Raw genomic sequence first — 60,866 nt, forward strand, 5'->3', positions numbered from 1 at the left:
AGGAACCTCCTGAAGTTCAACAAAAGGAAGCACAAAGTTCTGCCCCTGGGGAGGAAGAACACCAGGACGGGCTGGGGGCCGAGCTGCTGGAAAGCAGCTTGGCAGAAAAGGACCTGGTGGGCAACAAGCTGACCACGAGCCAGCAATGCACCTTTGTGGGCCCAGCTGGTGCATCACAATGTGCCGCGGCGGCACCGCGGCGACCTGGCCACGGCCAGCAGCGTGTACCCCGGGTGGGCACTGTGCCAGCACGGCGCAGCACAGGCGGAGGTGACTCCCAGCCCGGCAGCACTGCTCGGCACAGGGACGCGCTTCCAGCCTCACGCAGGCGCGGGACACGGCCGCACCGCAGCCGTCCGCCCGGCCTCGGCGCCATGGGCCAGGCCAGCTGCTGCGGCGCCCGGGGCGCTGCCGGCCCCGCTGCCGGCACGCGGGCACAGCCCGGGGCCCCCGGCCCCGCGCCTCCTGGCGCCCACCGCCGCCTCTGGGGCCGCGCAGCCTCCCGGCCCCCGCCGCCGCTCGGCGCCTTCGTCTCCAGCAGCAGCCCCCAGCTCCTGCTCGCCCTCCGTGCGCAGGTGACGCGGCACCAGCGCACGCGCCGCAGGCACCTGCTGCTCTTCCCCCACGCGGTCGCCATCGCCAGCTTCAAGTAAGAGCAGCCATCGCAGCCCTCCTTCCTCCCCGACACCGCCTCGGCCTCCACCACCCGTCCCCAGGCACATTCCTCGCCCCAAGGGGTCCTGCGGGATCCATGAATGCACAAAGCATGTCTTTAATGAGGGGAGGTGCAAGGAGAACAGGACAGGCTCCTGCTCTTGTCCTTCTCCTCTGCACGCCTTCACCAAGCATCCCGCTGCTATCATTGCCCTACACTGACCTCTCCAAAGTCCTCTGCGTGTGTGCTGCGAAGGAGGCTCATTGCTGCTGCCCGCGGCTCAGCGCCACCGTTCCCATGGCTCTGCCCCTGGAAACGGCTCTGCCATGGGGGACAGCTGGGGTTGCCCCCACGGCGAACACCCACAGATGAGTCCCTGCTCTTCCTCCCGGCAGATGCGGCCCCACTTTCCGCCTGCAGCACCGCGTGCGGCTCAGCGAGCTCTGGGTGCTGTGCAGCGAGGAGGCGGCCGCGGCCAGGCCTGAGGAGGAGGAGCAGGAGCAGGAGGAGGAGGAGGAGGTCTTCGGCCTCAAGTGCAGCCGCACCCTCATCCTCGTCTGGCCCAGCGACCTCTGCGTGGTCACTTTTGGGTGAGTCTGGGCGACACCTGCCAGGGCCCTGCGCGAGCCCCTCTCCTGCCCCGCACGGCTCAGCCCTGGCCCTGGCACTCTGCCCACGGGGGCGAGAGCTGTTTGGGGCCAGCTCTGTCCCACGGAGGACGAGCAGCAGCAGCAGCGTGGGCTGAGGCCGCTTCTCCTTTGCGCTGCAGGTCGCAGGAGGTGAAGCAGCTCTGGCTGGACACGATGCTCCGGTAAGCTCTGCCGGGGAACTCCGCGTGCCGCCGTAGGGCTGAGAGCGGGCGAGTGCTCCAGGCGGAGCTGCACGCAGAAACACCGGAACGTCGCTGGGGAAAGGGGCACCCGCCGCCCAGGGCAGCTCCTGGGCACAGCGGCGGGACTTGCTCAGCCTCGTGCTCGCAGTCGCCACCGAGCCCAGGAGCTGCCACCGCAGCTCCTCGCCGGCAGGCGCGGGCACCCCGAGCCGCTGCCGTCCGTCCCCACGAGGAGGAGGCCCGTGGGCAGCAGGAGGCAGGGCGCCGCAGAGCGCTGCTCCCAGCCAGCGCTGCCGCAGGCTCTCGGGCTTGGGGGTCCCTCGGCAGCGCGGGGCTGGCTGGCAGCAGAGAGCAGCGAGGGCTGGCGCTGACAGAGCTCTTGGCGTGCCCTTCCCTGTGCACAGGCAGAGCCCAGGAGCCCCGGGAGCCAGGCTCACCCGACTGCCCTCCCTGCGCCTCCTCACCGAGCTCGTCGGCTTCTGCCGTCCCGTAAGTGTCCTCACGCCGCCCGCCGCGCCCCGACAGCGCCTCGGCTTCCCCAAAGGCGCCCAAAGCTGGCCAGTTCCTCACGGCGCCTCTTTGCTCTCTCGCCTAGGAGGTGTCGCTGACGGCGGCGACCGTGGAGACGCTGATCTCGGCAGAGGTGAGCAGGGCTCCCTTTCCCTGCCCGCGCTGCCTGTGCACGCGCGCTAGCTCAGCCCCTGGGGCGGCTCCCCGGGGCGGGCAAAGGCAGCAAATGCCTCGTGCCAGGCAGAGCGCGGCAGGGCGCACCGTCCCCGCGGCCACGGGCAGAGCCCTCGTGCCGCGCTGGGGCTGCTGGGCACCGAAGCAGCAGCCTCCAGCCGTGCGGGGGCTGCGGGCTGCAGGGCCGCTTCGGGGGCGCTGGCTGCGCAGGAGCCTTTGCCACAGCCCCCGTGGCACAGAGGGGCAGCGTCGGGCCCGCACCTCCGGCCTCTCCTCCGCGGGCCTTGGACGCCCTCCGCTTTGCCCGGCAGCCTCGCGCAGATGCCTGCGTCGCTGCAGCAACTCCCTCGCGGCCCCGGCTGCTGAGGGGCACCTCTGTGACCTTCACCCGTTTCTCGCAGCAGGCTGACGCCAAGAAATGCCCCCGCTCGGACCCTCCCGACGTGCGAGAGGGCCTTGGCCACTTGCCTGGTGAGTCTGAGAAAGAGACGGAGCAGCTGCCTTCTGACACGCTGCTTGTTGCCTGCCACCATGCAAAACCTCTGCGCCTCTGCACAAGCTGGAGGAGACCCTGCAGCACAGGGCGCCGCACACACACAAGCGGCACCGTCCGGCTCTCTCCGCCGCATCTTCTACACTGAGTTTGGCTTTGCTTTTGCTTGCAGCAGAGGGAGCGAAGGCAAGAAGGCCGCTGATATCATGGCCACTTGCTCGGCGAGGAGCCTCTGCCAACAGGGTCTGCCCAGGGCAGCTCGACTCTGGCCCCAGGGCGGCTCTCTTTGGCCAGCCTCTGGCAACTATCTGCGGGAAGGATGGTGGCCTGCCCCAGCCAGTGCAGGTAAACAAGCCTGGGGACGGAGGCATGCTGCTTCTGGCCTTTCCTGCACAGAGGCTTCTTTTTCTTCCAAGAAATCTCTGCTGCGCATTCAGCCTGGCTTGGGAAGGAGGGAATTGGAACCTGAAGCCTTGACCTGTGCCTCGTTTTCTGCTGGAAGAAAGCAGGGATGACTCCACTGAAGTCGGTGGAGTTCACCAGGCCAAAAAGAGGGTGGGCTGGGAGACAAGCATGTCACTACCACTGTAATCGCCATGGAGTGAGAACAAGACACTAACCCAAGTAAAGCAGAGCGCACCCCAAAGTCAAAAACTGTCTGCTGCCTCCTGCAGGATCTCCTGGCTATACTGTACGAGAAAGGGCCTGCCACTGAGGGGATCTTCAGGATAGCGGCCAGCGAGAAGGCCCGCAAGGAGCTGAAGGAGGTGCTAAACCAGGGCGAGAACGCTGACCTGGACAGCAAACCCGTGCACCTCTTGGCAGTGGTGCTGAAGGTGAAGTCCTCTTGACTTTTAGCTCTCAGAGCATGTGGCTAACCTGCAAGGGCCCACCTGAGTGCCCACATTGACCTCAGTGGCACTCAAAGCTAAAACCCTACTGAAGCCAAACTCAGGGGTTCAGGCTGAGCACAGTTGGGCATTTTTCTTCTCAACTGGATTTTCAGTTCCCCTAGTTCCGCCCTGGATTCCCTGCATGCCCATGGCAAACTCACTTCCTCCACCTGCTCCTCATTGAGGACTACTGAGATGCAGGGCCAGACCAAAGGCTCAGATACGAGCTGGGTCCTGCTCCTGCACTCACACCACTGCACTTGGCACGTACTCACGCAGCCCGCTGCACTCTCAGTGCTCAGGAGCACCTTTGGGAGCAGAGAGCTCAAAGCAACCTGCCTCCAAGTGAGCCCAGGTCATGAGGATGCTCCCCCTCTGCTCACTGGTAGTGTCCAGAGCCTCATCTAAGTTCCTTGGCCTTGTAGGACTTCCTCCGAAATATCCCTTCCAAACTCCTCTCGGACAACCTCTATGACGAGTGGATGCTAGCGCTGGAGAAGCCAAGCCAGCAGGAGAAAACTGATGAACTGAAACGGTGAGTTTTGTAACCAGTGCCACCATTCTGGAGGGGCTGAGAGAGGCCAGGGACTTCTCTGGAAACTGGGAGTCTCATGTAAAAACCTGTCGTTTCTGTCAGCTTGCTATTGCTGCTGGGGGGGTTGGTTCTGAGGGCAAGTGGCACAGAAAAACACTTCTCTGGCAATAACATTTCCTCAAGGTGTTTAAGATTGCTCTACAAAACACGAGGAAGCATGATTTCTTGTGAGTTGAAATGAAACTTGCTCCAGTGAAGAAGGAGCAGCTCCTGCACCCTGCATTAATGTTATATTTTGTTTGTGTTCCCCAGGGTGGCTGACAGCCTGCCCAGAGCAAACCTCCTCTTGCTCCAGCGCTTGCTTGCTGTGCTCCATCACATCAGCGAAAACGCGGAGACCAGCAGGATGGACGCCAGCAACCTGGCCATCTGCGTGGGGCCAAACCTGCTGAGCCCCGGCACGGACAACGGGCTCCCGCTGGCAGTGCTGAAGGAGCGCAATGACAAGGTCTCTTGAATTCACCCCCAGCTACCCACTTTGGGGCAGCTGAGGGCCATCCCCACAGATCCCCCTGACCTCGCAAAAGCTCACCAAAGCTGTGTCATGCCAGATCCGGCGGAGCTATAGAGCTACAGCTGTCAGTACAGAAATGTCCATCAGGAGCAGAAAAGGTTGCTCCACACATTTTCAGCCCCTCAGACTAAACTCAATGGTTTTCTGTGGGCAGGTGACAGCGCTGGTCGAGTTCCTGATAGAGAACTGGACAGCAATATTTGGGGAGGATGTTGCCTTGCACTTCAGTCCCTCAGCCAAAGAGTCACCGGAGCACACAGACAGCTCCACAGGTAGGAGGATGGACTGATGATTGTCACAGACCTGGGCTGCTGCTTTGCATTCTTTCACTGCATATCGAAAGACATCTGTGGCCATGCAGAGAGGTGCAGAGGGTTTAATATGGTATTGCAGCGTTTGCCTCCTGGAATGCTTTCCAGGAGCTCAAAAGGACAACACTCACAAAACAACCCCCATGCCAGATGGTAAACGTCTGCACAGCTCTGCTCCTCACCTAGCTCCTGCCTATGGCCTAGAACTGCACTCTCGCAGGACATTGCCCTCTCTGCCTCCTCAACTTCTCCTCTAGCTCGTCGGCAGGAAGGTTGTATTTGGCAAAGTGTGTGGTTGCACAGGGAAAGTCCCCTGGTACCTTCAGAGAGTACCTAAAAAGCACCTAACAGGCTCCTTCTCCCCACAGCACACCCAGGTGCTCCTCAGCACGACGGTTCTGCCTGCAGCAGCCCAGAGGCGGGAGCTGAAGGCAGCACCCCTACACTGGAGACGGAGCAGCCCAACGACAGGAGCAGCAGTCTCAGCAGGCCATATCCAAAATGCGTCTCTGCCCCTGCCCTGAGCAATCTCACAAATGACATCAGCAGGATGCAGAGGTGGTTCTCAGAGCCGGACCTGTCCTTGCACAAACGCTTTGAAGGCACGAGCAGGGAGCAGGTGCCGAGCGAAAGTGATGGAAATTGTGAAGGCATGAGCAGGGAGCAGGAGCCGAGTGAAAGTGAGGACAAATATGAAGGCACGAGCAGGGAGCAGGATCCAAGCAAAAGTGATGGAAATTGCGAAGGCACGTGCAGGGAGCAGGAGCCAAGTGAAAGTGAAGGTAATTCTGAAGGCATAAGCAGGGAGCAGGAGCCGAGCAAAAGTGATGGAAATTGTGAAGGCACGTGCAGGGAGCAGGAGCCAAGTGAAAGTGAAGGTAATTCTGAAGGCATGAGCAGGGAGCAGGAGCCAAGCAAAAGTGAGGACAATTACGAAGGCACGAGCAGGGAGCAGGAGCCGAGTGAAAGTGAGGGTAATTATGAAGGAACGAGCAGGGAGCAGGATCCAAGCAAAAGTGAGGACAATTTTGAAGGCACGTGCAGGGAGCAGGAGCCGAGTGAAAGTGAGGACAAATATCGCATTTCCCAGTAACAGCTAAGGCTGGAGAAGGAGGCACTTGATCAAACACCTTCCAATATTGCCTTCACAATTATCAAACAGCTCTCTATACCCAAAACATCCTCCAGCTGCTCCCTGCAGAGCTACTTTCCTCACCTCATGCCTCCGTCTTCACCTGCTCCACACTGCTTTCACCCTCTACTCCACAAAATAACTTTTAAAATAGGCCCCAGGCTTCTTCCACCAAGCGCACTGAGGACAGCAGCAGACACCTAGCAGAGCCATCGAAAAGCACTCCATGTCATGCCATTTGGCCAACTGCAGGAAAAGGTGCGCAAAAAGCCTCCCGAACTGGGCGCCTGGGACCACATCCAGCAAGGAAAAGCATCCTGTGTTTAAATAGCCTGTCTCTCCTCTGGGCACTCTCCAAAGTAGAGATTGTAAAAACAATATCTTGTCTATCCTTTGAAATATTTTACTTTCAATGGACAAAGAATAAGCTAGCTTTACAGGAGCATTTTTTTCTTGAGAGGCTCTCCTGAAGTCGTCATCAGCTTGCGATGTCACCTTCTTCCACCAGAAGAGGTGGGGCAGAGAGGCTTGTGTGTGACTCTGTACAAATAGATGTGAAAGTGCTGTCTATTACATATTGTGTGGGAGAACTAGGCAGTGATTGATCAACAGTGTTGTATTTGTCTTCCAAAAAGGACAATTTCCAAGCTGGCAGCTCCAAAACTTGTCCCACCTTCCCTATGCTCTTGCCCAGCATTTACCAGAATTAAATATTATCATTCCCTGCTCAAAATGGCAAGGACCAACTCAAGAAAGGACATTCCTTGGCACCTGATGCATGAGATGATGGAAAACTCTGCCAGAATGTGTATGATTCAATATGGACATCAGAACCAAAACATCATGCAGCAATAAAGGCTTTAAAAAATGAAATGTTTGCTTTCTCATCTAGGGGACCAAGCTTCACGCCCATTTACAGTACATATAGGCATAGGGGATAAGGGATGTCAATAATAACTATGGCAATAAGATCTGCAAGATACAGAGAATTAACCAAGTGACCTTTGGCCTGAAATCCTGCTAAGGCTCTGTAGTGGGAACACCTGCAGAAGATCTGGAAAATGAGTCAGTGAGTGGCAGAGTAGGTGGTAGCAGGCCCAGTGTGTGAAAATACACACTGACCAAATTGCCATCAGGGCCAGGCATGCATATTCCATTTTGTCAGCAACCTCTGACTGCTTCCCGTACAGTAGTTTCTCTTGGTTAGCACAGCTGAGATAAGAAAACAGTTCTAGTAGATTTAAGGGGCCCTTAGGATACAAGGAGCCGAGTCCCGCCTGGGCATCCGAGCCGTGCGTCCAGCCCATAGGTCCAGCAGCCTGCCACCAGTGACCGCTCTGTGCAGCTCCTGGGGGTCCCCATGCAGCTTGGAGTGTAAGTCCTTTATTAAATCTCTCCTGCTTAACCCCTCATGAACCTTGAGTGTCTCTCTACACCAACAGCTGACCCTCTCTTGCCCACCTGGTGGTCACAGGCTCTCAGCATTATTGGCTGCCATAAGAAGGGCTGCTAACTACCAAGCCATTAACTCCAGAAAGGAAATCAAGCTGCCTGTGTCAATTCTCATTTAAAAAGCGATTGTAACTGGTAAGCCCTTAGCCCTTAAGGGCAGCACAAAAGACTACTGTGCAGTGATGGCCTTTGTGCATATATTAGCGGGTAATGAGGAATGTGCTGGTGGTCCCCATGGACAGCACATCCCCACCACGCGGGGCACGCTCTGTGCCTGGGTGCTGCATGCCTCCAGCCTTGTGGTGCAAAGGCAGTGTGTCTGACTCCAGATCAGAAGGCTGTTTGGTCAACTCACATCAGTGTCAGGCTTGGTTAAGCATCTAGCACCAGCTGTATTGCCTCTGCTTTCCCGTGGGGCTAGTCTGTGTTAGGTGCAGGACTTTGCAAGGCACTGACAAATTGCAGCAAGGCCAATGCAAAGCCAAAAGGATGGTCAGGGGCCTGGAGCACATTGTGTATGAAGACAGCCTGCAGTGGCAGGGTGTGGAAAGCAGCTTTGCCAAAAAGGGCCAGGGGCTCCTGGAGAACAAGCTGAAGATGATTCAGCAGTGTACCCTTGTGACAAAGAAGGCCAACAGCATCCTGGGCTGCCTTAGGAAAGGTGCTGCCAGCAGGTGGAGGGAGGTGATCCTTCCCCTCTGCTCAGCACTGCTGAGGCCACGTATGGAGTGCTGGGTCCACTTTTGGTCTCCCAAGTGCAAGGAAGACACGGACCTAGTGGAGCGAGTCCAGTGGACGGCTACTAAGATGATTAGGGGACTGGAGCATCTCTCATATGAGGAGAGGCGGAGAGAGCTGGGACTGTTCTGCCTGGAGAAGAGAAAGCTCAGAGTGGATCCTGTCAGTGTGTCTAAATATCTGAAGGGAGGGTGTAAGGAAGACGGAGACTCTTCTCAGTGGTACCCAGTGACAGGACAAGAGGCAATAGGCACAAAATGAAATACAATGAATTCTGTTCAAACATAAGAAAAAAACTTTTTTTTTCTTTTTTTTTTTTTTTATTGTAAGGGTGATTGAACACTGGGACAGGTTGCCCAGAGAGGTTTGGCAGTCTCTGTCCTTGGACCTATCTGCTGTAGATGACCCTAAGAGGGTTGGACTAGACATTCTCCAGAGGTGACTAGATGATCTCCAAGCTCAGGGATTCTGTGTTCAGACTTCCGTCTGCAGCTATGTAATGAGTGGCTATAGAGTAGCTGCAATGAGACTCTTCTCAAAGGGAGGAGGGGAACAAACAGAAATGCTATGGAAGAAAATTCCAATTAAATATAAGAAGAAAACTTCAGCAGGAGGGTGACCTAGAATGGGGGCTGAGAGGGATGGGGACTCTTCATGCTTGGAGAAATTCAAAACTCAGCTTAATCAGACCTTGAGCAATCTGATCCTTAGCTGATGTTGAAAATGATTGTACTTTGAGCTGGAGGTCGGACCAGAGATTTCTTGCAAACTTTTTTTTTTTTTTTAATGCATTGACCATCTCAGATTCTAACCCCACATCCCCTCCATGTCAGCATCACTGTGCCTCAGCTTGCCACATGTAGCCCACCAGGATGCCAGGATGGCCAGGGCCAGTGATGCCATGGACAACGCATCTGACTACGCATCAGGAGACTGCAGGTTCGACTCCTTGCAGGCTCGACCTTTTCCTTTGCACAGCTTGGCCACAGTGGAAGTGATGGTGATAGTGCCCTGCTTTCTTCTTGGTGGCCACCATCGCCTCGTGCTTCTGCCAGCCTGCTGGCAGACAGCTGCATCTTACCCACAGTCTTACCCACAGTAGAGGACAGCTCAGTCAGGGACCACTGCATTTGAGACTATTACGTCTGATCTCACTGTGCACACACCTTAGAAGGACTGCAGGCTGTGTGCAAATGTGGGCAAATGCTAGTAGGAAGGGTGAGCCACTAATGGAGGAGGGCAGGAGGGAGATAGGGATGGAGGGAGTGAGGAAGGAGAGGAGGAGGCTGCAGCCAGGAGCTGCAAAGAGCAACCTGACAGATAACACAACACAGTCTTTAGCACACAGAGGGGTCTTAGGGGACCCTGAGAGACCACAGAAGGCTCTGAGAATTGGTGCAGAAATAGTGTGGATGTTATAAACATCACAAATCCTATAAACATCACAAACCCAACCCCCGCTTGGGTCTGGGGTATGGGAGTGCCTGGTGCATGTCCTCAACACCAGGTAAGGGAAAGGGGTCATGCAAGAGGTGCCTCTGCTCAAGCTGCTGCTGCAGGTACAGGACAAAGATAGCAGATTGTGCTATCAGAGAGGACAAAGAGGAGAGCAGCAGGATTTTTGCAGGGACCCTGCAGCACCAGAGCACAAGCGTAGGACAGAGGAGGAGTGAGGGTGTGAGGAGGAAAGAGAGTGGTGGAGGCAGGAAGCCTGTGACATGTCCCAGGAGGCAGAAGGCTACAGAGGGCACTTACAGGGAAGGGATTGGGTCTGGGTGCAGGTAAGGAGGATGGCAATCATTGGAGGCTCCTTTGGGCATGGAACAGAGGCCCTGACTGCCAACCCATGCTCTGGGTCACTGGAATCACTGCTTGACTGGCCCTGACCTGCAATGCTGGGTGGAGGAGACTACCGGGGCTCATCAGCTTCCAGACTCTTTCCAGTTGGTGCACGCTCACATGGGCACCAGGGATGCTCTAGTGGTCCTGCACCTAACACAGGTTAGCTCAAAGGAAAAGCACAGGCAATACAATGGGAATCCAGCGCAGCCCCAAGCCTGACCCCGGTTTGATTCGGACACACAACCTTCTGATCTGGAGTCAGACGCGCTGCCCTTGCGCCACGAGGTGGAGGCAGAGGGATGCAGCGCCCAGGCATGGACCATGGCCAGGGTGTGGTGGCACAGGGGGCAACATGATCCTAGGGGACCTGGGCTGGCAGCTGATCCCATCCCATCCCATCTTGCCCCATGCAGGGGTCCCATGTACTGCACAGGGTGGGAAGGCTGCAGCTATCCAAGCACTCACTGTTCCCACACGCTTAGCACGACCCTCCCTCCGCCTGTGGCTGGCCTGCAGTCCCCCACCAGCATCTTCAGGATGCTGTGGCAGACACTAGCAATGCCTGGAGCAAGCAAACAAGCCGTGTCCCTGGGAGAATCAGAGACCTCAGGGCAGCATGTCTCCTGTGGGGCCAGCAGAGTGCCTGCCCAGCACACCCTTGGCAAGAGAAGTCACGCACTGCCAGTGGGTGCCCAGCACCCACCTCAGACTCTGCTGAGGAATGGGGCCCTCAGCCCTTCTGTGTGGCCTGGCCTGAGGCATCAGCCTCCCACAGTCCCTAAGGAGGCCTCAGCCTGCGATGCCTTCAGCTTCCAGCCTCATCCCCTGAAAGCATGTTGCCCCCCTGCGCCACCACCCCATCCTGCCTTGGCCATCCATCCTCCACCTGCACACACCGGGCCATGGTGACCCTCTCCCTGGGCACCCACTCACCCCCTCCACTGCCCTGCTAGGGGAGCACCGGGACACCTCTGGGGTGCTCCCCATGGAGAGCACATCCTCACCACCCAGGCCGTGGTCCATGCCTGGGCATTGCATCCCACTGCACTGACCTCGTGGCGCAAAGGCAGCGCGTCTGACTCCAGATCAGAAGGATGTGTGTTCGAATCACACCGGGGTCAGGCTTGGGGCAGTATTGGGGGCTACCTGTGCTTTTCTGTTGTGCAGTTTTCCATTGTGGAGCTTGTCTATGTCACACGCAGGGTTTTGCAAGACATTGAGAAACTATAGCAAGACCAAGACAAGACCTCAAAGATGGCTTGGGGCTGGAGCACATGATATGCTTAGGTAGCCTGAGAGATCTGGATTGGTTTAGCCTACAGGATGGAAGATTAAGAAGGATCTTAATTCTGCTTCCAGATTAGCAGTGGTGTTATTTGATGGTGGCTGGGCATTTTGCCCTTTTAGCAGGGCTCAGGTCTGCCATAAGGGCTGGAGGAACTCTTTCTTTCCCGTAGGGCAAGAAGCCATCCCACCTTTGCCCTGCAGAAGGCCCAACAGGTGGGACAAGAGCCAGGAGACGGAAGGCCTTTATGGAGAAAGCAGACCACCACCACCACCACCACCGCAAGGTAAAAATGTCAAGCCAGGCAAGAGTCAAACCCGCAGTCTCCTGATCCAGGTGTGTTATCCATTGCCCCACTGGCCTTGGTCAACCTAGTGGCGCTGGCAGACTTCCCTTGTCCCTCATTCTCTCTCATCCTCTAGACTGTTAGTGAAGACATTAAACAATCTAAAACCCCAAATCAGACACCGAGGTTGCCAAGCAGACTTCCAGCCATTAACCACCAACCTGGTGGTCTAGCAAGTCTTCCACTCACCTTGCGATTCACTTTGTTCTCTCTATTGCTGTAGTTTGCTACAGTGATACTGTAGGAGACCATGTCAAGGGTCTTCTCAAAATCAAGAGAAATGGTGTTCCTTGGTCTCCCCTTGACCACTAAGGAAGTCACCTCTTCAAAGAAAGCAAGTGGGTTAGTGAGGAATGGTCTGCCTCTGGTGAATACATACTCATTGTTTTCAGTCATCTTCATGTCCTTCATGCATGCGGACATGGCTTTCAGGAGTATTTGTTCCATCATCTTCGTCTGAGAACTGCAGTGAGGCTGACAGAACCATAGATCGTTCTTTTTGCCCTTACTGAAGATGGGTCAGATGCTGACCTTTCTCCCATCATCAGCAAACTCCTCCTATGGCCAAGATCAGGGCAGCCCAAAACGGGGACAATACAAAAGGCACCTCATGTTCAACCAAGCCTGATCCTGGTGTGATTTGAACACACGACTTTCTGATCTGGAGTCAGACGCGCTGCCCTTGCACCACGAGGTCTGGGCAGAGGGGCACAGCACCCAGGCATGGACCATGGTGTGGGCATTGGGGATGTGCTCTGCATGGGATCACCCAGGGCTGCCCTCATAGCAGGGCCACGGGAGGTGGAGAGGATGGGGGCACCCTGTGAAGAGCAGGTGGCCAAGTTCTAGCTGTAGAGTGCAGTCCAGGCTGCAGGATGAATGTGCAGGGCAGAATGGGGCTGAGGTGCAGAGAGACAGTGAGGGCTCAGGGTACATGGGCAAAGCTGAAGAAGGGGGGATGACGGTGTCCTGGGTCAGGCCATGCAAAAGGGAGGAGTGTCCACATCTGCCACAGGGCCTGAGGCAGGCACCGGGCATCTGCCAGGTGAGTGGAGTCTCTCCCCAGGACGTGTTGGGCAGCCACCGCACCTGCCCCTCAGGGGACACCCCTTGCTCAGCACCCTCTTTCCTCTGGCACTGGCCCCGTAGTGCTGTGCTGTGCAGTGCTAGAGTGTGCCATGACCCCAGGGGGGACAGATGGACGGTCTCCCTCAGGGGCCTGTGCATTGCATTTCTCACACCTACCCTTGCTGTCCTGCCTTATTTCAGCAGAGTGGCATGTTCCGGGAACTGCTTCTCCCAAGACATTGGGACCCAGAAGGAGCAAAGTTGTCGGAGAGGGGAAAGCTGTCCCAGGCAAGGTCAGGTGATTAAAGGCAAATCTGTGCTACCCTTCACCTCCAGCCTATTCTGGTGAGTCACAGGAAGCCCTGCTGCTGGGGGTGCCAGGCTGTTTGGGGGCCAAGGCCGCTGGTGCAAGAGCCAACCAAGCTGACCATGCATCAGGAGGGTGCAGGCTCGTTCCTGTGTGGCTCAGCCCGTTTCTGACCACAGCAATGGTGGTGGTGGCACCTGCTTTCTGCATGGCCACTGGCCTGCCCTTTTTGTGCTGGGGCACAGGCAAGAGCCCCCTGCTCAGCCAGGTCAGACCTCTGCCATTGCCCCTCGACTAAGCCCAGCTCAGCTCTCCTCAAGTCCTGGCTTGTCATTCTGCTACTCATTTTCCCCACTCCTCTCAGGATTTGCAGATCAACCCTGAAAAGGCTCCCTGCACCCAAAGCCTGCACATCCCCAGCCGGTTCTTCCTTCCTTATCAGCACGGAGGTCTCTACCAGAGAGTTGGGAGAAACACCAGGCGATGGTTGCCACCAAGGAGGAACCAGGGCACCGGACACCATCACTGTGCTGTCCACCATTGCCAGGCTGGGATGAGGAAAAGGTCAAGCCAGGCAGGAGTCAAACCTGCAGTCTCCTGATCCGTACTCAGGCGCGTTATCCATTGCGCCGCTGGCCCCAGACCCTGGCCAGCCTGGTGCCCCCAGGGGTCTTTCAGTGGGCTGCCAGGGAGGGTTGGCAGTGAAGGTGGGGGAAGATGATCTCTCCCCTTGGCCATCTTTCCTGAATCCATCACGGCTACCCCTTCTCACCCATGGGGAGAGGGCTGCGCAGCAAGGGCTGCCACTGACCCCCAGCCCCTCAGACACACCGGTGTGTTGGCGGGATGTCTTACCTTTCCACAGCTCTGATTCATCGCCAATGCAGGCTTGGATCCAGGGCAGGATATCTGGAGTTGTGGTGCCCATCTGTGGGGTGGGCTGAGCTCACAGGCTGTCTGTTTTTAATGACGCCCATCACCATCTCAGGGAGAGAGGTCCATCGCTGCCAGTCCCTTCCCAGTGCCCACCTCAGGCTGTGCTGCAGGAGGGGACCTGGCCCCTTGCCTGTGCCCAGCGCTGTGCCCTGCTCTGAGGCACTCTCCTCCCTTGCAGCATCCCTGCGCCTGGCCCTGCCCCTGTGGAGCAAGGAGCCTTGAGTCTGTCCGGACTCCTATGCTGTTTGGGCTGGTGCCACCCTGGCGTTGGAGAACGGGCTGAGAAACAAGTGGCAATAAAATGGTGGAGACGTAGGGGGAAAAACAGACCCAGGAAAAGAGTTTGGATGTAGCTCAATTGAAGAACATATCAATGGGTCATGCCTCCGCCCACCAACAACCTAAAAACCCTGGGGAAAAGTGGGATCAGATGGCTGATCATTTGGCTAGAATAAATGTATGATACAATCTGGAGGCAGAATGGCTGGGGAAGTGGTTACACGGATGGCCAGGGCACACTGCGAGTTCGCAGTTATTTCAACAGGCTGCAAGGAGACGATGGCCTGTGACAAAATCATTGGCCAAACACACTGTAGACTCATGTCCTTTTTTCAAGCAATGATAGAGTACGTGTCAAAAGGAGAAGAGTTTGCTAGTCTCAGGGAAGGTCAACTACTCTGGGAAACCTGACAAGTAGATCAGTCCCTTAGAGCGAACACCTGAAGGCTGGAAATACATCCCTCCAGGAGCTGAAATAATTAGCAGTGTAGGGATTTTGCACCTACCTCATCGACCTCAAAGTAGTGGGATGGCAGAAAGATGTAACGGACTACTGAAACAACTGCTACACAAGAACGAATCTATTAATTCCTCTGAGTCGGGATCCTCTTAGCAAGAAGTTGTAAGTCACCTAAATGAGTGACAACCCCCCACGGCAAGTCCCACAGATAAGAGGTTTGTGCCAGTAGCTACAAAAATTCCTGTCAAAAGAGAAGTAAAGCCTCATCTAAATCCTGGAGTTGAGGTCATGCTTAAACAGTCAACTAGTGTGCATTGCGAGTTGGAATTTTATTTTTGTACTTTGCCAAAGTCATTTTACGGCACACAATTTGGACACAAGTCACACCACATGCTCCAAGCTGCCTGGGGGTGCCAAAGCTGTGCCAAAACGAGATGGCAATAACAGCCGGCCTTGCAATTTGCCAGGATCTGCAGGTGTCTTTCCTGGCCCTTCCCATGGATGCCCCTTTATGTTCCAGAACAAGTGTTTCCAGGCCCCTGAGGCAGCAGCGGAGGGGGCAGCAGTGGGCGGCTGGTGCATGTGGGGTGTCACCGGCACAGAGCCCGCTGCTGGAGCCGGGAGATCCTCAGACACCAGCCCCACCTCCTGCCTTGCCCCAGACTGCACACGCGGAAATCCCGCGGGGTGGGAGGCGACGGAGGCTGGGAGCCCCCCGCTCGCTGCCCCCATCCCGGCCGGCGCATCACAATGTGCCACAGTAGCACCGCGGCGACCGCGGCCACGGCCAGCAGCGCGTGTCCCCCAGCGCGGCACTGTGCCGGCACGCGGAGGTGCGGACAGAGGTGGCTCCCAGCCCGGCCTCACCGCCCGCCTCAGGGACACGCGTCCGGCCTCTCGCAGGCCTGCTCAGCACCCGGCGCTGCCCGGCGCGGGACACGGCCGCACCGCAGCCGTCCGCCCGGCCTCGGCGCCATGGGCCAGGCCAGCTGCTGCGGCGCCCGGGGCGCTGCCGGCCCCGCTGCCGGCACGCGGGCACAGCCCGGGGCCCCCGGCCCCGCGCCTCCTGGCGCCCGCCGCCGCCTCTGGGGCCGCGCAGCCTCCCGGCCCCCGCCGCCGCTCGGCGCCTTCGTCTCCAGCAGCAGCCCCCAGCTCCTGCTCGCCCTCCGTGCGCAGGTGACGCGGCACCAGCGCACGCGCCGCAGGCACCTGCTGCTCTTCCCCCACGCCGTCGCCATCGCCAGCTTCAAGTAAGAGCAGCCATCGCAGCCCTCCTTCCTCCCCGACACCGCCTCGGCCTCCACCACCCGTCCCCAGGCACATTCCTCGCCCCAAGGGGTCCTGCGGGATCCATGAATGCACAAAGCATGTCTTTAATGAGGGGAGGTGCAAGGAGAACAGGACAGGCTCCTGCTCTTGTCCTTCTCATCTGCAAGCCTTCACCAAGCATCCCGCTGCTATCATTGCCCAGCAGCGACTTCTCCAAAGTCCTCTGCGTGTGTGCTGCGAAGGAGGCTCATTGCTGCTGCCCGCGGCTCAGGGCCACCGTTCCCATGGCTCTGCCCCTGGAAACGGCTCTGCCATGGGGGACAGCTGGGGTTGCCCCCACGGCGAACACCCACAGATGAGTCCCTGCTCTTCCTCCCGGCAGATGCGGCCCCACTTTCCGCCTGCAGCACCGCGTGCGGCTCAGCGAGCTCTGGGTGCTGTGCAGCGAGGAGGCGGCCGCGGCCAGGCCTGAGGACGAGGAGCAGGAGCAGGAGGAGGAGGTCTTCGGCCTCAAGTGCAGCCGCACCCTCATCCTCGTCTGGCCCAGCGACCTCTGCGTGGTCACTTTTGGGTGAGTCTGGGCGACACCTGCCAGGGCCCTGCGCGAGCCCCTCTCCTGCCCCGCACGGCTCAGCCCTGGCCCTGGCACTCTGCCCACGGGGGCGAGAGCTGTTTGGGGCCAGCTCTGTCCCACGCAGGAGCAGCAGCAGCAGCAGCAGCGTGGGCTGAGGCCGCTTCTCCGTTGCGCTGCAGGTCGCAGGAGGTGAAGCAGCTCTGGCTGGACACGATGCTCCGGTAAGCTCTGCCGGGGAACTCCACGTGCCGCCGTAGGGCTGAGAGCGGGCGAGTGCTCCAGGCGGAGCTGCACGCAGAAACACCGGAACGTCGCTGGGGAAAGGGGCACCCGCCGCCCAGGGCAGCTCCTGGGCACAGCGGCGGGACTTGCTCAGCCTCGTGCTCGCAGTCGCCACCGAGCCCAGGAGCTGCCACCGCAGCTCCTCGCCGGCAGGCGCGGGCACCCCGAGCCGCTGCCGTCCGTCCCCACGAGGAGGAGGCCCGTGGGCAGCAGGAGGCAGGGCGCCGCAGAGCGCTGCTCCCAGCCAGCGCTGCCGCAGGCTCTCGGGCTTGGGGGTCCCTCGGCAGCGCGGGGCTGGCTGGCAGCAGAGAGCAGCGAGGGCTGGCGCTGACAGAGCTCTTGGCGTGCCCTTCCCTGTGCACAGGCAGAGCCCAGGAGCCCCGGGAGCCAGGCTCACCCGACTGCCCTCCCTGCGCCTCCTCACCGAGCTCGTCGGCTTCTGCCGTCCCGTAAGTGTCCTCACGCCGCCCGCCGCGCCCTGACAGCGCCTCGGCTTCCCCAAAGGCGCCCAAAGCTGGCCAGTTCCTCACGGCGCCTCTCTGCTCTCTCGCCTAGGAGGTGTCGCTGACGGCGGCGACCGTGGAGACGCTGATCTCGGCAGAGGTGAGCAGGGCTCCCTTTCCCTGCCCGCGCTGCCTGTGCACGCGCGCTAGCTCAGCCCCTGGGGCGGCTCCCCGGGGCGGGCAAAGGCAGCAAATGCCTCGTGCCAGGCAGAGCGCGGCAGGGCGCACCGTCCCCGCGGCCACGGGCAGAGCCCTCGTGCCGCGCTGGGGCTGCTGGGCACCGAAGCAGCAGCCTCCAGCCGTGCGGGGGCTGCGGGCTGCAGGGCCGCTTCGGGGGCGCTGGCTGCGCAGGAGCCTTTGCCACAGCCCCCGTGGCACAGAGGGGCAGCGTCGGGCCCGCACCTCCGGCCTCTCCTCCGCGGGCCTTGGACGCCCTCCGCTTTGCCCGGGAGCCTCGCGCAGATGCCTGCGTCGCTGCAGCAACTCCCTCGTGGCCCCGGCTGCTGAGGGGCACCTCTGTGACCTTCACCCGTTTCTCGCAGCAGGCTGACGCCAAGAAATGCCCCCGCTCGGACCCTCCCGACGTGCGAGAGGGCCTTGGCCACTTGCCTGGTGAGTCTGAGAAAGAGACGGAGCAGCTGCCTTCTGACACGCTGCTTGTTGCCTGCCACCATGCAAAACCTCTGCGCCTCTGCACAAGCTGGAGGAGACCCTGCAGCACAGGGCGCCGCACACACACAAGCGGCACCGTCCGGCTCTCTCCGCCGCATCTTCTACACTGAGTTTGGCTTTGCTTTTGCTTGCAGCAGAGGGAGCGAAGGCAAGAAGGCCGCTGATATCATGGCCACTTGCTCGGCGAGGAGCCTCTGCCAACAGGGTCTGCCCAGGGCAGCTCGACTCTGGCCCCAGGGCGGCTCTCTTTGGCCAGCCTCTGGCAGTGGTCTGCGGGGAGGATGGTGGCCTGCCCCAGCCAGTGCAGGTAAGCAAGCCTGGGGACGGAGGCATGCTGCTTCTGGCTTTTCCTGCACAGAGGCTTCTTTTTCTTCCAAGAAATCTCTGCTGCGCATTCAGCCTGGCTTGGGAAGGAGGGAATTGGAACCTGAAGCCTTGACCTGTGCCTCATTTTCTGCTGGAAGAAAGCAGGGATGACTCCCCTGAAGTCAGTGGAGTTCACCAGGCCAAAAAGAGGGTGGGCTGGGAGACAAGCATGTCACTACCACTGTAATCGCCATGGAGTGAGAACAAGACACTAACCCAAGCAAAGCAGAGCGCACCCCAAAGTCAAAAACTGTCTGCTGCTTCCTGCAGGATCTCCTGGGCGTACTGTACAAGAAAGGGCCTGCCACTGAGGGGGTCTTCAGGAGAGCGGCCAGCGAGAAGGCTCGCAAGGAGCTGAAGGAGGTGCTGAACCAGGGCGAGAACGCTGACCTGGACAGCAAACCTGTGCACCTCTTGGCAGTGGTGCTGAAGGTGAAGTCCTCTGACTTTTAGCTCTCAGAGCACGTGGCTAATCTGCATGGGCCTCCGTCAGTGCCTCCACTGACCTCGGTGGCACTCAAAGCTAAACCCCTACTGAAGCCAAACTCAGGGGTTCAGGCTCAGGACACTTGGGCCTTTTTCTTCTCCACCGCCTTTTCAGTTCCCCCAGTTCTGCCCCTGATTCCCTGCATGCCCATGGCAAACGCACTTCCTCCACCTCCTCCTCAGCATCCTCCTCTCCTCACTGAGGACTACTGAGACGGAGGACCAGACCAAAGGCTCGGATATGAGCTGGGTGCTGCTCCTGCACTCACACCGCTGCACTTGGCATGTTCTCGTGCAGCCCCCTGCGCTCTCAGTGCTCAGGAGCACCTTTGGGAGCAGGGAGCTCAAAGCAGCCTGCCTGCTCGTGAGCTCAAGTCACGCGCATGCTCCCTCTCCGCTCACTGGCAGCGCTGAGAGCATCATCTGAGTACCTTGGCCTTGCAGGACTTCCTGCGAAACATCCCCTCCAAACTCCTCTCGGACAGCCTCTACGAGAAGTGGATGGAGGCGCTGGAGATGCCAAGCCAGCAGGACAAAATTGACCAGCTGAAAGAGTAAGACTTTGAAGCAGGCCCACCATTTTGGAGGGAACTCACACTGGCTCCGGGGAGGAAGGAGCGGCCCCTGCACCCTGCATTATTAACGTCACATTTGGTTTGTGTTCCCCAGGGTGGCTGACAGCCTGCCCAGAGCAAACCTCCTCTTGCTCCAGCGCTTGCTTGCTGTGCTCCATCACATCAGCGAAAACGCGGAGACCAGCAGGATGGACGCCAGCAACCTGGCCATCTGCGTGGGGCCAAACCTGCTGAGCCCCGGCACGGACAACGGGCTCCCGCTGGCAGTGCAAAAGGAGCGCAATGACAAGGTCTCTTGAATTCACCCCCTCGCTACCGCCTTGGGGGCAGCTCTGCGCCATGCCCACAGAGACCCCTGCCCTTGCAAAAGCTCACCAAAGCAGCACCTCTGAACGCTGGGGGCACCCCTCACCGGCACTCTCTGCAACGGCACAGGCAAATCTCTAAATCCGTGGTTTTCTGTGGGCAGGTGACAGCACTGGTTGAGTTCCTAATAGACAACTGCCGAGCACTATTTGGGGAGCACATCGCCTTGCCCTTCAGTCCCTCGGCCGAGGAGTCACCGGAGCGCACACACAGCTCCACAGGTAGGGGGATGCACTGATGATTGTCCCCGGCCAGGGCTGCTGCTTTGCATTCTTTCACTGCATATCGCAAGACATCTGTGGCCATGCAGAGAGGTGCAGAGGGTTTAATATGGTATTGCAGCGTTTGCCTCCTGGAATGCTTTCCAGGAGCTCGGAAGGACAACACTCACAAAACAACACCTGTGCCAGATGGTAAACTTCTGCACAGCTCTGCTCCTCCCCTAGCTGCTGACTATGGCCTAGAACTGCACTCTCGCAGGACACTGCCCTCTCTGCTTCCTCAACTTCTCCTCTAGCTCGTCGGCAGGAAGGTTGCATTTGGTGAAGTGTGTGGTTGCACAGGGAAAGTCCCCTGGTACCTTCAGAGAGTACCTAAAAAGCACCTAACAGGCTCCTTCTCCCCACAGCACACCCAGGGGCTCCTCAGCACGACGGTTCTGCCTGCAGCAGCCCAGAGGCGGGAGCTGAAGGCAGCACCCCTGCATTGGAGACGGAGCAGCCCAACGGCAGGAGCAGCAGTCTCAGCAGACCATATCCAAAATGCGTCTCTGCCCCTTCCCTGAGCAATCTCACAAATGACATCAGCAGGATGCAGAGGTGGTTCTCAGAGCCGGACCTGTCCTTGCACAACCGCTTTGAAGGCACGAGCAGGGAGCAGGAGATGAGCAAAAGTGAGGGCAACTACGAAGGCATGAGCAGGGAGCAGGAGCCGAGTAGAAGTGAGGACAATTATGAAGGCACGAGCAGGGAGCAGGAGATGAGTGAAACTGACGGCAATTATGAAGGCACGAGCAGGGAGCAGGAGCCGAGTGGAAGTGAGGACAATTATGAAGGCATGAGCAGGGAGCAGGAGCCAAGTGAAAGTGAGGGCAACTACGAAGGCATGAGCAGGCAGCAGGAGCCGAGCGAAAGTGAGGGCAATTTCCCAGTTCTTCAGTAACAGCTAAGGCTGGAGAAGGAGGCACTTGATAAAACACCTTCCAATATTGCCTTCACAATTATCAAACAGCTCTCTATACCCAAAACATCCTCCAGCTGCTCCCTGCAGAGCTACTTTCCTCACCTCATGCCTCCGTCTTCACCTGCTCCACACTGCTTTCACCCTCTACTCCACAAAAAACTTTTAAAATAGGCCCCAGGCTTCTTCCACCAAGCGCACTGAGGACAGCAGCAGACACCTAGCAGAGCCATCGAAAAGCACTCCATGTCATGCCATTTGGCCAACTGCAGGAAAAGGTGCGCAAAAAGCCTCCAGAACTGGGCGCCTGGGACCACATCCAGCAAGGAAAAGCATCCTATGTTTAAATAGCCTGTCTCTCCTCTGGGCACTCTCCAAAGTAGAGATTGTAAAAACCATATCTTGTCTATCCTTTGAAATATTTTACTTTCAATGGACAAAGAATAAGCTAGCTTTGCAGGAGCATTTTTTTCTTGAGAGGCTCTCCTGAAGTCGTCATCAGCTTGCGATGTCACCTTCTTCCACCAGAAGAGGTGGGGCAGAGAGGCTTGTGTGTGACTCTGTACAAATAGATGTGAAAGTGCTGTCTATTACCTATTGTGTGGGAGAACTAGGCAGTGATTGATCAACAGTGTTGTATTTGTGTTCCAAAAAGGACAATTTCCTAGCTGGCAGCTCCAAAACTTGTCCCACCTTCCCTATGCTCTTGTCCAGCATTTACCAGAATTAAATATTATCATTCCCTGCTCAAAATGGCAAGGACCAAGTCAAGATAGGACATTCCTTGGCACCTGATGGATGAGATGATGGAAAACTCTGCCAGAATCTATACGAGCAGCCATACCCAATTCAATATGCACCTCAGAACCAAAACATCATGCAGCAATAAAGGCTTTAAAAAATGAAATGTTTGCTTTCTCATCTAGGGGACCAAGCTTCACGCCCATTTACAGTACATATAGGCATAGGGGATAAGGGATGTCAATAATAACTATGGCAATAAGATCTGCAAGATACAGAGAATTAACCAAGTGACCTTTGGCCTGAAATCCTGCTAAGGCTCTGTAGTGAGAACACCTGCAGACGATCTGGCAAGGAGTCAGTGACTGGCAGAGTAGGTGGTAGCAGGCCCAGTGTGTGAAACTACACACTGACCAAATTCCCGTCAGGGCCAGGCATGCATATTCCATTTTGTCAGCAACCTCTGACTGCTTCCCGTACAGTAGTTTCTCTTGGTTAGCACAGCTGAGATAAGAAAACAGTTCTAGTAGATTTAAGGGGCCCTTAGGATACAAGGAGCCGAGTCCCGCCTGGGCATCCGAGCCGTGCGTCCAGCCCATAAGTCCAGCAGCCTGCCATCAGAGACCCCTCTGTGCAGCTCCTGGGGGTCCCCATGCAGCTTGGAGTGTAAGTCCTTTATTAAATCTCTCCTGCTTAACCCCTCATGAACCTTGAGGGTCTCTCTACACCAACAGCTGACCCTCTCTTGCCCACCTGGTGGTCACAGGCTCTCAGCAAAACTCCACTCCCCTATAGAAAGTGCTCTTAGCTGCAGAAGAAGGGCTGCTAACTACCAAGCCATTAACTCCAGAAAGGAAATCAAGCTGCCTGTGTCAATTCTCATTTAAAAAGCGATTGTAACTGGTAAGCCCTTAGCCCTTAAGGGCAGCACAAAAGACTACTGTGCAGTGATGGCCTTTGTGCATATATTAGCGGGTAATGAGGAATGTGCTGGTGGTCCCCATGGACAGCACATCCCCACCACGCGGGGCACGCTCTGTGCCTGGGTGCTGCATGCCTCCAGCCTTGTGGTGCAAAGGCAGTGTGTCTGACTCCAGACCAGAAGGCTGTTTGGTCAACTCACATCAGTGTCAGGCTTGGTTAAGCATCTAGCACCAGCTGTATTGCCTCTGCTTTCCCGTGGGGCTAGTCTGTGTTAGGTGCAGGACTTTGCAAGGCACTGACAAACTGTAGCAAGGCCAATGCAAAGCCAAAAGGATGGTCAGGGGCCTGGAGTACATTGTGTACGAAGACAGCCTGCAGTGGCAGGGTGTGGAAAGCAGCTTTGCCAAAAAGGGCCCGGGGCTCCTGGAGAACAAGCTGAAGATGATTCAGCAGTGTACCCTTGTGACAAAGAAGGCCAACAGCATCCTGGGCTGCCTTAGGAAAGGTGCTGCCAGCAGGTGGAGGGAGGTGATCCTTCCCCTCTCCTCAGCACTGCTGAGGCCACGCATGGAGTGCTGGGTCCACTTTTGGTCTCCCAAGTGCAAGGAAGACACGGACCTAGTGGAGCGAGTCCAGTGGACGGCTACTAAGATGATTAGGGGACTGGAGCATCTCTCATATGAGGAGAGGCGGAGAGAGCTGGGACTGTTCTGCCTGGAGAAGAGAAAGCGCAGAGTGGATCCTGTCAGTGTGTCTAAAGATCTGAAGGGAGGGTGTAAGGAAGACAGAGACTCTTCTCAGTGGTACCCAGTGACAGGACAAGAGGCAATAGGCACAAAATGAAATACAATAAATTCTGTTCAAACATAAGAAAAAAACTTTTTTTTTCTTTTTTTTTTTTTTTATTGTAAGGGTGATTGAACACTGGGACAGGTTGCCCAGAGAGGTTTGGCAGTCTCTGTCCTTGGACCTATCTGCTGTAGACGACCCTAAGAGGGTTGGACTAGACATTCTCCAGAGGTGACTAGATGATCTCCAAGCTCAGGGATTCTGTGTTCAGACCTCTGTCTACAGCTATGTAATGAGTGGCTATAGAGTAGCTGCAATGAGACTCTTCTCAAAGGGAGGAGGGGAACAAACAGAAATTCTGTGGAAGAAAATTCCAATTAAATATAAGAAGAAAATTTCACCATGGAGGTGACCTAGAATGGGGGCTGAGAGGGATGGGGACTCTTCATGCTTGGAGAAATTCAAAACTCAGCTTAATCAGGCCTTGAGCAATCTGATCCTTAGCTGATGTTGAAAATGATTGTACTTTGAGCTGGAGGTCGGACCAGAGATTTCTTACAATGTTTTTTTTAATGCAACAGAGGCAGCGAACAGATGCAGCAGTGTTTGGGCTCTGACTAGAACCTGAGGATCTTGTTGGAAGTTGTGGGCTTTCCGAGGACCCCCGAGGAACTAGCAGGTGATTGCTGTGAACAGGAAAGGGGAAGCTAGGCAAGGACAACTGCAGGGACCTTGACTTCTCCTGGGAAAAGCTCTAGCTAGGAGTGGCTGCTGCTAACGAGCTCTCTTGGTTGCCCCTGAGCAGAGGCAGTTGGGGCCTTTGATCCTGGTGGCCCTTGATTAGGGCGGGTCAAGCACCCTCTTAGCCAGTGCTAGGGAGAGGCCTATATAAGAGCCAGGCCTAGAGCACAGCTCCCAGAGGCAGCAGTTCATGCAGCAGGGTGTATGAAGGAACCTTTGTTTCTGGTCCCTGTGGTGTAGGTTTCCTCAGGTATGGTTGTGACACGCTGCCGCACAGCGCGTTCCCCAGTGGCTGTTGGAGTTGCTGTGTCAGAGGCTTGGACCCAGACCGACCCCCTGAGAGCAGATGCAGCTCTACAGGTCTCAGGCTGCAGGGAGTGCTTGGGGCCTCTCCGGGAGGCCTGGGCTGGCAGCCAGCTCTCCTGCAGGAGGTGTGCTGCTGTTGGCGAGCTGTGTCGTCAGCTAAGGGAGTTACGGGAGGAGGTCAGCAGGCTGCGCAGCATCCCAGAAGCAGAGCAGGAGATAGACAGGGTATTCTCGGAGACTGTGCAGCTTCGGGAGTCCCAGCCCCCCACAGCAGTGGAGTTGCCAGAGGGCTCTGTGCCGTGTGAAACGGTACATCATAACACCGCAGAAGAAGGCTGGAAAGTGGTCACTGCTCGTGGGAGGAGAAAGGCTCCTACTCCTCCCGAAGACTTGCAGCTGAAGAACAGGCTTAGTGCCCTCCAGGATGAGGAGGAGATGGGCATGGCTGCCAGGGAAGTACCTGGGACAACACACCCTGTGCCTTGCCGGAACGCCTGGAAGAAGCGGTGGGTGATTGTTGTGGGGGACTCCCTGCTGCAGGGGACGGAGGCATCTATCTGCCGACCTGACCTCATGTCTAGAGAGGTTTGTGACCTGACGGGGGCTCGTGTGAGAGATGTCATGGAAAGACTGCCAAGGCTCGTCCACGCTTCGGACTACTACCCACTGCTGCTCTTCCATGTGGGTGCCAATGACACCAAGGGCAAGCTGGAGACCATCAAGCAGGATTTCAGAGCTCTGGGGATGGTGGTCAAGGGTGTGGGAGCCCAGGTCATCTTCTCCTCAATCCTGCCAGGGAGGGGGATGGATGAGAGGAGGAGGAGAGGGACTTTCCAAGTTAACGACTGGCTGCGCCGCTGGTGTTGGCAACAGGGTTTTGGTTTCTATGACCATGGGACCCTGTCTGAGGATCGACAACTGATGGTGAGAGATGGGATCCACCTCACGAGGTGGGGCACGTGGGTCTTTGCCAACAGGTTGGCCAAGCTGGTAAGGAGGGCTTTAAACTAGGAAAGATGGGGGAGGGGGAGAGTTATAGTGACAGGGTAGTTGGCAAAAGACTGCTCAAGTCAGGATGCCTCCAGCAGGTGAATGCAGCCAGGGAAGTGCGCATGGGATGTGGCTGTGGAGGACCTGCTTGTATCTGTCCTGGGAAACCTGCATGCTCCATCACCTCTCTGAAATGCCTGTACACCAATGCACGCAGCATGGGGAACAAACAGGAAGAACTAGAGATGTGTGTGCGGTCGCAGGGCCATGATCTCTTTGCCATTACAGAGACATGGTGGGATAGCTCGCATGACCGGAGTGCTGTCATGGATGGCTATGTGCTTTTTTAGGAAAGACAGGCCAGGAAAGCGAGGTGGTGGAGTTGCTCTTTATGTGAGAGAGCAACTGGAATGTATTGAGCTGTGCCTAGGGGTGGATGAAGAGCGAGTCGAGAGCTTATGAGTAAGGATGAAAGGGCAGGCTAGCATGGGTGACACTGTTGTGGGTGTTTACTACAGGCCACCTGATGAGGAAGAGGAAGTCGATGAGGCCTTCTACAGACAGCTGGAAGTAACCTCACAATCCCAGGCCCTGGTTCTCATGGGGGACTTCAACCACCCCGATACCTGCTGGAAAGACAACACAGCTAGGCACAAACAGTCCTGGAGGTTCCTGCAGAGCATTGGAGACAACTTCTTGACACAGGTGGTGGAGGAGCCAACAAGGAGAGGTGTGCTGCTGGACCTCGTACTAACAAACAAAGAAGGACTGGTGGAAGATGTGAAGGTCGGGGGCAGCCTTGGCTGCAGTGACCATGAGATGGCAGAGTTGAGGATCCTGCGAGGAGGAGGAAGGGCACTAAGTAGGATCGCAACCCTGGACTTGAGGAGAGCAAACTTTGGCCTCTTCAGGGACCAGTTGGACGAATCCCATGGGTTAGGGCCCTAGAAGGAAGGAGTGTTCAAGAGAGCTGGTTAATATTCAAACATCACTTCCTCCAGGCTCAAGAGCGGTGCATCCCTATGAGTAGGAAGTCAAGCAAAGGAGGTAGGAGACCTGCATGGATGAGCAAGGGGCTCCTGGCAAAACTCAACCAGAAGAAGGAAGTCTACAGAAAGTGGAAAGGGGGACAGGCCACTTGGGAGGAATATAGGAAGGTTGTCAGAGTATGCAGGGATGTGACGAGGAAGGCTAAGGCCCGTTTGGAATTAAGTCTGGCTAGAGATGTCAAGGAGAGCAAGAAGGGCTTCTTCAAATACATCAGTAGCAAGAGGAAGACTAGGGAAAATGTGGGCCCTTTGCTGAAGGGGGTGGGTGCCCTGGTGACAAAGGATGCAGAGAAGGCAGAGTTACTGAATGCCTTCTTTGCTTCAGTCTTTACTGCTGAGGCCAGCCCTCAGGAACCGCAGACCCTGGAGACAAGAGAGAAAGTCTGGAGAAAGGAAGACTTTCCCTTGGTGCTGGAGGATTGGGTTAGAGAAGTTTGCTTAAATGATGACACCTACAAATCCATGGGCCCTGATGGGATGCACCCAGGAGTGCTGAGGGAGCTGGCGGATGTCATTGCTAAGCCACTCTCCATCATCTTGGAAAGGTCATGGAGAACAGGAGAGGTGCCTGAAGACTGGAAGAAAGCCAATGTCACCCCAGTCTTCAGAAAGGGCAAGAAGGAGGACCCAGGCAACTACAGGCCAGTCAGCCTCACCTGCATCCCTGGAAAGGTGATGGAGCAGCTCATCCTGGAGGCCATCTCCACACATGTGGAAGACAAGAAGGTGATGAGGAGTAGTCAGCATGGCTTCACCAAGGGGAAATCATGCCTAACCAATCTGATAGCCAGTCATTCCATCAGAGAAGGCTGGGCAGATGAGGGGAGAGCAGTGGATGTTGTCTCCCTTGACTTCAGCAAGGCTTTTGACACTGTCTCCCATAACATCCTCATAGACAAGCTCAGGAAGTGTGGGCTAGATGAGTGGACAGTGAGGTGGATTGAGAACTGGCTGAATGGCAGAGCTCAGAGAGTTGTGATCAGCGGCACAGAGTCTAGTTGGAGGCCTGTAGCTAGCGGTGTCCCCCAGGGGTCAGTACTGGGTCCAGTCTTGTTCAGCTTCTTCATCAATGACCTGGATGAAGGCACAGAGTGCACCCTCAGCAAGTTTGCTGATGATACAAAACTGGGAGGAGTGGTGGATACACCAGAGAGCTGTGCTGCCATTCAGAGAGACGTGGACAGGCTGGAGAGGTGGGCGGAGAGGAACCTCCTGAAGTTCAACAAAGGCAAGTGCAGGTTCTGCACCTAGGGAGGAATAACCCCATGCACCAGTACAGGTTGGGGGCTGACCTGCTGGAAAGCAGCTCTGCCGAGAAGGACCTGGGAGTGCTGGTGGACACCAAGTTAAGCATGAGGCAGCAATGTGCCCTTGTGGCCAAGAAGGCCAATGGTATTGTGGGGTGCATCAGGAAGAGTGTTGCCAGCAGGTGGAGGGAGGTGATCCTCCCGCTCTCCTCAGCCCTGGGGAGGCCACATCTGGAGTACTGCGTCCAGTTCTGGGCTCCCCAGTACAAGAGGGATGTGGTACTACTGGAGCAAGTCCAGCGAAGGGCTACAAAGATGATTAGGGGACTGGAGCATCTCTCTTATGAGGAAAGGCTGAGAGAGCTGGGCCTGTTTAGCTTGGAGAAGAGAAGGCTGAGAGGAGATCTTATCAAGGAGATCTTATCAATGTGTACAAGTTTCTGAAGGGAGGGTGTCGAGAGGATGGAACCAGACTTTTCAGTTGTGCCAAGCAACGGGACGTGAGGCAACGGGCACAAACTGAAACACAGACAATTCCATCTGAACATGAGGAAAAACTTTTTCACTGTGAGGGTGACAGAGCACTGGAACAGGTTGCCCAGAGAGGTTGTGGAGTCTCCTTCTCTGGAGATATTCAAAACCCGCCTGGATGCAATCCTGTGCAATGTGCTCTAGGTGACCCTGCTTGAGCAGGGGCGTTGGACTAGATGATCTCCAGAGGTCCCCTCCAACCTCAGCGATTCTCTGATTCTGTGAGTTTTCCATTGTGGAGTTTGTCTATGTCACATGCAGGGTTTTGGAAGACATTGAGAAACTGTAGCAAGACCAAGACAAGACCTCAATGATGGCTTGGGGCTGGAGCACATCATATGCTTAGGTAGCCTGAGAGATCTGGATTAGTTTAGCCTACAGGATGGAAGATTAAGAAAGGATCTTAATTTTGCTTTCAGATTAGCAGTGGTGTTATTTGATGGTGGCTGGGCATTTTGCCCTTTTTGCAGGGCTCAGGTTTGCCATAAGGGCTGGATGAACTCTTTCTTTCCCGTAGGGCAAGAAGCCATCCCACCTTTGCCCTGCAGAAGGCCCAACAGGTGGGACAAGAGCCAGGAGAGGGAAGGCCTTTATGGAGAAAGCAGACCACCACCACCACCACCACAAGGTAAAAATGTCAAGCCAGGCAAGAGTCAAACCTGCAGCCTCCTGATCCAGGCGTGTTATCTGTTGCCCCACTGGCCCCAGGCCTTGGTCAACCTAGTGGCCCTGGCAGGCTTCCCTTGTCCCTCATTCTGTCTCATTCTCTAGACTGTTAGTGAAGACATTAAACAATCTAAAAGCCCAAATCAGACACTGAGGTTGCCAACCAGACTTCCAGCCATTAACCACCAACCTGATGGTCTAGCAAGTCTTCCACTCACCTTGTGATTCACTTGTTCTCTCTATTGCTGTAGTTTGCTACAGTGATACTGTAGGAGACCATGTCAAGGGTCTTCTCAAAATCAAGAGAAATGGTGTTCCTTGGTCTCCCCTTGACCACTAAGGAAGTCACCTCTTCAAAGAAAGCAAGTGGGTTAGTGAGGAGTGGTCTGCCTGTGGTAGATACATACTCATTGTTTTCAGTCATCTTCATGTCCTTCATGCATGCGGACATGGCTTTCAGGAGTATTTGTTCCATCATCTTCGTCTGAGAACTGCAGTGAGGCTGACAGAATGATAGATTATTCTTTTTGCACTTACTGAAGATGGGTCAGATGCTGACCTTTCTCCCATCATCAGGAAACTCCTCCTATGGCCAAGATGAGGGCAGCACAAAACGGGGACAATACAAAAGGCACCTCATGTTCAACCAAGCCTGACCCCAGTGTGATTTGAAAACACAACCTTCTGATCTGGAGTCAGACGCGCTGCCCTTGCACCACGAGGTCTGGGCAGAGGGGCACAACAACCAGGCATGGGCCATGGTGTGGGCAGTGGGGATGTGCTTTGCATGGAATCACCCAGGGCTGCCCTCATAGCAGGGCCTTGGGAGGTGGAGAGGATGGGGGCACCCTGTGAAGAGGGGGTGGCCAAGTTCTGGCTGTAGAGTGCAGTCCAGGCTGCAGGATGAATGTGCAGGGCGGGATGGGGCTGAGGTGCAGAGAGACAGTGAGGGCTAAGGGTACATGGGCGAAGCTGAAGAAGGGGGGATGATGGTGTCCTGGGTCAGGCCATGCAAAAGGGGTGAGGGTCCACATCTGCCAAAGGGCCTGAGGCAGGCACCGGGCATCTGCCAGGTGAGTGAGTCTCTCCCCAGGATGTGTTGGGCAGCCACCGCACCTGCCCCTCAGGGGACACCCCTTGCTCAGCACCCTCTTTCCTCTGGCACTGGCCCCGTAGTGCTGTGCTGTGCAGTGCTAGAGTGTGCCATGACCCCAGGGGGGACAGATGGACGGTCTCCCTCAGGGGCCTGTGCATTGCATTTCTCACACCTACCCTTGCTGTCCTGCCTTATTTCAGCAGAGTGGCATGTTCTGGGAACTGCTTCTCCCAAGACATTGGGACCCAGAAGGAGCAAAGTTGTCGGAGAGGGGAAAGCTGTCCCAGGCAAGGTCAGGTGATTAAAGGCAAATCTGTGCTACCCTTCACCTCCAGCCTATTCTGGTGAGTCACAGGAAGCCCTGCTGCTGGGGGTGCCAGGCTGTTTGGGGGCCAAGGCCACTGGTGCAAAAGCCAACCAAGCTGACCATGGATCAGGAGGGTGCAGGCTCGTTCCTGTGTGGCTCAGCCCGTTTCTGCCCACAGCAATGGTGGTGGTGGGACCTGCTTTCTGCATGGCCACTGGCCTGCCCTTTTTGTGCTGGGGCACAGGCAAGAGCCCCCTGTTCTGCCATTGCCCCTCGACTAAGCCCAGCTCAGCTCTCCTCAAGTCCTGGCTTGTCATTCTGCTACTCATCTTCCCCACTCTTCTCAGGATTTGCAGATCAACCCTGAAAAGGCTCCCTGCACCCAAAGCCTTCACATCCCCAGCCAGTTCTTCCTTCCTTATCAGCGTGTAGGTCTCTGCTAGAGAGTTGGGAGAAATACCAGGCGATGGTTGCCACCAAGGAGGAACCAGGGCACCGGACACCATCACTGTGCTGTCCACCATTGCCAGGCTGGGATGAGGAAAAGGTCGAGCCAGGCAGGAGTTGAACCTGCAGTCTCCTGATCCGTACTCAGGCGCGTTATCCATTGCACCACTGGCCCCAGACCCTGGCCAGCCTGGTGGCCCTGGGGGTCTTTCAGTGGGCTGCCAGGGAGGGTTGGCAGTGAAGGTGGGGGAAGATTATCTCTCCCCTTGGCCATCTTTCCTGAATCCATCACGGCTACCCCTTCTCACCCATGGGGAGAGGGCTGCGCAGCAAGGGCTGCCACTGACCCCCGGCCCCTCAGACACACTGGTGTGTTGGCGGGACATCTTACCTTTCCAAGCTCTGATTCATCGCCAATGCAGGCTTGGATCCAGGGCAGGATATCTGGAGTTGTGGTGCCCATCTGTGGGGTGGGCTGAGCTCACAGGCTGTCTGTTTTTAATGACGCCCATCACCATCTCAGGGAGAGAGCTCCATCGCTGCCAGTCCCTTCCCAGTGCCCACCTCAGGCTGTGCTGCAGGAGGGGACCTGGCCCCTTGCCTGTGCCCAGCCCTCTGCCCTGCTCTGAGGCACTCTCCTCCCTTGCGGCATCCCTGCGCCTGGCCCCTGCCCCTGTGGAGCAAGGAGCCTTGAGTCTGTCCGGACTCCTATGCTGTTTGGGCTGGTGCCACCCTGGCGTTGGAGAACGGGCTGAGAAACAATTGGCAATAAAATGGTAGAGACGTATGGGGAAAACAGACCCAGGAAAAGAGTTTGGATGTAGCTCAATTGAAGAACATATCAATGGGTCATGCCTCCGCCCACCAACCACCTAAAAACCCTGGGGAAAAGTGGGATCAGATGGCTGATCATCTGGCTAGAATAAATGTATGATACAATCTGGAGGCGGAATGGCTGGGGAAGTGGTTACATGGATGGCCAGGGCACACTGCGAGTTCGCAGTTATTTCAACAGGCTGCAAGGAGACGATGGCCTGTGACAAAATCATTGGCCAAACACACTGTAGACTCGTGCCTTTTTTGTCAAGCAATGATACAGTACGTGTCAAAAGGAGAACAGGTTGCTAGTCTCAGGGAAGGTCAACTACTCTGGGAAACCTGACAAGTAGATCAGTCCCTTAGAGCGAACACCTGAAGGCTGGAAATACATCCCTCCAGGAGCTGAAAGAAGTAACAGTGTATATGGACTTTGCACCTTCCTCATCGACCTCAAAGTAGTGGGATGGCAGAAAGATGTAACAGACTACCGAAACAACTGCTACACAAGAACGAATCTATTAATTCCTCTGAGTTGGGATCCTCTTAGCAAGAAGTTGTAAGTCAGCTGAATAAGTGACAAACCCCCACGGCAAGTCCCATAGATAAGAAGTTTGTGCCAGTAGTTACAAGAATTCCTGTCAAAAGAGAAGTAAAGCCTCATCTAAATCCTGGAGTTGAGGTCGTGCTTAAACAGTCAACTAGTGTGCACTGCGAGTTGGAATTTTATTTTTGTACTTTGCCAAAGTCATTTTAGGGCACACAATTTGGACACAAGTCACACCATACGCTCCAAGCTGCCTGGGGGTGCCAAAGCTGAGCCACAACGAGATGGCAATAACAGCCGGGCTTGCAATTTGCCAGGATGTGCAGGTGTCTTTCCTGGCCCTTCCCATGGATGCCCCTTTATGCTCCAGAACAAGTGTTTCCAGGCCCCTGAGGCAGCAGCGGAGGGGGCTGCAGTGGGCGGCTGGCGCATGTGGGGTGTCACCGGCACAGAGCCCGCTGCTGGAGCCGGGAGCTCCTCAGACACCAGCCCCACCTCCTGCCTTGCCCCAGACTGCAAACGCGGAAATCCCGCGGGGTCGGAGGCGACGGAGGTTGGGAGACTCCCCCTTGCTGCCGCAGCACCGGCCCGCGCCCCCGGGGCTGCCCCCGTCCCAGCAGGTGCATCACAATGTGCCACAGTGGCACCACAGTGGCACCACGGCGACCGCAGCCACGGCCAGCAGCGCGTGTCCCCCAGGGTGGCACTGTGCCGGCACGCGGAGGTGCGGACAGAGGTGGCTCCCAGCCCGGCGTCGCCGCCGCCTCGGGGACACGCGTCCGGCCTCTCGCAGGCCTGCTCAGCGCCCGGCGCTGCCCGGCGCGGGACACGGCCGCACCGCAGCCGTCCGCCCGGCCTCGGCGCCATGGGCCAGGCCAGCTGCTGCGGCGCCCGGGGCGCTGCCGGCCCCGCTGCCGGCACGCGGGCACAGCCCGGGGCCCCCGGCCCCGCGCCTCCTGGCGCCCGCCGCCGCCTCTGGGGCCGCGCAGCCTCCCGGCCCCCGCCGCCGCTCGGCGCCTTCGTCACCAGCAGCAGCCCCCAGCTCCTGCTCGCCCTCCGTGCGCAGGTGACGCGGCACCAGCGCACGCGCCGCAGGCACCTGCTGCTCTTCCCCCACGCGGTCGCCATCGCCAGCTTCAAGTAAGAGCAGCCATCGCAGCCCTCCTTCCTCCCCGACACCGCCTCGGCCTCCACCACCCGTCCCCAGGCACATTCCTCGCCCCAAGGGATCCTGCGGGATCCATGAATGCACAAAGCATGTCTTTAATGAGGGGAGGTGCAAGGAGAACAGGACAGGCTCCTGCTCTTGTCCTTCTCATCTGCACGCCTTCACCAAGCATCCCGCTGCTATCATTGCCCAGCAGCGACTTCTCCAAAGTCCTCTGCGTGTGTGCTGCGAAGGAGGCTCATTGCTGCTGCCCGCGGCTCAGGGCCACCGTTCCCATGGCTCTGCCCCTGGAAATGGCTCTGCCATGGGGGACAGCTGGGGTTGCCCCCACGGCGAACACCCACAGATGAGTCCCTGCTCTTCCTCCCGGCAGATGCGGCCCCACTTTCCGCCTGCAGCACCGCGTGCGGCTCAGCGAGCTCTGGGTGCTGTGCAGCGAGGAGGCGGCCGCGGCCAGGCCTGAGGACGAGGAGCAGGAGCAGGAGGAGGAGGAGGTCTTCGGCCTCAAGTGCAGCCGCACCCTCATCCTCGTCTGGCCCAGCGACCTCTGCGTGGTCACTTTTGGGTGAGTCTGGGCGACACCTGCCAGGGCCCTGTGCGAGCCCCTCTCCTGCCCCGCACGGCTCAGCCCTGGCCCTGGCACTCTGCCCACGGGGGCGAGAGCTGTTTGGGGCCAGCTCTGTCCCACGCAGGAGCAGCAGCAGCAGCAGCAGCGTGGGCTGAGGCCGCTTCTCCTTTGCGCTGCAGGTCGCAGGAGGTGAAGCAGCTCTGGCTGGACACGATGCTCCGGTAAGCTCTGCCGGGGAACTCCGCGTGCCGCCGTAGGGCTGAGAGCGGGCGAGTGCTCCAGGCGGAGCTGCACGCAGAAACACCGGAACGTCGCTGGGGAAAGGGGCACCCGCCGCCCAGGGCAGCTCCTGGGCACAGCGGCGGGACTTGCTCAGCCTCGCGCTCGCAGTCACCAGCGAGCCCAGGAGCTGCCACCGCAGCTCCTCGCTGGCAGGCGCGGGCACCCCGAGCCGCTGCCGTCCGTCCCCACGAGGAGGAGGCCCGTGGGCAGCAGGAGGCAGGGCGCCGCAGAGCGCTGCTCCCAGCCAGCGCTGCCGCAGGCTCTCGGGCTTGGGGGTCCCTCGGCAGCGCGGGGCTGGCTGGCAGCAGAGAGCAGCGAGGGCTGGCGCTGACAGAGCTCTTGGCGTGCCCTTCCCTGTGCACAGGCAGAGCCCAGGAGCCCCGGGAGCCAGGCTCACCCGACTGCCCTCCCTGCGCCTCCTCACCGAGCTCGTCGGCTTCTGCCGTCCCGTAAGTGTCCTCACGCCGCCCGCCGCGCCCCGACAGCGCCTCGGCTTCCCCAAAGCCGCCCAAAGCTGGCCAGTTCCTCACGGCGCCTCTCTGCTCTCTCGCCTAGGAGGTGTCGCTGACGGCGGCGACCGTGGAGACGCTGATCTCGGCAGAGGTGAGCAGGGCTCCCTTTCCCTGCCCGCGCTGCCTGTGCACGCGCGCTAGCTCAGCCCCTGGGGCGGCTCCCCGGGGCGGGCAAAGGCAGCAAATGCCTCGTGCCAGGCAGAGCGCGGCAGGGCGCACCGTCCCCGCGGCCACGGGCAGAGCCCTCGTGCCGCGCTGGGGCTGCTGGGCACCGAAGCAGCAGCCTCCAGCCGTGCGGGGGCTGCGGGCTGCAGGGCCGCTTCGGGGGCGCTGGCTGCGCAGGAGCCTTTGCCACAGCCCCCGTGGCACAGAGGGGCAGCGTCGGGCCCGCACCTCCGGCCTCTCCTCCGCGGGCCTTGGACGCCCTCCGCTTTGCCCGGGAGCCTCGCGCAGATGCCTGCGTCGCTGCAGCAACTCCCTCGCGGCCCCGGCTGCTGAGGGCCACCTCTGTGACCTTCACCCGTTTCTCGCAGCAGGCTGACGCCAAGAAATGCCCCCGCTCGGACCCTCCCGACGTGCGAGAGGGCCTTGGCCACTTGCCTGGTGAGTCTGAGAAAGAGACGGAGCAGCTGCCTTCTGACACGCTGCTTGTTGCCTGCCACCATGCAAAACCTCTGCGCCTCTGCACAAGCTGGAGGAGACCCTGCAGCACAGGGCGCCGCACACACACAAGCGGCACCGTCCGGCTCTCTCCGCCGCATCTTCTACACTGAGTTTGGCTTTGCTTTTGCTTGCAGCAGAGGGAGCGAAGGCAAGAAGGCCGCTGATATCATGGCCATTTGCTCGGCGAGGAGCCTCTGCCAGCGGGGACCGCCCAGGGCAGCTCGACTCTGGCCCCAGGGCGGCTCTCTTTGGCCAGCCTCTGGCAGTCGTCTGCGGGAAGGATGGTGGCCTGCCCCAGCCAGTGCAGGTAAGCAAGCCTGGGGATGGAGGCATGCTGCTTCTGGCCTTTCCTGCACAGAGGCTTCTTTTTCTTCCAAGAAATCTCTGCTGTGCATTCAGCCTGGCTTGGGAAGGAGGGAATTGGAACCTGAAGCCTTGACCTGTGCCTCGTTTTCTGCTGGAAGAAAGCAGGGATGACTCCACTGAAGTCGGTGGAGTTCACCAGGCCAAAAAGAGGGTGGGCTGGGAGACAAGCATGTCACTACCACTGTAATCGCCATGGAGTGAGAACAAGACACTAATCCAAGCAAAGCAGAGCGCACCCCAAAGTCAAAAACTGTCTGCTGCTTCCTGCAGGATCTCCTGGCTATACTGTACGAGAAAGGGCCTGCCACTGAGGGGGTCTTCAGGAGAGCGGCCAGCGAGAAGGCCCGCAAGGAGCTGAAGGAGGTGCTGAACCAGGGCGAGAACGCTGACCTGGACAGCAAACCTGTGCACCTCTTGGCAGTGGTGCTGAAGGTGAAGTCCTCTGACTTTTAGCTCTCAGAGCACGTGGCTAGGGCCTCCGTCAGTGCCTCCACTGACCTCGGTGGCACTCAAAGCTAAACCCCTACTGAAGCCAAACTCAGTGGTTCAGGCTCAGGACACTTGGGCCTTTTTCTTCTCCACCGCCTTTTCAGTTCCCCCAGTTCTGCCCCTGATTCCCTGCATGCCCATGGCAAACGCACTTCCTCCACCTCCTCCTCAGCATCCTCCTCTCCTCACTGAGGACTACTCAGACGGAGGACCAGACCAAAGGCTCGGATATGAGCTGGGTGCTGCTCCTGCACTCACACCGCTGCACTTGGCATGTTCTCGTGCAGCCCCCTGCGCTCTCAGTGCTCAGGAGCACCTTTGGGAGCAGGGAGCTCAACGCAGCCTGCCTGCTCGTGAGCTCAAGTCACGCGCACGCTCCCTCTCCGCTCACTGGCAGCGCTGAGAGCATCATCTGAGTACCTTGGCCTTGCAGGACTTCCTGCGAAACATCCCCTCCAAACTCCTCTCGGACAGCCTCTACGAGAAGTGGATGGAGGCGCTGGAGATGCCAAGCCAGCAGGACAAAATTGACCAGCTGAAAGAGTAAGACTTTGAAGCAGGCCCACCATTTTGGAGGGAACTCACACTGGCTCCAGGGAGGAAGGAGCGGCCCCTGCACCCTGCATTATTAACGTCACATTTGGTTTGTGTTCCCCAGGGTGGCTGACAGCCTGCCCAGAGCAAACCTCCTCTTGCTCCAGCGCTTGCTTGCTGTGCTCCATCACATCAGCGAAAACGCGGAGACCAGCAGGATGGACGCCAGCAACCTGGCCATCTGCGTGGGGCCAAACCTGCTGAGCCCCGGCACGGACAACGGGCTCCCGCTGGAAGTGCAAAAGGAGCGCAATGACAAGGTCTCTTGAATTCACCCCCTCGCTACCGCCTTGGGGGCAGCTCTGCGCCATGCCCACAGAGACCCCTGCCCTTGCAAAAGCTCACCAAAGCAGCACCTCTGAACGCTGGGGGCGCCCCTCACCGGCACTCTCTGCAACGGCACAGGCAAATCTCTAAATCCGTGGTTTTCTGTGGGCAGGTGACAGCACTGGTCGAGTTCCTAATAGACAACTGCCGAGCACTATTTGGGGAGCACATCGCCTTGCCCTTCAGTCCCTCGGCCGAGGAGTCACCGGAGCGCACACACAGCTCCACAGGTAGGGGGATGCACTGATGATTGTCCCCGGCCAGGGCTGCTGCTTTGCATTCTTTCACTGCATATCGGAAGACATCTGTGGCCATGCAGAGAGGTGCAGAGGGTTTAATACGGTATTGCAGCATTTGCCTCCTGGAACGCTTTCCAGGAGCTCGGAAGGACAACACTCACAAAACAACACCCATGTCAGATGGTAAATGTCTGCACAGCTCTGCTCCTCCCCTAGCTGCTGCCTATGGCCTAGAACTGCACTCTCGCAGGACATTGCCCTCTCTGCCTCCTTAACTTCTCCTCTAGCTCGTCGGCAGGAAGGTTGTATTTGGCAAAGTGTGTGGTTGCACAGGGAAAGTCCCCTGGTACCTTCAGAGAGTACCTAAAAAGCACCTAACAGGCTCCTTCTCCCCACAGCACACCCAGGGGCTCCTCAGCACGACGGTTCTGCCTGCAACAGCCCAGAGGCGGGAGCTGAAGGCAGCACCCCTACACTGGAGACGGAGCAGCCCAACGGCAGGAGCAGCAGGCTCAGCAGGCCATATCCAAAATGCGTCTCTGCCCCTTCCCTGAGCAATGTGATGAATGACATCAGCAGGATGCAGAGGTGGTTCTCAGAGCCGGACCTGTCCTTGCACAACCGCTTTGAAGGCATGAGCAGGGAGCAGGAGCCGAGCAAAAGTGAGGGCAACTACGAAGGCACGAGCAGGGAGCAGGAGCCAAGCAAATGTGATGGCAATTACGAAGACATGTGCAGTGAGCAGGAGCCAAGTGAAACTGAGGGCAATTACGAAGGCACGAACAGGGAGCAGGAGCCGAGGAAAAGTGAGGAAAATTATGAAGGCACGAGCAGGGAGCAGGAGCCGAGCAAAAGTGAGGGCTATTACGAAGGCACGAGCAGGGAGCAGGAGCCGAGTGAAACTGAGGGCAACTATGAAGGCACAAGCACGGAGCAGGAGCCGAGGAAAAGTGAGGAAAATTATGAAGGCACGAGCAGGGAGCATGAGCCGAGTGAAACTGAGGGCAATTACAAAGGCACCAGCAGGGAGCAGGAGCTGAGCAAAAGTGAGGGCAACTACGAAGGCGTGAGCAGGCAGCAGGAGCTGAGCAAAAGTGAGGGCAATTTCCCAGTTCTTCAGTAGCAGCTAAGGCTGGAGAAGGAGGCACTTGATAAAACACCTTCCAATATTGCCTTCACAATTATCACACAGCTCTCTATACCCAAAACATCCTCCAGCTGCTCCCTGCAGAGCTACTTTCCTCACCTCATGCCTCCGTCTTCACCTGCTCCACACTGCTTTCACCCTCTACTCCACAAAAAACTTTTAAAATAGGCCCCAGGCTTCTTCCACCAAGCGCACTGAGGACAGCAGCAGACACCTAGCAGAGCCATCGAAAAGCACTCCATGTCATGCCATTTGGCCAACTGCAGGAAAAGGTGCGCAAAAAGCCTCCAGAACTGGGCGCCTGGGACCACATCCAGCAAGGAAAAGCATCCTGTGTTTAAATAGCCTGTCTCTCCTCTCGGCACTCTCCAAAGTAAAGATTGTAAAAACCATATCTTGTCTATCCTTATAATATTTTACTTTCAATGGACAAAGAATAAGCTAGCTTTGCAGGAGCATTTTTTTCTTGAGAGGCTCTCCTGAAGTCGTCATCAGCTTGCGATGTCACCTTCTTCCACCAGAAGAGGTGGGGCAGAGAGGCTTGTGTGTGACTCTGTACAAATAGATGTGAAAGTGCTGTCTATTAGCTATTGTGTGGGAGAAATAGGCAGTGATTGATCAACAGTGTTGTATTTGTGTTCCAAAAAGGACAATTTCCTAGCTGGCAGCTCCAAAACTTGTCCCACCTTCCCTATGCTCTTGCCCAGCATTTACCAGAATTAAATATTATCATTCCCTGCTCAAAATGGCAAGGACCAAGTCAAGATAGGACATTCCTTGGCACCTGATGGATGAGATGATGGAAAACTCTGCCAGAATCTATATGAGCAGCGATACCCAATTCAATATGCACCTCAGAACCAAAACATCATGCAGCAATAAAGGCTTTAAAAAATGAAATGTTTGCTTTCTCATTGAGGGGACCAAGCTTCACGCCCATTTACAGTACATATAGGCATAGGGGATAAGGGATGTCAATAATAACTATGGCAATAAGATCTGCAAGATACAGAGAATTAACCAAGTGACCTTTGGCCCGAAATCCTGCTAAGGCTCTGTAGTGAGAACACCTGCAGACGATCCGGCAAGGAGTGAGTGGCAGAGTAGGTGGTAGCAGGCCCAGTGTGTGAAACTACGCACTGACCAAATTCCCGTCAGGGCCAGGCATGCATATTCCATTTTGTCAGCAACCTCTGACTGCTTCCCGTACAGTAGTTTCTCTTGGTTAGCACAGCTGAGATAAGAAAATAGTTCTAGGAGATTTAAGGGGCCCTTAGGATACAAGGAGTCGAGTCCCGCCTGGGCATCCGAGCCGTGCGTCCAGCCCATAGGTCCAGCAGCCTGCCATCAGTGACCCCTCTGTGCAGCTCCTGGGGGTCCCCATGCAGCTTGGAGTGTAAGTCCTTTATTAAATCTCTCCTGCTTAACCCCTCATGAACCTTGAGGGTCTCTCTACACCAAGAGCCGACCCACTCTTGCCCACCTGGTGGTCACAGGCTCTCAGCAAAACTCCACTCCCCTACAGAAAGTGCTCTTAGCTGCAGAAGAAGGGCTGCTAACTACCAAGCCATTAACTCCAGAAAGGAAATGAAGCTGCCTGGGTCAATTCTCATTTAAAAAGCGATTGTAACTGGTAAGCCCTTAGCCCTTAAGGGCAGCACAAAAGACTGCTGTGCAGTGATGGCCTTTGTGCATATATTACCAGGTAATGAGGAATGTGCTGGTGGTCCCCATGGACAGCACATCCCCACCACGCGGGGCACGCTCTGTGCCTGGGTGCTGCATGCCTCCAGCCTTGTGGTGCAAAGGCAGTGTGTCTGACTCCAGATCAGAGGGCTGTTTGGTCAACTCACATCAGTGTCAGGCTTGGTTAAGCATCTAGCACCAGCTGTATTGCCTCTGCTTTCCCGTGGGGCTAGTCTGTGTTAGGTGCACTGACAAACTGCAGCAAGGCCAATGCAAAGCCAAAAGGATGGTCAGGGGCCTCGAGCACATTGTGTATGAAGACAGCCTGCAGTGGCAGGGTGTGGAAAGCAGCTTTGCCAAAAAGGGCCAGGGGCTCCTGGAGAACAAGCTGAAGATGATTCAGCAGTGTACCCTTGTGACAAAGAAGGCCAACAGCATCCTGGGCTGCCTTAGGAAAGGTGCTGCCAGCAGGTGGAGGGAGGTGATCCTTCCCCTCTGCTCAGCACTGCTGAGGCCACGTATGGAGTGCTGGGTCCACTTTTGGTCTCCCAAGTGCAAGGAAGACACGGACCTAGTGGAGCGAGTCCAGTGGACGGCTACTAAGATGATTAGGGGACTGGAGCATCTCTCATATGAGGAGAGGCGGAGAGAGCTGGAAGTGTTCTGCCTGGAGAAGAGAAAGCTCAGAGTGGATCCTGTCAGTGTGTCTAAATATCTGAAGGGAGGGTGTAAGGAAGACGGAGACTCTTCTCAGTGGTACCCAGTGACAGGACAAGAGGCAATAGGCACAAAATGAAATACAATGAATTCTGTTCAAACATAAGAAAAAAACTTGTTTTTTCTTTTTTTTTTTTTATTGTAAGGGTGATTGAACACTGGGACAGGTTGCCCAGAGAGGTTTGGCAGTCTCTGTGCTTGGACCTATCTGCTGTAGACGACCCTAAGAGGGTTGGACTAGACATTCTCCAGAGGTGACTAGATGATCTCCAAGCTCAGGGATTCTGTGTTCAGACTTCTGTCTACAGCTATGTAATGAGTGGCTATAGAGTAGCTGCAATGAGACTCTTCTCAAAGGGAGGAGGGGAACAAACAGAAATTCTGTGGAAGAAAATTCCAATTAAATATAAGAAGAAAATTTCACCATGGAGGTGACCTAGAATGGGGGCTGAGAGGGATGGGGACTCTTCATGCTTGGAGAAATTCAAAACTCAGCTTAATCAGGCGTTGAGCAATCTGATCCTTAGCTGATTTTGAAAATGATTGTGCTTTGAGCTGGAGGCTGGACCAGAAATCTCTTACAATCTTTTTTTTTAATGCAACAGAGGCAGCGAACAGACGCAGCAGTTTGCGCAGCAGTGTTTGGGCTCTGACTAGAACCTGAGGATCTTGCTGGAAGTTGTGGGCTTTCTGAGGACCCCTGAGGAACTAGAAGGTGATTGCTGTGAACAGGAAAGGGGAAGCTAGGCAAGGACAACTGCGGGAGGCCTTGACTTCTCCTGGGAAAAGCTCTAGCTAGGAGTGGCTGCTGCTAACGAGCTCTCTTGGTTGCCCCTGAGCAGAGGCAGTTGGGGCCTTTGATCCTGGTGGCCCTTGATTAGGGCGGGTCAAGCACCCTCTTAGGCAGTGCTAGGGAGAGGCCTATATAAGAGCCAGGCCTAGAGCACAGCTCCCAGAGGCAGCAGTTCATGCAGAAGGATGCATGAAGGACTTTGTTTCTGGTCCCTGTGGTGTAGGTTTCCTCAGGTATGGTTGTGACACGCTGCCGCACAGCGCGTTCCCCAGTGGCTGTTGGAGTTGCTGTGTCAGAGGCTGCGACCCAGACCGACCCCCTGAGAGCAGATGCAGCCCTACAGGTCTCAGGCTGCAGGGAGTGCTTGGGGCCTCTCCGGGAGGCCTGGGCTGGCAGCCAGCTCTCCTGCAGGAGGTGTGCTGCTGTTGGCGAGCTGTGTCGTCAGCTAAGGGAGTTACGGGAGGAGGTCAGCAGGCTGCGCAGCATCCCAGAAGCAGAGCAGGAGATAGACAGGGTATTCTCGGAGACTGTGCAGCTTCGGGAGTCCCAGCCCCCCGCAGCAGTGGAGTTGCCAGAGGGCTCAGTGCCGTGTGAGACGGTACGTCATAACACCGCAGAAGAAGGCTGGAAAGTGGTCACTGCTCGTGGGAGGAGAAAGGCTCCTACTCCTCCTGAAGACTTGCAGTGAAGAACAGGCTTAGTGCCCTCCAGGATGAGGAGGAGATGGGCATGGCTGCAAGGGAAGTACCTGGGACAACACACCCTGTGCCTTGCCGGAACGCCTGGAAGAAGCGGTGGGTGATTGTTGTGGGGGACTTCCTGCTGCAGGGGACGGAGGCATCTATCTGCCGACCTGACCTCATGTCTAGAGAGGTTTGTGACCTGACGGGGGCTCGTGTGAGAGATGTCATGGAAAGACTGCCAAGGCTCGTCCACGCTTCGGACTACTACCCACTGCTGCTCTTCCATGTGGGTGCCAATGACACCAAGGGCAAGCTGGAGACCATCAAGCAGGATTTCAGAGCTGTGGGGATGGTGGTCAAGGGTGTGGGAGCCCAGGTCATCTTCTCCTCAATCCTGCCAGTGAGGGGGATGGATGAGAGGAGGAGGAGAGGGACTTCCCAAGTTAACGACTGGCTGCGCCGCTGGTGTTGGCAACAGGGTTTTGGTTTCTATGACCATGGGACCCTGTCTGAGGATCGACAACTGATGGTGAGAGATGGGATCCACCTCACGAGGTGGGGCACGTGGGTCTTTGCCAACAGGTTGGCCAAGCTGGTAAGGAGGGCTTTAAACTAGGAAAGATGGGGGAGGGGGAGAGTTATAGTGACAGGGTAGTTGGCAAAAGACTGCTCAAGTCAGGATGCCTCCAGCAGGTGAATGCAGCCAGGGAAGTGCGCATGGGATGTGGCTGTGGAGGACCTGCTTGTATCTGTCCTGGGAAACCTGCATGCTCGATCACCTCTCTGAAATGCCTGTACACCAATGCACGCAGCATGGGGAACAAACAGGAAGAACTAGAGATGTGTGTGCGGTCGCAGGGCCATGATCTCATTGCCATTACAGAGACATGGTGGGATAGCTCGCATGACCGGAGTGCTGTCATGGATGGCTATGTGCTTTTTAGGAAAGACAGGCCAGGAAAGCGAGGTGGTGGAGTTGCTCTTTATGTGAGAGAGCAACTGGAATGTATTGAGCTGTGCCTAGGGGTGGATGAAGAGCGAGTCGAGAGCTTATGAGTAAGGATGAAAGGGCAGGCTAGCATGGGTGACACTGTTGTGGGTGTTTACTACAGGCCACCTGATGAGGAAGAGGAAGTCGATGAGGCCTTCTACAGACAGCTGGAAGTAACCTCACAATCCCAGGCCCTGGTTCTCATGGGGGACTTCAACCACCCCGATACCTGCTGGAAAGACAACACAGCTAGGCACAAACAGTCCTGGAGGTTCCTGCAGAGCATTGGAGACAACTTCTTGACACAGGTGGTGGAGGAGCCAACAAGGAGAGGTGTGCTGCTGGACCTCGTACTAACAAACAAAGAAGGACTGGTGGAAGATGTGAAGGTCAGGGGCAGCCTTGGCTGCAGTGACCATGAGATGGCGGAGTTGAGGATCCTGCGAGGAGGAGGAAGGGCACTAAGTAGGATCGCAACCCTGGACTTGAGGAGAGCAAACTTTGGCCTCTTCAGGGACCAGTTGGACGAATCCCATGGGTTAGGGCCCTAGAAGGAAGGGGTGTTCAAGAGAGCTGGTTAATATTCAAACATCACTTCCTCCAGGCTCAAGAGCGGTGCATCCCTATGAGTAGGAAGTCAAGCAAAGGAGGGAGGAGACCTGCATGGATGAGCAAGGAGCTCCTGGCAAAACTCAACCAGAAGAAGGAAGTCTACAGAAAGTGGAAAGGGGGACAGGCCACTTGGGAGGAATATAGGAAGGTTGTCAGAGTATGCAGGGATGTGACGAGGAAGGCTAAGGCCCGTTTGGAATTAAGTCTGGCGAGAGATGTCAAGGAGAGCAAGAAGGGCTTCTTCAAATACATCAGTAGCAAGAGGAAGACTAGGGAAAATGTGGGCCCTTTGCTGAAGGGGGTGGGTGCCCTGGTGACAAAGGATGCAGAGAAGGCAGAGTTACTGAATGCCACCTTTGCTTCAGTCTTTACTGCTGAGGCCAGCCCTCAGGAACCGCAGACCCTGGAGACAAGAGAGAAAGTCTGGAGAAAGGAAGACTTTCCCTTGGTGGAGGAGGAGTGGGTTAGAGAAGTTTGCTTAAATGATGACACCTACAAATCCATGGGCCCTGATGGGATGCACCCACGAGTGCTGAGGGAGCTGGCGGATGTCATTGCTAAGCCACTCTCCATCATCTTGGAAAGGTCATGGAGAACAGGAGAGGTGCCTGAAGACTGGAAGAAAGCCAATGTCACCCCAGTCTTCAGAAAGGGCAAGAAGGAGGACCCAGGCAACTACAGGCCAGTCAGCCTCACCTGCATCCCTGGAAAGGTGATGGAGCAGCTCATCCTGGAAGCCATCTCCACACATGTGGAGGACAAGAAGGTGATGAGGAGTAGTCAGCATGGCTTCACCAAGGGGAAATCATGCCTAACCAACCTGATAGCCTTCTCTGATGGAATGACTGGCTGGGTAGATGAGGGGAGAGCAGTGGATGTTGTCTCCCTTGACTTCAGCAAGGCTTTTGACACTGTCTCCCATAACATCCTCATAGACAAGCTCAGGAAGTGTGGGCTAGATGAGTGGACAGTGAGGTGGATGGAGAACTGGCTGAATGGCAGAGCTCAGAGTTGTGATCAGTGGTGCAGAGTCTAGTTGGAGGCCTGTAGCTAGCGGTGTCCCCCAGGGGTCAGTACTGGGTCCAGTCTTGTCCAATTTAGTCATCAATGACCTGGATGAAGGCACAGAGTGCACCCTCAGCAAGTTTGCTGACAGTGATACAAAACTGGGAGGAGTGGCTGATACCCCAGAGAGCTGTGCTGCCATTCAGAGAGACCTGGCCAGGCTGGAGAGGTGGGCGGAGAGGAACCTCCTGAAGTTCAACAAAGGCAAGTGCAGGTTCTGCACCTAGGGAGGAATAACCCCATGCACCAGTACAGGTTGGGGGCTGACCTGCTGGAAAGCAGCTCTGCCGAGAAGGACCTGGGAGTGCTGGTGGACACCAAGTTAAGCATGAGGCAGCAATGTGCCCTTGTGGCCAAGAAGGCCAATGGTATTGTGGGGTGCATCAGGAAGAGTGTTGCCAGCAGGTGGAGGGAGGTGATCCTCCCGCTCTCCTCAGCCCTGGGGAGGCCACATCTGGAGTACTGCGTCCAGTTCTGGGCTCCCCAGTACAAGAGGGATGTGGCACTACTGGAGCAAGTCCAGCGAAGGGCTACAAAGATGATTAGGGGACTGGAGCATCTCTCTTATGAGGAAAGACTGAGAGAGCTGGGCCTGTTTAGCTTGGAGAAGAGAAGGCTGAGAGGAGATCTTATCAAGGAGATCTTATCAATGTGTACAAGTATCTGAAGGGAGGGTGTCGAGAGGATGGAACCAGACTCTTTTCAGTGGTGCCGAGCGACAGGACGCGAGGCAAAAGGCAAAAACTGAAACACAGACGCTTCCATCTGAACAGGAGGAAATACTTCTTCACTGTGAGGGTGACAGAGCACTGGAAGAGGTTGCCCAGAGAGGCTGTGGAATCTCCTTCTCTGGAGATATTCAAAACATGCCTGGATGCAATCCTGTGCAATGTGCTCTAGGTGACCCTGCTTGAGCAGGGGGGTTGGACTAGATGATCTCCAGAGGTCCCCTCCAACCTCAGCGATTCTCTGATTCTGTGAGTTTTCCATTGTGGAGTTTGTCTATGTCACATGCAGGGTTTTGGAAGACATTGAGAAACTATAGCAAGACCAAGACAAGACCTCAAAGATGGCTTGGTGCTGGAGCACATCATATGCTTAGGTAGCCTGAGAGATCTGGATTAGTTTAGCCTGCAGGATGGAAGATTAAGAAAGAATCTTAATTTTGCTTTCAGATTAGCAGTGGTGTTATTTGATGGTGGCTGGGCATTTTGCCCTTTTAGCAGGGCTCAGGTTTGCCATAAGGGCTGGATGAACTCTTTCTTTCCCGTAGGGCAAGAAGCCATCCCACCTTTGCCCTGCAGAAGGCCCAACAGGTGGGACAAGAGCCAGGAGACAGAAGGCCTTTATGGAGAAAGCAGACCACCACCCCAAGGTAAAAATGTCAAGCCAGGCAAGAGTCAAACCCGCAGTCTCCTGATCCAGGTGTGTTATCCATTGCCCCACTGGCCTTGGTCAACCTAGTGGCCCTGGCAGACTTCCCTTGTCCCTCATTCTCTCTCATCCCTAGACTGTTAGTGAAGACATTAAACAATATAAAACCCCAAATCAGACACTGAGGTTGCCAACCAGACTTCCAGCCATTAACCACCAACCTGGTGGTCTAGCAAGTCTTCCACTCACCTTGCGATTCACTTTGTTCTCTCTATTGCTGTAGTTTGCTACAGTGATACTGTAGGAGACCATGTCAAGGGTCTTCTCAAAATCAAGAGAAATGGTGTTCCTTGGTCTCCCCTTGACCACTAGGGAAGTCACCTCTTCAAAGAAAGCAAGTGGGTTAGTGAGGAATGGTCTGCCTGTGGTAAATACATACTCATTGTTTTCAGTCATCTTCATGTCCTTCATGCATGCGGACATGGCTTTCAGGAGTATTTGTTCCATCATCTTCGTCTGAGAACTGCAGTGAGGCTGACAGAATGATAGATTATTCTTTTTGCACTTACTGAAGATGGGTCAGATGCTGACCTTTCTCCCATCATCAGGAAACTCCTCCTATGGCCAAGATGAGGGCAGCACAAAACGGGGACAATGCAAAAGGCACCTGGTGTTGAACCAAGCCTGACCCTGGTGTGATCTGAACACACAACTTTCTGATCTGGAGTCAGACGCGCTGCCCTTGCGCCACGAGGTCTGGGCAGAGGGGCACAGCACCCAGGCATGGACCGTGGTGTGGGCATTGGGGATGTGCTCTGCATGGGATCACCCAGGGGTGCCCTCATAGCAGGGCCACGGGAGGTGGAGAGGATGGGGGCACCCTGTGAAGAGGGGGTGGCCAAGTTCTGGCTGTAGAGTGCAGTCCAGGCTGCAGGATGAATGTGCAGGGCAGAATGGGGCTGAGGTGCAGAGAGACAGTGAGGGCTCAGGGTACATGGGCAAAGCTGAAGAAGGGGGGATGACGGTGTCCTGGGTCAGGCCATGCAAAAGGGAGGAGTGTCCACATCTGCCACAGGGCCTGAGGCAGGCACCGGGCATCTGCCAGGTGAGTGGAGTCTCTCCCCAGGATGTGTTGGGCAGCCACCGCACCTGCCCCTCAGGGGACACCCCTTGCTCAGCACCCTCTTTCCTCTGGCACTGGCCCCGTAGTGCTGTGCTGTGCAGTGCTAGAGTGTGCCATGACCCTGGGGGGGACAGATGGACGGTCTCCCTCAGGGGCCTGTGCATTGCATTTCTCACACCTACCCTTGCTGTCCTGCCTTATTTCAGCATAGTGGCCTGTTCCGGGAACTGCTTCTCCCAGGACATTGGGACCCAGAAGGAGCAAAGTTGTCGGAGAGGGGAAAGCTGTCCCAGGCAAGGTCAGGTGATTAAAGGCAAATCTGTGCTACCCTTCACCTCCAGCCTGTTCTGGTGAGTCACAGGAAGACCTGCTGCTGGGGGTGCCAGGCTGTTTGGGGGCCAAGGCCACTGGTGCAAGAGCCAACCAAGGTGACCATGCATCAGGAGGGTGCAGGCTCGTTCCTGTGTGGCTCAGCCCGTTTCTGACCACAGCAATGGTGGTGGTGGCACCTGCTTTCTGCATGGCCACTGGCCTGCCCTTTTTGTGCTGGGGCACAGGCAAGAGCCCCCTGCTCAGCCAGGTCAGACCTCTGCCATTGCCCCTCGACTAAGCCCAGCTCAGCTCTCCTCAAGTCCTGGCTTGTCATTCTGCTACTCATCTTCCCCACTCTTCTCAGGATTTGCAGATCAACCCTGAAAAGGCTCCCTGCACCCAAAGCCTTCACATCCCCAGCCAGTTCCTTCTTCCTTATCAGCACGGAGGTCTCTACGAGAGAGTTGGGAGAAACCCCAGGCAATGGTTGCCACCAAGGAGGAACCAGGGCACCGGACACCATCACTGTGCTGTCCACCATTGCCAGGCTGGGATGAGGAAAAGGTCGAGCCAGGCAGGAGGCAAACCTGCACTCTCCTGATCCATAGTCAGGCGCGTTATCCATTGTGCCACTGGCCCCAGACCCTGACCAGCCTGGTGGCCCTGGGGGTCTTTCAGTGGGCTGCCAGGGAGGGTTGGCAGTGAAGGTGGGGGAAGATGATCTCTCCCCTTGGCCATCTTTCCTGAATCCATCACGGCTACCCCTTCTCACCCATAGGCAGAGGGCTGCGCAGCAAGGGCTGCCACTGACCCCCAGCCCCTCAGACACACTGGTGTGTTGGCGGGACGTCTTACCTTTCCACAGCTCTGATTCATCGCCAATGCAGGCTTGGATCCAGGGCAGGATATCTGGAGCTGTGGTGCCCATCTGTGGGGTGGGCTGAGCTCACAGGCTGTCTGTTTTTAATGACGCCCATTGCCATCTCAGGGAGAGAGCTCCATCGCTGCCAGTCCCTTCCCAGTGCCCACCTCAGGCTGTGCTGCAGGAGGGGACCTGGCCCCTTGCCTGTGCCCAGCGCTGCGCCCTGCTCTGAGGCACTCTCCCCCCTTGCAGCATCCCTGCGCCTGGCCCCTGCCACTGTGGAGCAAGGAGCCTTGAGTCTGTCCGGACTCCTATGCTGTTTGGGCTGGTGCCACCCTGGCGTTGCAGAACGGGGTGAGAAACAATTGGCAATAAAATGGTAGAGACGTATGGGGAAAAGCAGACCCAGGAAAAGAGTTTGGATGTAGCTCAATTGAAGAACATATCAATGGGTCATGCCTCCGCCCACTGACAACCTAAAAACCCTGGGGAAAAGTGGGATCAGATGGCTGATCATCTGGCTAGAATAAATGTATGATACAATCTGGAGGCAGAATGGCTAGGGAAGTGGTTACACGGATGGCCAGGGCACACTGCGAGTTCGCAGTTATTTCAACAGGCTGCAAGGAGACGATGGCCTGTGACAAAATCATTGGGCAAACACGCTGTAGACTCTTGCCTTTTTTGTCAAGCAATGATAGAGTACGTGTCAAAAGGAGAAGAGTTTGATAGTCTCAGGGAAGGTCAACTACTCTGGGAAACCTGACAAGTAGATCAGTCCCTTAGAGCAAACACCTGAAGGCTGGAAATACATCCCTCCAGGAGCTGAAATAATTAGCAGTGCAGGGACTTTGCACCTACCTCATCGACCTCAAAGTAGTGGGATGGCAGAAAGACGTAACGGACTACTGAAACAACTGCTACACAAGAACGAATCTATTAATTCCTCTGAGTCGGGATCCTGTTAGCGGGAAGTTGTAAGTCAGCTGAATAAGTGACAAACCCCCACGGCAAGTCCCATAGATAAGAGGTTTGTGTCAGTAGCTACAAAAGTTCCTGTCAAAAGAGAAGCAAAGCCTCATCTAAATCCTGGAGTTGAGGTCGTGCTTAAACAGTCAACCAGTGTTCATTGTGAGTTGGAATTTTATTTTTGTACTTTGCCAAAGTCATTTTAGGGCACACGATTTGGACACAAGTCACACCACACGCTCCAAGCTGCCTGGGGGTGCCAAAGCTGTGCCACCTTTCTGCCTCTTTTTTAGCTTCCCAGCTGTGGCATTTCTGTATGTATAAAACAAATGTTTGCAATCTATGATGGGCTACATCCCAAAGCCAGCAAGGATTTGGTTAAATTTTAATTGCATAGGGAAGGTAACAGCTTGTGCTGCCCTTTATCTAATATCCATGCATGTTTTGATCCAACCCAATGCAACATTGCTGTATGTTAAACATGCTACACTCTTATTTTGATATAACACAAAGCAATACTGCAGTGACCTACTTACACAACACCTGTCTGGTGACAGAAAAAGCTGGGCAAAGTTGCATTTTGTCAGGAAGCAAGGAACAGGAAGCATCTCCTCTTCTGTGCGCACCGGTGAGCCTGGCCAGGCACCCTGGACACCCCCATCGGGGTGTTTGCAGGGCTGCAGGGAGGAGATTGAGGGGGAGTGAAATTGTGGTGGGAATGAGCGGGAGCGGGTCCCCTCCGCTTGCTTCAGGCTGAGTTTTGTGAATGACTGTCAGCCTGCTCTTCCATAAGCTCTCAAACGCAGCTTTATTACACCGCTTTCCTGCACGCCCAGCACCACGGAGCTGAAGGACACTTGTCCCTCAGCGCGGGGAGTGAGCAGCAGCTGCCGCTGCTCTGCTTTGAAGGCGCCCATGGGTGCCCAGCCCTCTGCTCCGAGAAGCTGGCTCCTCCTGCCTGGGCCAGCTCTTCACCTCTGCTGTCTTGCTCAGCGTGGACCAGCCCCTCACAAGGCCCTGCCGGAGCCCTCTCAGCAGCACAGCACTGCACACAGAGCCAAGCAGAGCCCGCAAGAGAGCCCTCCGGTCCTGGGCTGTGCTGGGAGGGGAGGGTGGCTGTGCTCATGGTGGCAGGGCAGCGTGGGGGCCGCGGGTGGGAGAAAGGCCCTCTGCCCAGCTCTGTGCTGAGCTCCCACACGGGTGCAGAGAGCACGTGTCATGGGCTGCTTTGCCCAAGGAGCCCTCTCACGCCGCTCTGCCCATCTCACGCTTCTTCCCTCTCGCTGCCTCTGTGCCCGCTGTGTGCCCTGGGTTCTTTGGTGCACACACAGGAGAGTCGTGCCCTCCTTGCCTCAGCCCTTCCCAGGGCTGCTGGAGGCTTCTTGACTCTCCCTCAGGGCTTTGCCCACCTGCTCCACATCCAATGGCTCTGTCCAAGAGCAGTTGTCCGGGCTGGTCAAGCCCTGTGGTCCCTGCCTGGCTGCAGAAGGCCGAGAGGTTTTGTGGGCAAAGGACAGGCACAGGGAGTGCTATTTCTGTACTGCTGCAACTGTCCCCGCCTGTGGGAATGGTTCAAGTCAGTTGGTTTGGTGAGTTCTGGGAACAAGTATCACTCTTCTCTCCCGTTGAATCTTGCACAGTGGTTTATTACACTGGCCCTGAGGTGACAGTGAATCTAGTTCAGCGGGGCGCTTTCACGGCATATCTGCCAGGCGATGAGCTCTCTGCTTTCATGAGCCAGCAGATTTTCAGAACTAGGCAGCATGAGGCCCTGAGCAGTCTGACCTAACTTTGCATTTGCCCCTGCTTTGAGTAGTGGGGTTAGACCAGAGACCTCCAGCATCCCTTTCAACCTAGATCGTTCTACGATTCTGTGATTCCTGCTTGAAGATAACGGTCTGTTGGTTCAGGGAGAGTTACTTCCAAGACCAAGAGCTTAAATCTCATCTCTGTAGTCCAAAAGTGTTGTTAGAACTGCACCCTCAGATTGCCTCTCAGCACCACGGAGAACCAAACTTCATCCCAATTTCACAAAAGTGTGGAGCAGTACAACAAGCAAGTGTGCCTGTAAGTTCAGAAGCAGCCAGGCTCCTCTCCAAACACAAGGCAATGTTCGGGGAAGGCAATACGCCCACTGACGTCCTTCTTCAACAGTTCAACGCTGCATTCCTTAAAAATGGCTCCTTCAAAGCCTCCTTCCTTTCTCAGTTATGAAAGGCTGCAGAAAGTTTGGATGGCGGAAGCTGAACGCAGCCACTTTGCACAGGGTCACCGTGGCGCAGGGACTCCCAAGCCTGCAACAGCCCCGCTCGGGCCCCAGCAATCCTGTGCAGCTGAGTGAACGTGGTGCCAGGCTCCCCCCAACCCTCCTGCCTCTCAGCACCCTGTCACACACCAGCTCACCGAGACCCATCCTGAGTCTCACTGAACAGGCAAGGCAGAACCAGCATTTCCACCTCTCTGTAAAAGCTACTGGAAAACAACCTCCTGGGCAGCACATGTGGTCACTGGCAAAGCCTGCGTTAACTACCACGCAGAGCTCTTTGCAGCATCCAGCATGGGGGAAAAACAAGGGTTAGGCCAGTGCCATGGTGGTTTTGGTAACTGAGCACATGTAACAGTCCTCTTTTTTCTCCCCACCTCCTCCTCCTCACCCCTGGCATTGCCTCAGCCTTATATTGTATCTCAAGATGTCATTCGGGAGTTAGAGAACTGCTCCCAGGTGCTGGAGGAAATGGCAGGTGCACATCTTCTCTGACTACATGGTGATGCCTTCACACCTGCTTCACCATGGATAAAATCATCTCACAGCCTGAGAGCCCACAGCCAGGGAGCATCTCCTAAAGCCAGGAGATTCTCATGACACTACAAAAGCCGGCTGCTTCTGGCTCCTAGGCATCTTGACAGACCCACGGCACACCAGAAGGGAGACAAGCCCTTGCTCTGCAGCTTTCTAACAACAAGTTTGCTGATGATACAAAACCAGGAGGAGGGGCTGACACCCCAGAGGGCTGTGCTGCCATTCAGAGGGACCTCGACAGGCTGGAGAAACGGGCAGAGGAACCTCCTGAAGTTCAACAAAAGGAAGCACAAAGTTCTGCCCCTGGGGAGGAAGAACACCAGGACGGGCTGGGGGCCGAGCTGCTGGAAAGCAGCTTGGCAGAAAAGGACCTGGTGGGCAACAAGCTGACCACGAGCCAGCAATGCACCTTTGTGGGCCCAGCTGGTGCATCACAATGTGCCGCGGCGGCACCGCGGCGACCTGGCCACGGCCAGCAGCGTGTACCCCGGGTGGGCACTGTGCCAGCACGGCGCAGCACAGGCGGAGGTGACTCCCAGCCCAGCAGCACTGCTCGGCACAGGGACGCGCTTCCAGCCTCACGCAGGTGCGGGACACGGCCGCACCGCAGCCGTCCGCCCGGCCTCGGCGCCATGGGCCAGGCCAGCTGCTGCGGCGCCCGGGGCGCTGCCGGCCCCGCTGCCGGCACGCGGGCACAGCCCGGGGCGCCCGGCCCCGCGCCTCCTGGCGCCCGCCGCCGCCTCTGGGGCCGCGCAGCCTCCCGGCCCCCGCCGCCGCTCGGCGCCTTCGTCTCCAGCAGCAGCCCCCAGCTCCTGCTCGCCCTCCGTGCGCAGGTGACGCGGCACCAGCGCACGCGCCGCAGGCACCTGCTGCTCTTCCCCCACGCGGTCGCCATCGCCAGCTTCAAGTAAGAGCAGCCATCGCAGCCCTCCTTCCTCCCCGACACCGCCTCGGCCTCCACCACCCGTCCCCAGGCACATTCCTCGCCCCAAGGGGTCCTGCGGGATCCATGAATGCACAAAGCATGTCTTTAATGAGGGGAGGTGCAAGGAGAACAGGACAGGCTCCTGCTCTTGTCCTTCTCATCTGCACGCCTTCACCAAGCATCCCGCTGCTATCATTGCCCAGCAGCGACTTCTCCAAAGTCCTCTGCGTGTGTGCTGCGAAGGAGGCTCATTGCTGCTGCCCGCGGCTCAGGGCCACCGTTCCCATGGCTCTGCCCCTGGAAATGGCTCTGCCATGGGGGACAGCTGGGGTTGCCCCCACGGCGAACACCCACAGATGAGTCCCTGCTCTTCCTCCCGGCAGATGCGGCCCCACTTTCCGCCTGCAGCACCGCGTGCGGCTCAGCGAGCTCTGGGTGCTGTGCAGCGAGGAGGCGGCCGCGGCCAGGCCTGAGGACGAGGAGCAGGAGGAGGAGGAGGAGGAGGTCTTCGGCCTCAAGTGCAGCCGCACCCTCATCCTCGTCTGGCCCAGCGACCTCTGCGTGGTCACTTTTGGGTGAGTCTGGGCGACACCTGCCAGGGCCCTGCGCGAGCCCCTCTCCTGCCCCACACGGCTCAGCCCTGGCCCTGGCACTCTGCCCACGGGGGCGAGAGCTGTTTGGGGCCAGCTCTGTCCCACGCAGGAGCAGCAGCAGCAGCAGCAGCGTGGGCTGAGGCCGCTTCTCCTTTGCGCTGCAGGTCGCAGGAGGTGAAGCAGCTCTGGCTGGACACGATGCTCCGGTAAGCTCTGCCGGGGAACTCCACGTGCCGCCGTAGGGCTGAGAGCGGGCGAGTGCTCCAGGTGGAGCTGCACGCAGAAACACCGGAACGTCGCTGGGGAAAGGGGCACCCGCCGCCCAGGGCAGCTCCTGGGCACAGCGGCGGGACTTGCTCAGCCTCGTGCTCGCAGTCGCCACCGAGCCCAGGAGCTGCCACCGCAGCTCCTCGCCGGCAGGCGCGGGCACCCCGAGCCGCTGCCGTCCGTCCCCACGAGGAGGAGGCCCGTGGGCAGCAGGAGGCAGGGCGCCGCAGAGCGCTGCTCCCAGCCAGCGCTGCCGCAGGCTCTCGGGCTTGGGGGTCCCTCGGCAGCGCGGGGCTGGCTGGCAGCAGAGAGCGGCGAGGGCTGGCGCTGACAGAGCTCTTGGCGTGCCCTTCCCTGTGCACAGGCAGAGCCCAGGAGCCCCGGGAGCCAGGCTCACCCGACTGCCCTCCCTGCGCCTCCTCACCGAGCTCGTCGGCTTCCGCCGTCCCGTAAGTGTCCTCACGCCGCCCGCCGCGCCCCGACAGCGCCTCGGCTTCCCCAAAGCCGCCCAAAGCTGGCCAGTTCCTCACGGCGCCTCTTTGCTCTCTCGCCTAGGAGGTGTCGCTGACGGCGGCGACCGTGGAGACGCTGATCTCGGCAGAGGTGAGCAGGGCTCCCTTTCCCTGCCCGCGCTGCCTGTGCACGCGCGCTAGCTCAGCCCCTGGGGCGGCTCCCCGGGGCGGGCAAAGGCAGCAAATGCCTCGTGCCAGGCAGAGCGCGGCAGGGCGCACCGTCCCCGCGGCCACGGGCAGAGCCCTCGTGCCGCGCTGGGGCTGCTGGGCACCGAAGCAGCAGCCTCCAGCCGTGCGGGGGCTGCGGGCTGCAGGGCCGCTTCGGGGGCGCTGGCTGCGCAGGAGCCTTTGCCACAGCCCCCGTGGCACAGAGGGGCAGCGTCGGGCCCGCACCTCCGGCCTCTCCTCTGCGGGCCTTGGACGCCCTCCGCTTCTCCCGGGAACCTCGCGCAGATGCCTGCGTCGCTGCAGCAACTCCCTCGCGGCCCCGGCTGCTGAGGGCCACCTCTGTGACCTTCACCCGTTTCTCGCAGCAGGCTGACGCCAAGAAATGCCCCCGCTCGGACCCTCCCGACGTGCGAGAGGGCCTTGGCCACTTGCCTGGTGAGTCTGAGAAAGAGACGGAGCAGCTGCCTTCTGACACGCTGCTTGTTGCCTGCCACCATGCAAAACCTCTGCGCCTCTGCACAAGCTGGAGGAGACCCTGCAGCACAGGGCGCCGCACACACACAAGCGGCACCGTCCGGCTCTCTCCGCCGCATCTTCTACACTGAGTTTGGCTTTGCTTTTGCTTGCAGCAGAGGGAGCGAAGGCAAGAAGGCCGCTGATATCATGGCCACTCGCTCGGCGAGGAGCCTCTGCCAGCGGGGACCGCCCAGGGCAGCTCGACTCTGGCCCCAGGGCGGCTCTCTTTGGCCAGCCTCTGGCAGTCGTCTGCGGGGAGGATGGTGGCCTGCCCCAGCCAGTGCAGGTAAGCAAGCCTGGGGATGGAGGCATGCTGCTTCTGGCCTTTCCTGCACAGAGGCTTCTTTTCCTTCCAAGAAATCTCTGCTGCGCATTCAGCCTGGCTTGGGAAGGAGGGAATTGGAACCTGAAGCCTTGACCTGTGCCTCATTTTCTGCTGGAAGAAAGCAGGGATGACTCCACTGAAGTCGGTGGAGTTCACCAGGCCAAAAAGAGGGTGGGCTGGGAGACAAGCATGTCACTACCACTGTAATCTCCACGGAGTGAGAACAAGACACTAACCCAAGCAAAGCAGAGCGCACCCCAAAGTCAAAAACTGTCTGCTGCTTCCTGCAGGATCTCCTGGGCGTACTGTACGAGAAAGGGCCTGCCACTGAGGGGGTCTTCAGGAGAGCGGCCAGCGAGAAGGCCCGCAAGGAGCTGAAGGAGGTCCTGAACCAGGGCGAGAACGCTGACCTGGACAGCAAACCTGTGCACCTCTTGGCAGTGGTGCTGAAGGTGAAGTCCTCTGACTTTTAGCTCTCAGAGCACATGGCTAACCTGCAAGGGCCCACCTGAGTGCCCACATTGACCTCAGTGGCACTCAAAGCTAAAACCCTACTGAAGCCAAACTCAGGGGTTCAGGCTGAGCACAGTTGGGCATTTTTCTTCTCAACTGGATTTTCAGTTCCCCTAGTTCCGCCCCGGATTCCCTGCATGCCCATGGCAAACTCACTTCCTCCACCTCCTCCTCACTGAGGACTACTGAGATGCAGGGCCAGACCAAAGGCTCAGATACGAGCTGGGTCCTGCTCCTGCACTCACACCACTGCACTTGGCACGTACTCACGCAGCCCCCTGCACTCTCAGTGCTCAGGAGCACCTTTGGGAGCAGAGAGCTCAAAGCAACCTGCCTCCAGGTGAGCCCAGGTCATGAGGATGCTCCCCCTCTGCTCACTGGCACTGTCCAGAGCCTCATCTAAGTTCCTTGGCCTTGCAGGACTTCCTCCGAAATATCCCTTCCAAACTCCTCTCGGACAACCTCTATGACGAGTGGATGCTAGCGCTGGAGAAGCCAAGCCAGCAGGAGAAAACTGATGAACTGAAACGGTGAGTTTTGTAACCAGTGCCACCATTCTGGAGGGGCTGAGAGAGGCCAGGGACTTCTCTGGAAACTGGGAGTCTCATGTAAAAACCTGTCGTTTCTGTCAGCTTGCTATTGCTGCTGTGGGGGTTGGTTCTGAGGGCAAGTGGCACAGAAAAACACTTCTCTGGCAATAACATTTCCTCAAGGTGTTTAAGATTGCTCTACAAAACACGAGGAAGCATGATTTCTTGTGAGTTGAAATGAAACTTGCTCCAGTGAAGAAGGAGCAGCTCCTGCACCCTGCATTAATGTTATATTTTGTTTGTGTTCCCCAGGGTGGCTGACAACCTGCCCAGAGCAAACCTCCTCTTGCTCCAGCGCTTGCTTGCTGTGCTCCATCACATCAGCGAAAACGCGGAGACCAGCAGGATGGACGCCAGCAACCTGGCCATCTGCGTGGGGCCAAACCTGCTGAGCCCCGGCACAGACAACGGGCTCCCGCTGGCAGTGCAAAAGGAGCGCAATGACAAGGTCTCTTGAATTCACCCCCAGCTACCCACTTTGGGGCAGCTGAGGGCCATCCCCACAGATCCCCCTGACCTCGCAAAAGCTCACCAAAGCTGTGTCATGCCAGATCCAGCTGAGCTATAGAGCTACAGCTGTCAGTACAGAAATGTCCATCAGGAGCAGAAAAGGTTGCTCAACACATTTTCAGCCCCTCAGACTAAACTCAGTGTTTTTCTGTGGGCAGGTGACAGCGCTGGTGGAGTTCCTGATAGAGAACTGGACAGCAATATTTGAGGAGGATGTTGCCTTGCACTTCAGTCCCTCGGCCGAGGAGTCACCGGAGCACACACACAGCTCCACAGGTAGGGGGATGCACTGATGATTGTCCCCGGCCAGGGCTGCTGCTTTGCATTCTTTCACTGCAAATCAGAAGACATCTGTGGCCATGCAGAGAGGTGCAGAGGGTTTAATATGGTATCGCAGCGTTTGCCTCCTGGAACGCTTTCCAGGAGCTCAGAAGGACAACACTCACAAAACAACCCCCATGCCAGATGGTGAATGTCTGCACAGCTCTGCTCCTCCCCTAGCTGCTGCCTATGGCCTAGAACTGCACTCTTGCAGGACACTGCCCTCTCTGCCTCCTTAACTTCTCCTCTAGCTCGTCGGCAGGAAGGTTGCATTTGGCAAAGTGTGTGGTTGCACAGGGAAAGTCCCCTGGTACCTTCAGAGAGTACCTAAAAAGCACCTAACAGGCTCCTTCTCCCCACAGCACACCCAGGGGCTCCTCAGCACGACGGTTCTGCCTGCAGCAGCCCAGAGGCGGGAGCTGAAGGCAGCACCCCTGCACTGGAGACGGAGCAGCCCAACGGCAGGAGCAGCAGTCTCAGCAGACCATATCCAAAATGCGTCTCTGCCCCTGCCCTGAGCAATCTCACAAATGACATCAGCAGGATGCAGAGGTGGTTCTCAGAGCCGGACCTGTCCTTGCACAACCGCTTTGAAGGCACGAGCAGGGAGCAGGAGCCGAGGAAAAGTGAGGTCAATTACGAAGGCACGAGCAGGGAGCAGGAACCGAGTGAAAGTGAGGACAAATATGAAGGCACGAGCAGGGAGCAGGAGCCGAGCAAAAGTGAGGACAATTACAAAGGCATGAGCAGGGAGCAGGAGCCGAGTGAAAGTGAGGACAAATATCTCATTCACCAGTAACAGCTAAGGCTGGAGAAGGAGGCACTTGATCAAACACCTTCCAATACTGCCTTCACAATTATCACACAGCTCTCTATACCCAAAACATCCTCCAGCTGCTCCCTGCAGAGCTACTTTCCTCACCTCATGCCTTCGTCTTCACCTGCTCCACACTGCTTTCACCCTCTACTCCACAAAAAACTTTTAAAATAGGCCCCAGGCTTCTTCCACCAAGCGCACTGAGGACAGCAGCAGACACCTAGCAGAGCCATCGAAAAGCACTCCATGTCATGCCATTTGGCCAACTGCAGGAAAAGGTGTGCAAAAAGCCTCCAGAACTGGGCGCCTGGGACCACATCCAGCAAGGAAAAGCATCCTATGTTTAAATAGCCTGTCTCTCCTCTGGGCACTCTCCAAAGTAGAGATTGTAAAAACCATATCTTGTCTATCCTTTGAAATATTTTACTTTCAATGGACAAAGAATAAGCTAGCTTTGCAGGAGCATTTTTTTCTTGAGAGGCTCTCCTGAAGTCGTCATCAGCTTGCGATGTCACCTTCTTCCACCAGAAGAGGTGGGGCAGAGAGGCTTGTGTGTGACTCTGTACAAATAGATGTAAAAGTGCTGTCTATTACCTATTGTGTGGGAGAACTAGGCAGTGATTGATCAACAGTGTTGTATTTGTCTTCCAAAAAGGACAATTTCCAAGCTGGCAGCTCCAAAACTTGTCCCACCTTCCCTATGCTCTTGCCCAGCATTTACCAGAATTAAATATTATCATTCCCTGCTCAAAATGGCAAGGACCAAGTCAAGATAGGACATTCCTTGGCACCTGATGGATGAGATGATGGAAAACTCTGCCAGAATCTGTATGATTCAATATGCACCTCAGAACCAAAACATCATGCAGCAATAAAGGCTTTAAAAAATGAAATGTTTGCTTTCTCATCTAGGGGAACAATCCTGCTAAGGCTCTGTAGTGAGAACACCTGCAGAAGATCTGGAAAATGAGTCAGTGACTGGCAGAGTAGGTGGTAGCAGGCCCAGTGTGTGAAACTACACACTGACCAAATTCCCGTCAGGGCCAGGCATGCATATTCCATTTTGTCAGCAACCTCTGACTGCTTCCCGTACAGTAGTTTCTCTTGGTTAGCACAGCTGAGATAAGAAAATAGTTCTAGGAGATTTAAGGGGCCCTTAGGATACAAGGAGTCGAGTCCCGCCTGGGCATCCGACCCGTGCGTCCAGCCCATAGGTCCAGCAGCCTGCCATCAGTGACCCCTCTGTGCAGCTCCTGGGGGTCCCCATGCAGCTTGGAGTGTAAGTCCTTTATTAAATCTCTCCTGCTTAACCCCTCATGAACCTTGAGGGTCTCTCTACACCAAGAGCTGACCCTCTCTTGCCCACCCGGTGGTCACAGGCTCTCAGCAAAACTCCACTCCCCTACAGAAAGTGCTCTTAGCTGCAGAAGAAGGGCTGCTAACTACCAAGCCATTAACTCCAGAAAGGAAATCAAGCTGCCTGGGTCAATTCTCATTTAAAAAGCGATTGTAACTGGTAAGCCCTTAGCCCTTAAGGGCAGCACAAAAGACTACTGTGCAGTGATGGCCTTTGTGCATATATTAGCGGGTAATGAGGAATGTGCTGGTGGTCCCCATGGACAGCACATCCCCACCACGCGGGGCACGCTCTGTGCCTGGGTGCTGCATGCCTCCAGCCTTGTGGTGCAAAGGCAGTGTGTCTGACTCCAGACCAGAAGGCTGTTTGGTCAACTCACATCAGTGTCAGGCTTGGTTAAGCATCTAGCAGCAGTTGTATTGCCTCTGTATTGCCACCTAACCCAGTGACAGGACAAGAGGCAACAGGCACAAAATGAAATACAATGAATTCTGGTTAAACATAAGAAAAATTTTTTTTTTATTGTAAGGGTGATTGAACACTGGGACAGGTTGCCCAGAGAAATTTGGCAGTCTCTGTCCTTGGACCTATCTGCTATAGATGACCCTAAGAGAGTTGGACTAGACATTCTCCAGAGGTGAGTAGAAGATCTCCAAGCTCAGGGATTCTGTGTTCAGACTTCTGTCTACAGCTATGTAATGAGTGGCTATAGAGTAGCTGCAATGAGACTCTTCTCAAAGGGAGGAGGGGAACAAACAGAAATGCTATGGAAGAAAATTCCAATTAAATATAAGAAAATTTCACCATGGAGGTGACCTA

General features: G+C 56.5%; 3 protein-coding genes and 1 non-coding gene across 4 annotated transcripts; all 4 read left to right on the forward strand.

Annotated features, from left to right (window-relative positions):
• The first annotated feature begins 8,050 nt into the window (after window positions 1–8,050).
• LOC136991640 (T-cell activation Rho GTPase-activating protein-like) lies at window positions 8,051–21,445 on the forward strand. The gene is given in 18 exon segments (XM_067294620.1): window positions 8,051–8,461; window positions 11,599–11,712; window positions 15,999–16,072; window positions 16,474–16,662; window positions 16,845–16,886; window positions 17,312–17,396; window positions 17,503–17,550; window positions 17,993–18,062; window positions 18,257–18,429; window positions 18,759–18,920; window positions 19,419–19,528; window positions 19,644–19,839; window positions 20,019–20,136; window positions 20,544–20,777; window positions 21,018–21,184; window positions 21,187–21,259; window positions 21,262–21,308; window positions 21,311–21,445. Coding segments are annotated over 18 exon segments (2,448 nt in total).
• Window positions 11,191–11,262, forward strand: TRNAW-CCA (transfer RNA tryptophan (anticodon CCA)). Its single transcript has one exon. It is a non-coding gene; the product is annotated as a tRNA-Trp (tRNA).
• Window positions 21,446–23,092: 1,647 nt separating the features above from the next.
• Window positions 23,093–38,991, forward strand: LOC136991641 (T-cell activation Rho GTPase-activating protein-like). The gene is given in 18 exon segments (XM_067294621.1): window positions 23,093–23,584; window positions 28,930–29,040; window positions 33,358–33,431; window positions 33,833–34,024; window positions 34,207–34,248; window positions 34,674–34,758; window positions 34,865–34,912; window positions 35,355–35,424; window positions 35,619–35,791; window positions 36,121–36,282; window positions 36,773–36,882; window positions 36,998–37,193; window positions 37,373–37,490; window positions 37,898–38,131; window positions 38,564–38,730; window positions 38,733–38,805; window positions 38,808–38,854; window positions 38,857–38,991. Coding segments are annotated over 18 exon segments (2,529 nt in total).
• Window positions 38,992–40,618: 1,627 nt separating this feature from the next.
• Window positions 40,619–59,041, forward strand: LOC136991642 (T-cell activation Rho GTPase-activating protein-like). Its single transcript, XM_067294622.1, is given in 19 exon segments — window positions 40,619–41,029; window positions 46,467–46,568; window positions 52,861–53,046; window positions 53,467–53,540; window positions 53,942–54,133; window positions 54,316–54,357; window positions 54,783–54,867; window positions 54,974–55,021; window positions 55,464–55,533; window positions 55,728–55,900; window positions 56,230–56,391; window positions 56,873–56,982; window positions 57,295–57,490; window positions 57,711–57,828; window positions 58,236–58,504; window positions 58,649–58,780; window positions 58,783–58,855; window positions 58,858–58,904; window positions 58,907–59,041. Coding segments are annotated over 19 exon segments (2,625 nt in total).
• Window positions 59,042–60,866: the final 1,825 nt, after the last annotated feature.

This window comes from Apteryx mantelli, chromosome 3 (assembly GCF_036417845.1).
Source record: "Apteryx mantelli isolate bAptMan1 chromosome 3, bAptMan1.hap1, whole genome shotgun sequence".
Classification (NCBI taxonomy): domain Eukaryota; kingdom Metazoa; phylum Chordata; class Aves; order Apterygiformes; family Apterygidae; genus Apteryx; species Apteryx mantelli.